The 72,089-nt window shown below is 37.5% G+C and overlaps 2 protein-coding genes across 2 annotated transcripts; one reads left to right on the forward strand and one right to left on the reverse strand.

Annotated features, from left to right (window-relative positions):
• The first annotated feature begins 8,227 nt into the window (after positions 1 to 8,227).
• LOC140243501 (GH3 domain-containing protein-like) lies at positions 8,228 to 14,633 on the forward strand. The gene is made up of 6 exons (XM_072323171.1): positions 8,228 to 8,475; positions 9,348 to 9,483; positions 10,465 to 10,629; positions 11,287 to 11,435; positions 13,337 to 13,440; positions 14,412 to 14,633. The coding sequence occupies exons 1-6, from the start codon at positions 8,388 to 8,390 to the stop codon at positions 14,631 to 14,633; spliced, it is 864 nt and encodes a 287-aa protein (XP_072179272.1). The 5' UTR covers positions 8,228 to 8,387.
• A 13,721-nt stretch (positions 14,634 to 28,354) lies between these two features.
• LOC140243243 (S-acyl fatty acid synthase thioesterase, medium chain-like) lies at positions 28,355 to 34,637 on the reverse strand. Its single transcript, XM_072322914.1, has 6 exons — positions 34,505 to 34,637; positions 33,689 to 33,827; positions 32,508 to 32,607; positions 31,387 to 31,559; positions 30,157 to 30,239; positions 28,355 to 28,782 (listed from the first exon to the last, which is right to left on the reverse strand). Exons 1-6 carry the CDS (start codon positions 34,632 to 34,634, stop codon positions 28,658 to 28,660), a joined length of 750 nt encoding a protein of 249 aa, XP_072179015.1. The 5' UTR covers positions 34,635 to 34,637; the 3' UTR covers positions 28,355 to 28,657.
• Between the last annotated feature and the right edge of the window lie 37,452 nt (positions 34,638 to 72,089).

Here is a 72,089-nt window from a genome sequence, read left to right on the forward strand (position 1 = left end):
AGATTGCATCAGATCGTTGAAGTCAAAATTTAAAATGCCAAATACTCCCTTGTGAAGGAGAGTGCTCTCCATCCCACGCTCTCCCCCTTTTAATAATTCCACTGCCATAAAATATTAGTACACAGTGAAAAGACGCGAACAACATATTTCATCAGTTTATTTATGAAAATGTCGTGATCAATGGTATCAAGTATGTTTAGTAAATTCATAAAAATCTATCCAGATGTTCTCTGTTCAAAAGCAAAACATTCTGTCAGCTTATTCAATAAGTGTACAAAAGCATAATGATTTGTTGTTTTTGTTTTTAACCAAGTGGGTTAGGGACAAGCAAGTGACTAATATGTGGGAAAAGAATCGTTTGTGAATAACCTTTTCCAGAATTTTAGAAATACTAGGTGAGATATATATCGAAGGGTCGTTTTTGAGAAAAACAAAATCGAATCAAATTAGCTGCTTTAAAAGAATTGGGAAAGTTGCCCGTAGAAAAAAAAAAAAGGTCTAAAATGTACATGAAAGGATTGATTACACTGATGGTAAGTTTTCCTATAGGAGCTACACGCTGAGTTTTTTCACAGCCGGTGGATCTGCTAACCATATCTGATTTTTTTTTCCATCATTTTGTCCTATATTCCTCACTTGATATCCTATCCGAGGGACAGAGTGTTTTGCCCCTTACTACAGGGCTCAGTATGATAAAACAAAAAATTGTTCAACTAGACTCGGGTATCGAACCGGGGTTGTTTGGATCGTGAGGCAGACGCGCTTCCTGCTGAGCTGAATCCCTTCCTTAACATTTGCTGAAGTTGGGGATAGGGATTTAAAAACAAAAACAGCTGAAAAAAAAAAATCCGCTAAAGATTTCAAATAACAATAGGCCCATCTCACTTTTTCAAGCGTGGTATGCTGTTCATGATGAAATTCAACACAGAAATAATGCGATACATTGATCGGACGTCATCTCACAAGCGACAGTCCAATCTGCAGTAACTCAGTTGACAATGACTGCCGAAGCAGATCATTTCGGTTCGTGCCTCATGTAGCAAGAGGACGTCGGCTCTAGAAGCCCTGATTTTCATCTTTTGAAAACATGGCGGCGGCATGGACATTTCGTGTAACATTAGTGTGGTTATGTGGGCTGTGTTTTTCCCTCGCTTTTTGGCTTATTTGGGCTGGTATTCAGTCCGAGAGGAGATGGAGGTCCTTGATTTGCGGTGAGTCATTTTGATAAGCTCGTGAAAAGTGAATATAGTGGAAACTTCCTGTTTCATAAAGAGAAAATGATTCGGTATTATTCTACTGAAACTAGAGGACTAACGGAGAATTTAAGGTGACTCTTTATCACAATGTCAACAAAAAGCCGCACTCCCAGATTTTACATGAGGGCTCACTTTAGCTGAAACTTGTTAACCCAGTCAATTCTCAATGTTTCATATCATTGTCTGAGAGAGTAAGTTTCTACTACATTATTCTGAAGTTTGGGATCATGAGACGAATGAGAAATTGTGTTTTTATCAGTTTTCTAGAATATTTTTAGTAGAATTTTATAATTGGGTATGATTTAAGGGCCCCTTTTCATTTTTAGAAGCCCTTTCACTCTCTTCACTTTCAATTCCTATAACTTTAAATAAGGATGATGCTGCTGCTTTGAAAATTGGTATTTATGTACAGAATGTGTTAATAGAGCATACTCAATTTCAGCTTAATCTGATAATCTCTTCATTGATGTTGCTCTGAAGTTGTAGATTCTGTTTTTGTTTTGTTTTGTGTGCTTTTTTTTTTGTTGGGGGGGGGGTCATATTCATTGCACAGAGTACGGCTTGGTAGAGATTAAAGTGTACCAATGCTGTGGAAATCAAATTTGTGTACTGCTAGAATACAGGAAAAAACAACAATAATTCACCTGTCATAGCTCCGGAAGGCATACATATATCGATAGATCAGATCATATCTCTGAAGGCATTTGGCAATTGTGCTCCACGCGTTACGGACGTATGATATAGATAGCGTGATCGTTCGATTGAAAGAATCGGGTGACCGACTAGTCTATTTTACGTCATTTTTGTTTCTGTATAGTCTTCAAAATTTACATTCAAACCCCAATTGATAGAAATGGGAGTGACGAAAAAAAAAATATTTTGCAGAGGCATGTCTCAAGTATATTTTACAAACATACATATAGCAAGCATAATACTCAGGTATTGGTGCAATTTAAGTGCTTGAATAGACACTTTACTTCAGAGCATCTCTTCTCAGTACACGCTTTTCAAGAATGTGTGCTTTCTTTCCAATATTTAGAGTCCATTTGAATTGAGATTTAAGTCTGCTCTTTTAGAATCCGACCTTACCTAAAACTCATGTTTCTCGACTTTGTGTTTGTTTTGTGGTCAAAAATTATATATATATATATATATATATATATATATATACACTGCAAAAAATCCGGTGTTAAATATGAAACACTGAGCTTGTGTTAAATTTCCTGTGCTCATTCATGGTGTTAGATTAACACCTCCAGGTGTCATTTCAAAATTTAAAATTGTATTTTGAATAGTTTCTTTGTTACTGCACTTCTTGTTAATTTTGAACTTCAACAAGACGATACAGAATTTTCCGATAAAGTACTTGATTTTTGAAAAAATGTGCAAACACATTTTCACCACAGTAACACCAGTTGGTGTGGTCCCCTATTAGAAGCTGGACGGGTGTTATACCATTGAATTTAACACCACCAATATCAAATCAACACCATGCGGTGTCATTATTGAATTAGCTCTAGCGCAGTGTCAAAAATATCACCAGCCACAGTGTCAAATTAACACCACGAAGTGCCAGGTGAACATTTTTTTAAACCGTCACAATACATATTCTACACCTGTGGGTGTGGTCCTCTATTGAAGTTTGATCGGTGTTAGATTTAATACCCATGGTGTTAAATCTAACACCGATATTTTTACAGTGTATATATGTATATATATATTTATATATTTGTATACATATTGTATTTATTTATACAAATATATATATATATATATATATATATATATATATATATATATATCAGGGCTCGACACTAACGGTGGCCCGGTGGCCCGGGGCCACCAGAAATGAAAGTCGGGCCACCAAATTTCAAAAAAGGGCAAATTCGGTGGCCCGCCTCGGGCCACCAAAATTTTTTGAAAAGTATGTCAATAGATTCGTAACTTTTTGCTCCGGAAATTAGCAGTTAAATTTGTTTAAAGGATGGATGAAAAGAACTGAATGAGTGCCTGAAAGTGAGTGTTGCAAGTTTGTTGAAGTTTATTTATGAGTAGATAATAATGTCCAACTTCTAAATCTTAATATCATTAAACTTAAATATTTGACTCATTAAAAAAAAAGGACTTCTAATGTTTTTTACTGTTTTTTTTTTCGGGACACCAAATTTTTCTCTCGTGCCACCAAAAATTTGAAATTTAGGATTTTGGTGGCCCCATCGGGCCACCAAACAAAAAAGTTAGTGTCGAGCCATGTATATATATATATATATATATATATATATATATATATATATATATTTAACAGCACTTGTAGTAGAACACACAACGAAGTTTGAAGAAAATTGGATGGTCCGTTGAAAAGTTATGAATTTTAAAAATTTCGCTGCCGCCAGCGTTGAATGGGGGAGACGACTATACAGTTCATAATGAAATGCATGTTCAACAATACTCATGTATGAAAAAAAATAAAAAAAAAATAACACATTTCTACAATAATGAAAGAGCACTTGACCCACCTATTTCTGGAAGAATAGAGAATAGTATTACTCTCACTTGTCAGTTATTTATCGATGGAATGTGAATTTTAATTTTAAAAAAATGAAAATTTTGTGGAATTATCTTTATATTGTCCTTATCTCATTGTATTGCTAAACGTACCCAGCCTCAACAACCGTGAGAATTGATTGGGATGTATCCAGTTCAGGTCAAGTCATTTCAGTGATGTTTATGTATCATTTTCAATCATTAAAAAAAAACATTATAGAAACGTGGAAACACCTCACTTATATACATAACATTAATTTTCGCGTTGTGATAACATGGGAGACGGTACAGAGAAGTATTAGGTGTTACAAAAAACATTTCCCACTTTTGATCCTTCATAAACCGAAAACAATTATCCGATAACACTGTCATCAATATGAGTAATAGCCGAATAGCGTAAAATTTAGTTGCAGGTGTTTTGACAAGTATAAATCAATTTCAATAAATCCTTGATTAATTCTAAAGTTAGGTTCCAGATTTTGGTCAAATGTTAACACTCTGCACAAAACTTGAACTTTGAACACAGGAAGCCAGCCTACAATGAGGTAGACCAGCAACAAATTCAAATAGTTTAAAGATAGAATGACAGCTGAACTTCACTCAACATTCGAAAATCGAAAGTCGTATTAGTCGCACACTACTTTCACCTATCATGAGCCAAAATGCGACGTTAATTCTTTAGACTACCAAAACGCAGTTTGGATTAAACACGAAAAATATTGAGGAAACTCAAGCAATATAAGATGTACAGGTAAGCCTAAATAGACCATGTTACGTGAAAGCAATGAAAATACACACCCCCGCTTTACAGGGTTCCCTTGACTGTTGCAAGGAGTAAACTTCGGATTCCAATACTATACACTTCACAAATAGCGATGTATCATTATACTCACTTTTATTGCATCGCATAGTGATAATGACATTTCACTTGCCACAGCCAAACACAGAAAATGAAAATCTCGTGTAGAGAAATGCATCTTCACCTCTTCAAGTCTGATTTCGCAAAAGTTTGTGTGTGTGTGTGTGTTGTTGTTGTTGTTTCCAGATGTGGTATGTTTGTTTGTTGTTTTTCCAACTGTGATGTGCGATATGTGTATGTGTGTGAGAGCGTAAGTGTGTGTGTTTGTTGTGTGTGTGTGTGTGTGAGTGTGTTTGTGTGTGTGTATGCGTGTTTGTGTGGGTTATACGTGGGTGCTTGTGTGTTTTGGGGGTGCGCCTAGCCTGTTGTCAAGCCGTGTAGCGTATAGGTTAATACCCACATCCTAATATGGGGTCCGCCTGTCTATCCACACTGCCTTGCAGCTCTCCTATAAAACCATGTCTCATTCAAATTCAAATTCAAATTCAAATTCAAAGTTTATTTCATTTTTCGACATAACATATGTTTCACTTCTTTTGATAACAGAGAACAAGGTAAATAGAACATAGTGAAATGAATAGACTGTACAATAATTGAGGACCTATAGTAATCATACATTGTATAGTAAAAAAAAGCAACAGAAGTGATCGAAGTGAAGTACATGTATACCGTGCGAAAAATGGAGGGACCCACTAAAAAGAGGGACCCACTAAAAAGAGGGACCCACTCTTACCACATCAGAAAGATATCTTTCCAGAAGAAAAAAAACAACAACACAGTAATCTTTTGTGCCTTCTTGCACTGAACTTCTGAACTCAGCATTCCACATCGTATTCCAGTGAATAGTTGGCAATATGTAAACATAAAACAGACGATCGCTCAGCACGACATTGATGAAAGAAGCAAGGCATAATGGCACAGTTTTCACAATGATCACGGTAGCATGGAAGGTGAGGATTCATTTTGTGAGCAAACAACTTCCCTCATTTTTGCGAGACCTGTATAAAAGAGCACGTATACAAAATGAAGCTTAAAGTCCTGGCAATTCAAAGACCTGGTGCCTGTATATGTACAAAGATAGTATACAAACTCGTCCGATTTAGATGTTGTTCGTTTACGTTAATGTAGATTTCAGCCATAAGTTCAGTTTGGCAAGACTTATTTCTCCAGTTGTATAAAAAAAAAAAAAAATCAGCATGACAAAATCCAAAATCATTCACGAGTCATGAAGGTACAAACAAGAGTTATCATTACGAACATACAATACAATAATGTGATTAATACGAAGACCTACATAATGGCATATAAGTATACAAATGGAGGAGACAGTTATTGATAAGCAAATCGCTTGACACCGGCCTCTGGACATTATGGATTTATTACAATTATCACCCTTTTTTTTAGCTAAATTACCAGAATACATACACATCGACTGAATAATTAATGTAAAACTTTCAAATATTTCCAATGTCATTTGACCGAAGAGAACGACACAAGGTTGATGTAACAGGAGAGAAACGCGAATAAGGGACAAGAATGAGGGGGTACCCGAATAGGAAGAGTAGAGGGGAGAGAAGGATAAGAAAAGCGATTGTACAGTGTTCGGGAGTTGGGAGCTTTATAGAGGAAATCAAACCAACTAATATTTTCAGTTAAGCGTCTTTGGAGCTCTAGTAGTTTCTGGTCCAGGGCGAGGCGCGTCGCGCAGCTGGCATTGATGACGTAACAAAAGGTTTTTACTGTATATGGGGATGGAAATCGGGCGACTTCCAGAATGCATACAGATGGGTAGAAATCACTGATCTCCTCGGAAGAACTAGATCAGTGGTGGAAATGAGCTGCTTGGCGGAGGTCTGCGCTCTCAGCGTTCTTCTCTAGTTGTTTGTTTGTTTGTTTGTTTGTTTGTTTGTTTGTTTTTTGTCAACAGTCGGTCTTGGAGCCTTCTTCCTCCTACTTGCCGCTGGGCTCCACTTCATTTCGCGCATGCCCTCATTACCCAACGACAACATTCTCTCAACTCTGCGCCACATCCGTGAGGTGACACGTCGCTACATCCTTGGCAGGAGGGAGATGGCGCTACTGCGCAAATCCTGGCAAAATCCTCGCCAGTCTCAGGAGAAGTTTCTTCTTGACATTCTGCGGGAGAATGCCGACACCGTCTACAGGAGGGAACACCGCCTCGGCGAAATTCGTTCCATGGAGGAATTCCGACGGCGCCGTCCACTGACATCGTACGAGCATTATAGGCCTTACGTCGACCGGACGATGAGAGGTGAGTCGGGCATCATTACGCCACGGACGCTGGACAGTTATTGCCGGACAACGGGCACCACCGGTCAGTCGAAATACATCCCGCACGTGATGAAGTTGCACCTCCTGGACGCCTTGTTTTACCGCACGACGAAACTTGCGTTCGAGCTCTGCCCAACTCTCGGCTTTCTCCAGAAAGAATTCTGCTTCTACGTCCATCCTAGAGTCACGAAAGCAGAGAATGGAGTCGACATCAGTTCGTTCATATGTTTCTCTTCGAAGGACAGCCGTCGCCTGGATCTCTTCACTAGTCCGCCGGATGCCTTTGGGATCAGCTCAATAAAGGTTAGAAACAGGCTATACACAGCCTTTACGTTTTCAGTTATCCTCGCTAAGAAAGCTTAAAATGAACGAAACTATATAGATTTCAGAGAGTAAGAGCCTTTGAAAAAAAAGAGGGCAATTGTTCGTAGGCCTAGAGCGCTCTCTTATTAGTTACAGATTGTTAATCAGAAGATTTGTTGCTCCGGAGGTTCGTTAATTCGAAAACAAAATAAGATTTGTTATTCCTAAGATTCGTCAATCCGAAAATGAAAAAAAAAGGTTCGTTATTTCGAAGGTTCGTTCATCTGTAAAAGAAATAAGGTTCGTTATTCCGACGGTTCGTTAATAAAAAAAAAAAGGAACTGATAGGTTCGTTTTTCCCAAGTTTCGTTAATCCGAAACTGAAAATAAAATCTTCGTTAATCAGGAAGTTCGTTTATCCGAAAACAACATAAGGTTGGTTATTCCATGGAGCTACTAACATAGTAGCTCCATGGTTATTCTGAAGGTTGGTTAGTCTTATTGCAGGGTTACAAATTATTCGTTATTCCGAAAAGTCGTTTATAGTCAAACGCACCTTCTTTTCATTGCCAGACTAACGAATCTCATTTCAGTTTCGGAGTAACGAACATTCGGAATAACCAACATCACCCTTTTTATTGTCAGGTTCAAATTTTTTACGACAAAGTACATCAAACAGCATGCAGTTACCAACTTATTTCGGTTTGTTTGTTTTCAATATGACTGAGCATTGTGGAGTTGCCTCATTTTACAAAATTCCGATACCAAATTGTGAGTCATTAGAATTTAAGGTTTTTTGCTTTCATCACTTTCACTTTTTTATATCATATTTATTTTATACATCACTTTTCCAAAACGTATAGGATGCAAGCTACATTCACGTGCTCTTCGCCCTTCGAGAGCCATCCATCGGCATATTCTACTTCTTCTTCCTGCACTATATGGAGAGCATGATGAAAATCCTGGAGCAAAGGTGGCCGGACGTCGTTTCCGACATCGAGCAAGGGACTATCCACAAGGACATCGAACTCGACGATGGAGTCAGGGCGGCTCTGGAGGCCGCCTTGGGCTCAGGCGACCGAGAGAGGGCCAGACAACTGCGACGAGAGTTTGAGAAAGGGTTCAAGGGGATTATGAGGAGAATTTGGCCCGACATGGCCATAGTTGTCGGCATCGATAATACTAAGATCTGGCCAACGTTGGAGGCAAAGTATGCACCAGGTAATCCCTCAGTCCTATATGCATGATTATTCAACAGAGAACCAGATAATGGCTCAACCGGATCCCCATACAGGGGTCTCGTCCTAGTGAGATTGCCTGTCAGCAATGGTCAGTTCAAACTGGCTGAACTCCACCGTTGGCTGGTGACAAGGATCATAAATTTGAAAAATGACACCCAGGTTCAAGATTGTTGAAATGCAAGGATAAAAACATAAACCAATTTAAGAAATGTATTAAATTTGCAACTTTCCAGACGTTTTTTTTTTTTACACAAATCGGTCACTACGGCGTTGTTTATGCAAATTAGAAGAGAAATTGGCCTTATTGCTTCATAATTCCATCACTGGCTTTTACTCAAAGCCGTCAATGTTCTCCATCATTGTTTAGTAGCTGCAATCACTCCCACTAAAAAAAAAAAAAATGTAATCATCGTTGAGTCACATTAGCTCTTAATAAATAGAAGTTTTACTTGAATTTTGAATGGAATTGTTTTGAAGTTAACAAGTAATTCCTTTGTGGTGGGAGGCTTTTCGATCGAGTACTTGATGTATGTACTCGTTCCAGTGTTCATCCATTATCGTTTATCATTGATCTTTCAAAATTTCCTATTTTTATTTGAACATCAGTTGCGAATCATTTACGTGCAGGGGCGGATCCAGGAATTCCGTAAAGGTGAGGCGCCTTTGCAAAATCAAAGGGGGGGGCGCACGCGCGCACCCCCTTTTTTTTTTCTTTGTATTTCTATTGTTTTAATCAAAAATAAAAAGGAGGCGCGCGCCCAGTGCGCTCCCCTCTGGATTTGCCGCTGTTCGTGTACTCACAAAAGATGAACTCGAGACGAAAGATCAGCAACTTCATATCCTACTTTTCAGGGATTCCTTTGCTTCCATTTGTGTACGGATCGTCCGAGGCCATTTTGGGTCAGGCTGTCTGGTTCTCCAAGAAACAAAGAGGCTATTACCCTATTAACACCGAACTCATCTACGAATTCATCGAGCTAGCAGATACGTGAGTGTGAGCAGTTTTTTTTTTTTTATTCCCCGGTAACACGACATTTGCTCCCGCGAGAATAGTTTTGTTCCGGTCCTATTTTCTCCAAGGACTTGTAGGGTTAGGATTATGCTATAGGATCTAAGGTTTATCTTATAGTGAGGATTAGGATTAGGATTAGGGTTATGTTTGGACGTAGAATTTATGTTAGGCTTACCGTGCAGATATTTCATGAGAGAAATTGTCGCAGGAGCAAATGTCATGGAACCTTTATTTCCTCTCTATACTTGTCCTCGATCCTTTAGTTCCATATGTCATATGTAACATGACAAAAACTACGCAAAAAGGGGGGTTTTCAGTAGAGCTGAAAACCAGTGTAATAGGCCTACTTTGAATGCAGTTTTAACACAAGGAACAAGAGTAGTTTACCTCCCAAGGACTAGGCCATGAGCATGAGGTGTCTTGACTATAAGTGTCCCGAGCTCACAGTCTATCCACTGCATGAGCTTAACACCTCCACCACCTGTTGTGAGATGATCCTTCTAAAAGCTGATAACTATTGTACCGTGCAAGATATCCCAAGGAAGAAAGAAATAAAAAGACCCCAGATACACTATAGATAGAAAAGTGAATCATATCATACAGTGGAACATAAATGTATACTGTGTACACAAGCATTGGGTGGAGGGGGTGACTTAAGGGGTCTCCAATGCACGAAAAAAGCGACAGTCTTTTTTTTAAATCTCTCTCTTCTTTTACATCTGCAATATCCTCATTTATGACCTTTTAAACCACATTTACTGTATATTTCTTCTGCGAAATTAAAAACAACACAATCTTTTGCACTTGTTATTTTATTTCATTATTGCAGTGACTCGTTTGTGTTTTTTAATGAAACTGTGAAAATAAACAAATCGGAAACTGTAAGTAATAGTATAGGAACATTAATGTCGTTTGGATGGATGACACTTATTATCATCATCTGTTGTGGTGGTACAGGGATAAAGACCAACCCAAGACATACCTACTCGACGAGCTGGAAGTCGGAAAGCAGTACGAGGTGGTCATCACCCAACTCAGCGGGCTCTACCGATATCGGATGGGCGACATCATTCGCGTGGTCGCTTTCGATGGCAAAACTCCTATTTTGGAGGTCCTGTACAGGTGGGTATTGAGTACACATACAACATCACAGTTTCATTTTGGTTGCACTTCACGAGTTCGACACCCACATGTCATGAGTTCGACACCCACATGTCATTTAGCCCACGATTCACATAGCCCGCGACTCATACAGCACATGAATCATGCAGCCCATGAGCTTAACACTGTTAGCAAATAAGGTCCATGAGTTCGACACTTGGTAGACAAGGCCCACGAGTCTGACACTAGGTAACAAAAGGCCCATGAGTCCGACACTTTTGTTTTGCCGAGTGTCTGACTTGTGGGCCTTGTTTGCCTTGTGTCGAACTCATGAACCGTCTAACTTGTGGGCTCTACAATGCGGAGGACTCATGGAACCGGAACCTTTTTCCGATGTCGAACTCGTGGGCCGTCTTCCTGGATGTTAGTCTCGTGCGATCGCCCCTTTCATTTTGCTTCCAAAGATTTTCAACATACCAAAAACAACATCACACTCTGCTTTTGACAGATTCTCGAACTCGAAGTGCGTCAACCTATATTATTCCAACCAGGTTGGGTGCAAAAGCTGCGAAGTGGAGAGAGAATTCATAGCAGAGTTTTCTTCACCGTCTGCACACCTGGCAAAGTGTTTTTTTTTTCTTTCTTAATGTTTTATTTTCTTCCTGTTTCAACCAACAGGTTAGGAACGATGCTGAATGTGAGATACGAGAAGTTGACCGAGGTAGTCGTAAGAGAAAGTGTCTACGCAGCAGTGGCTCGCTGGCCCGGCCTGACCCTCTGCGATTTTGCTGTTGCGGAGAGCCCCCTCATCCCCGAGACAAGCCCTGGTGAGTGGATTCAAGTCGGTGTGAATACTGTGAATATTTTCTTAATACGTCATAATTATTCATCTTTGACTTCCGTGTTTTTATTTTTGTTTGCAGTTTTTGTCGAGTAGGGCCGAATAATGAGAAGATGGTTTCATTGATTATGATTGTGTACATGGGGTTCTAAACGGTGTTGCTTTTTTCTATGCTGACTGAAGATAAAACTGTATAATTTGAAAAGTAAAAACTAGGCCCCTACTTGATTCTTAATGCAGATCAACTATAGGTAAATCACACCTGACCAGAACTTGGTATCACGGACACACACCCACGCACAACAAAAAACATTATATATATATATATATATATATATATATATATATATATATATGTATATACATGTATATAAACATATATATATTAACATTATTAACACCAATATTAAGAATCACTGTTGAAAATATCATTGATTTAGAGACAAAATATGATATTATAATAGGGCTACCTAGGAGACCGCTTTTAATGTTTTCTTCGGCTATGTATTTATCAATCACTTGCCAGACTGTCATATCTCTCGGATTTATATTCTTCGTTTTAGGTTAATCGAGTTTTGTCAAATCAATTTGTTGTCTTGCCATCAGCGAGCGATAGCTCATTATAAGTTTGTTCGAGCTGATATGCTAGGCTTGTGTCGTCCTACACGATTAGCATTGTCATATCATTAAATATGCAGTGGACGAAAACTCGAGTATACGACGAGCTTCACCTATACGTCGAGGTTTCGATAGCGCACATTATGATGTACACTGTATAACAATAATTACGAAGCACACAAATGCCACAATCACTGGTAGTTTTATAGGGTCAAATCAAAAAGCATTCACATAAAAGTTCGTGGTTCATTTTTTCGTATTTATCATCGTTACAATTGATTCTGATTATATCAAAGTCATTAATATCAATATCTTTATCGCAATTCCATTTTTGTTATCCTGTTCAAGTTCAAGTTCAAGTTTGTAAAACATTTATCTTCCATTTTTTCATGTTGTAAATCACATACATAAAGTTGTAAAAGGAAGGCAGAACCTCAAAAAGTAGAGCTTGTGGTGAGCTGCCTAACAAAAATACACTACATCACAAACACAAGAAACAACAAAAACACAATATAATAGTTCCCATGGCAATATTAAGATGAGATATTCCTCAAAGAGAAATATTGCAGTCTAACAGAGGGGCTACAGTAAGTATGAAAATATGTGACGAGCTACAGCCTAACAAAAGTTGCATTATGTCAAAGTTAAACGTTACATATTTATAAGTGCTGGTAATGTGAAACCTCTGCACAGATGTAAACAAAACAAAGAATGAAATGCACTGTTTCCAACTGCAACCGAATCGTGAATAGACCCCTTTACCGATATATTCAAATCAACAAATTCAAAGCAACAACTAGTGTATGCAAAGTGGATTCCAAGTATTGAAGTACCATTATAATGTACAGGTTACTGAAAGAACTCGTCACCATGCCCCGAGGGAAGAAACACCCACAAACCTAACCATATCAGCAAAAAAGTCTCTTATTCCAAAAAGAGATACGATATATAATAGACTCAAAGAAGGTACAGATTTTAAATGGGCTGGGAGATTATTCCAGACCTTGGGACCAGAAAAGCGCACTGTGTGTTGGAATAAGACTTTTGATGTTTTGGAATGTGAATTAATGAAGATGATCTAGTTCATACTAATGGTATTCTGAGTTTTCTTCAAATAACTGACATAAATGATCAGGGAGAAGATTATTTGTACACTTATACATAAATAAACCCAATTGGAATGTATTGATATCTTTTAAACGCAACAACTTTAACTAACATAATTGCCATTCTTGTAATTTTTCATTATTTACTACTTTTTTGTCATAGCGTTCGAGCCTGATGAGGTCATGCCGTTCTACCTTATCTTCCTCGAGGTGAAACAAGAAAACGGGCAAGGAAAAATCACACTCACCGAGGAGCAAAAATCTATGGCACGTTGACCATTTTTTAAGGAATATTCATAGCATAAGTAGTGAACAGACATCAAACTGCGTGACACTGTATACCACCTTGGTTGAATCGAGCTAGATATCATTCAAGTTTCAAGAAAAATACAAATAAATCAGCAAGAGGGTATTCCCGTTTGCGCCACTGTACAATGCACTGTCATGAAGCAACCTACTTAAAGACATAATTTACCATTTGCAGACGAAAACCCTCAGAGTTAGAGCTTTAAAATAGTTCTTTAATGTGAGTTAAGGATAAAAACAACCACTTTAAAAGTTTGAATCTGTATAATCGATGTTTAGCTGTATTGTTAAATGCACAAAACGTGAACAATAATCATAATAAAGATATTTCCAGACTAAATCGTCTACAGTTATGGTTTATTGAGAAAAATACTGATATCTCGAGCTCTTTATATTTTTGGTTTTATTGGGAAAATTTTATATGATATGATGTTTTGTGACGTAATAGATATACATATATGCATCAAAATGTGATATCTTGACATTTTTTACATCACTGTTCCCAAAGATAAACAGGACCTTTAAAGTTGTATTTTGTTATGTTAAGTTGTGGGATGTTATTTCATAATAGATTTTAATTAGAAAAAAAAATAGACAATTTTCCCATACATCTGTTTTGAAGAAGTAAAGTAAACACGGCTTATTGCAGCAGTGAGATTATTGATCTCCTTAATACTGGGAAGTGCACCATGGAAAATGCATTTTCAGTTATTCAATGCTACGTATTTTATGCAAATATATTTGTGTGTTCGATATTTGTAAGCCTACTACCGATTTTCTTGACGTAGAAGTAATGATCACAGTGATGATGATAATGGTAGTTGTAAGAAATAACATGATCTCTTTCATAGCAGAGGTTGTAGGATCAAAATTAGCTTACGTTGAGTTAATTTCATAGCAATGACATTAATAGCGTCCCCCTGATTTCACAGATCGACACTGAATTGCGTCGCCGAAATAGCGATTATGAGAGACTTCGCACAGACGACGGGATATGTCACCCTAGAATTCATCTCGTGAAACCCGACACTTTCGACGAACTCAAGATCTATGTTCTAGCGAACACAGGGGCGACTGCCAACCAGTACAAAACGCCGAGAAAGCTCAGGCTCTACGGAATGGCCGAACTTCTGCTGAATCATACTCAAGATTAGGCTAGATTTGTTGAGTTCTTTGAGGGAAAACGAAAGTAGCAATGTGAGCATTTTGTCTATGGTTCTTAATAGAATTTTAAAATTATTTGTGACTTCCAATTGGAATTTGATTTTTTATGAGGTTGAATAGTAATTGAGTGGGTTACATGGTCTCTCTCTCTCTCTCTCTCTCTCTCTCTCTCTCTCTTGTTTTTGTCGAGCCCACCGGAGGCGAGGGGAGACTAAGGGATCGCCTGCGGCGTCTGTCCGTCCGTCGTCCGTCCGTCCGTCGTCCGTCCGTACGTCGTCTGTCCGTAACGCTACAAAAACTTCAATAACTCTTTACTTTGGGCTTCAATTGCAATCAAACTTCGAGGGAAGAGGGTTTATACAAGGTTTCACATTTTACCATATATGAAGGTCACCTCAAGGTCAAACCTCACAGGCAGGGGTCAATGAACTTGTAGGGCCCAATGTTAAGTTTTTATGGCGGGTTTCTATTATGGGTCATAACTTTTGATCCATAAGTCCGTTTGTGACCAAACTTGGATGGTAGATGTCCCTTCGGGAGTGGATGGTCACCACAAGGTCAAAGGTCACAAGCATGGGTCAACGAACTTTTAGAGCCCAATGTTAAGTTTTTTATGGCGGGTTTCTATTATGGGTCATACTTGCAACTTTTGATCCATAGGTCCGTTTGTGACTAAACTTAGATGGCAGATGTCCTTTGAGGAGTGGATGATCACCATAAGGTCAAAGGTCACAAGCAGGGGTCAACGAACTTTTAGAGCCCAATGTTAAGTTTTTATGGCGCATTGCTATTATGGGTCATAACTTTTGATCCATAAGTCCGTTTGTGACCAAACTTGGATGGTAGATGTCCATTGGGGAGTGGATGGTCACCACAAGGTCAAAGGTCACAGGCAGGGGTCAGCGAACTTTAAGATCCCAATGTTAATTTTTTATGGCGGGTTTCTTTTTTGCCATAAATTTTCAACCTTTTATATCTCTTTTTATCTGTTATATCTCTATTTTTATCTGTTATATCCCATTCGCGTACTATTTCTTGTACGCGAATGGGCGAGACACATTATGGCACTTGCCTTGTTCCCTCTTCCTCTTCCTCTCTTTTTATTTCTGCCCCTGCCACAAAGTGTCACCGGGAGCATTATAGTTTCGGTTTGTCCGTCCGTCCGTCGGTATACTTGATTTGCGAACGATGAATTAAACATAGAGCCGTTTAAGGTATCCAAACAAAACTTTGTCAGTGTATGTGTGAGTGGACGAAGTACGCCTGTCAAAGGTCAAGGAGCGAGGTCAAATGCTGAAATGTCACTATATCCCCGTATATATCTGCAATATCTCAATGTATTTACATGAAATTTAGGGTTTACAATGCATGCAGACTTTTGCCAAATTAAGATTCCTTAGTAAAAGTTTTCGGTCGTAATGGAGGACCAGAGATCTGGGTCAAAGGGTCAAAACATACATGAATCAAAGAAAGATTACAAAATGGAGGGATTTTCCCTTTCAGATTCATTATTAAATCGTATTATAATGATCCTGTTATTTCATGGTCCAATAGAACTTGAGTAGAGCTAGTAAAACATAAATTCAAATACACAAAAATTATTATATGCACTGAATCACCACCTCCTGTCTGGATGTATTTCATTGATTATCTCTACGCACATTGGCCTGTCGGTGTTGGCAGGCAATCGCATAGACGTAGAATACATGTTCTTGGATACTTGCCTTTAGAACGTAGGCTTCAATACATATAGACAGAGACAAAGACGAAGTTGTCTCGCCCTCCGTATATTTGGTTTTGTTTTTGTTTTTGTTTTTGTTTTTGTTTTTGTTTTTAAACTGTCAGCACATACTTACATTATATTGTCATATTCCATTGCGTAGTAGTCAAGCAGTCTGAAGCACCACTTTCTAGATACTTATACTCTGCAGCTCGTCCAAACTTTATCAGTGTCAATCGCGGTATCGCGTATAACACAGCTAATCGCAGCATGTACACCGTGTATGTACAACGCTTTATATCATTATATCAGATTGTCTGTTTGTTCTGTATTAATATACGTCATATAATATTGTGCCTGTTGTGTGTATTGATTGATTGATTGATTGATTGATTGATTGATTGATTGATTGATTGATTTTATTTCCGAAAAATAAAATATGTACATCACTTCTTATTGAAAATGCAAAGAAATTATCACAAAAGTACATGAAACTGCGGCTGGATGGCCCTACTCAGCTCCGCCCTCATGGTGGAGCTGTTCTACCGAGGGGTCCAGAAGAAAACATACTCGGTATATCTAAAATTAACATACAAACTTGTATCAACAAAAAATACACTACACAAAATTAAAATAACATCCACTACTGCATTTCAGTTATATAAACACTATTACCATGATGGCAATAAGCCAGATCAATGAAGTTAACAAATATATACAAGAAAAAAAGTACAGATACAAATACATTTAAGTTGAAAATTTGACACTAATAAACACGATCCTCTATAACTAAACGATTTGCGGCAGTATTGAGTTTTAGGTTTTGTGAGAACAAGAGTGCCAACAGAACGAAGATTATATCGTGTATCGGAAAATCTAAACATCTCTTTTAAATACGGTGCAGAAAAGTTATTTATGGCCTTAACTGCCATGGAGTACAAATGATCTCTGCGCCGGGATTCTAATATTTGAAGGTAAAGTATGGATTTCTTGATTTGAAACATGTTTATAAGGGTTTATTCGAAGAATTATTCTCAGTGCCCTATTTTGTAATTTTTGTAGTTTATCTGTGTGTTGTTTTGCCGCCGATGATCCATAAATAACATCTACATAATCAAATAATGGGAGAATAAAAGTTGTGTATATTAATTTCAAAGTTGAAGTATTTACATAACTGCGTAAACGGCCTAGAAATTTCACCAGTTTGACAATATTCTTACACATTGTATCTATATGTATATCCCATTTCAGCTATTGATTAATCATAACACCAAGGTATTATGTTCATATTGTTATATAACTGCTGTATTGACTATGTCATTGTCATTGCACACTGTATGTCATTTTGTGTCTGTGTAGATCCTGATAAAGGCCTGTAGGGCCAAAAGCTTCAGAATTAAATAAAGAAAAAAAAAAGAAAGCAGAAGCTACGTCCAGGTTGGTGGAACGGTCTAATGCCTAATTATGCATATTCTATACATAAGTAGGGCCTACTTGGGTAGTGGATGACGCAAGTATGAAGGTATATCATTGTATCATGTTCATAGGGTTACCTTTTATTTCGTGTACTTTATACGTTTCAGAAAAAATACTGATCTGAAGTAAAGCTGATTTCTGAAAATAATAGTCCAAATAATTTTATTCTGCAATCATAATAACAGAAATAGTTCTATTGTTGTTTCAATCTTGCTGAAATTTGTTTGTCAATTTTCTTTATTTGATTCACTGTCAGCTCATATTTTTCGTTTCTTGTGTATCGGCAGATATTTTTTTATTCATTTATTACTTAAAGTTAGAATAATCCTTGTAAAGAGTCTAATTTTACTCGATTTTTTGTGGAATCATGAAAAATGGATTCTAGAAGTAGAGATCACGTTATAATCATAATGATGTCGTCTCCTTGCATAGTACTGTTCCTTTGGGTGTTTTTCCATATCGGTGTGTACTGCACTTGTAATGTAGTGAAAGTTAAGTACTCTATATGAGAAGAGGGTTTTGCTGTGATTCATTGTTATAACTTCAATAAACAGAAAATGCTACAAAATTGTGGTGAATATTGTGTTTATTTTGTACATGCTTAAAGTTAGAAGTTTCATTGATGTTCAACAAAGTGAGACTAATCAGTGTACTGTTCCGGTATCATATACATGGAGTGCTCTTTTGCCCAGGAATGATGGATTTTTATTTTGCTGTGATTCATTGTTATAACTTCAATAAACAGAAAATGCTACAAAATTGTGGTGAATATTGTGTTTATTTTGTACATGCTTAAAGTTAGAAGTTTCATTGATGTTCAACAAAGTGAGACTAATCAGTGTACTGTTCGGGTATCATATACATGGAGTGCTCTTTTGCCCAGGAATGATGGATTTTTATTTTGCTGTGATTCATTGTTATAACTTCAATAAACAGAAAATGCTACAAAATTGTGGTGAATATTGTGTTTATTTTGTACATGCTTAAAGTTAGAAGTTTCATTGATGTTCAACAAAGTGAGACTAATCAGTGTACTGTTCGGGTATCATATACATGGAGTGCTCTTTTGCCCAGGAATGATGGATTTTTATTTTACAATAGTGTACGGAAACTTTAAAAGCCAAAAAGCAGCACTGTACGTTTCCCCGCGATTTGGAAAGCTCCATAACATAGAAGGTTCATTAAGTTTGGGAATTATCACAAGTTCATAATTTCAGAGACCAAACAACACTACAATAGAAAAAACAACAACATTGAAACGGCAATTTGTGTCTAATTCTGGCATGTCACTAGCATGGGTTGATTTCCGGAGGTTGGTTCGTCTTTAGCTGACACGAACGAACCGCCTAGAGGGCGGAGTTTAGTGAGGTGGGGAAAAAACCAACCTAACTCTTCAGACATTCAAGTTGGCATCATTGCCATACGCACATTTATGATAATGATACAGGATCATCATGGTTCATCTTGCTGCAATATCCCCATAAAATGACAGACGATTGCAATAATTTCATGTTGTCAAATTAAGCCGATGTACCAACATGACACATACAAATTTGTCATTTCAAAGTTATTTAAAAAAGAATGAAACCAAAATATAAAATGTAAATTGAAGAAATAAAGAAATAATGGGAGAATAATTATATTAGCAAAGTTTGAAGAATTATGACAATCAGTTCAGAGTTTATAAATTTTGATAATTTTGATGCAGACATCGCTGGATGAGATGATTAAAAAAAAATTATGACGAACATTAATACATTATACGAACGAACGAACGAACGTCATGTTACGGACCGGCGGAAGAACAGTCCTGGAACAAAAGTACGTGCCGTGCTTAAATAAAGGAATGGAATGAAATTAAATGTATTGAAAATTATATACAATACAAATAGAATTTAACGTTCACCCTTTCCACCATAATGAAAGAGCACTTCACTTTTACAAATAGGAGTTATAATAATATAGGCCCTACTCGGGGAATCCCCGAAAAAGCCAAACAACAACAAAAAGAGGTCTCTCTCGCCCACCACATAACATGCCCTCCACTCCAAGTGGGTTTAGATGTGTATTCAATCATGTCATGCCTTTATACGTAAGGACTATGAGACAAGCGACCGTTTGTACCGCTCGTAGACAATAATATTGTATAAATTCTATGAAGTACAGAGCCGACAAACCGAGTACAGGTTGGTGCATTGTACAGTGTTATAGGGACTCGACTTCCTGATGTTGAGGTGTTGAACATGCGTATTAACACAAAAAAAAATAATGACGAAGTTTGCGGTCTTACTGTACTGTCGCCGAACAGTTCGTTTTGTGAGTACAATCACCGCATAACAGTATTGGTATATGCAGTCGTAAAGTGTGAGCAGAAGAAAACAGAGAATGGAAGCGACGCACTGCAGGTAAGCGCTCTCTTCATCTATTTATACGTGTTTTTGATAATCGCTGCTTCGCACCATTGCTTGACTACTGTACTTCAATCATGCTGAATCAAATCGAGCAAACATAGTTTTACTTTCTAATTCGCAACTTTAATTCGTTGAAAATCAAAGTTACGGTTACTCGCTATATTTCACTTTAGTCATGACTGTGGTGAGCTACATAATCACGAGTATATAGGTGCTCATACAATGACAATGGCGGATCCAGGGGGCGCCCGGTTCGCCACCCCCCCCCCCCCCCCCCCCGCTTTGTTTGTTTGTTTTTTGTTTTTTGTTTTTTTGTCAAATAGAAGAAATGAAAAGAAAAATGTGAAAGGGGGCGCCACCCGATTGTAATCGCACCAGAAGATAATGCACTGAAGCCTTTTAATGTTTATTAGCTGATGAAACCCGGAAGTGGTACCAAAAATAGTTTTCGCCTCCCCGCCCCCCATTATGGAATTCCTGGATCCGCCCCCTGAATGAGGAAAGAGTGTTAGCACGTAATCCATTGGCAGTAACCAGCAAAGATTCAGCTTCCTATACCACGGAGCTGGTCGCAAGGACATTGTCGTGTCATAGGCCCCATTAGTGCTCACCGCACGCTTCCTCTCGTGAAAAGCTCACATAATATGAGAGCATACAAGTGTTCACGAACTACATGTCAACGTGAGGCAGATAGATATGAGTACAGGAGCCCAATAGATCATAATGTAGTCATCTGGCTGCACAGAAATACATCTATAGAAATCAGTGCAGTGCGGTCATTGGTTTGAAAGTTAAGCTCGACTCACAATTCGAAACCCTTTATTCATATTATGATTTCATCACGGGACAAATTAATGCAAAAACAAAACAAAACAAACGATATAATTGACGTACCAAAGACCTGAACATGCACTACACAGGTTAGCAAGTTATTTACATCCATAGACACGTTTCATTTCATAGCACGGTCCTGTTAACAACTTTCCTGGAAGCTCTGGCTGTTTGGATATGAAGGGAGGTGGTGAAACTTGAAATAGTCTATAGTCTTTCTCCCATGTACAGCATCAAAAAAGTGCAACATTTTAAACCTATTGCTATGTGAAATGTAATGAAATGAAAGGTTTATCGAGTGAGGGACTTGTTGCTACGAATATCCTTGTTGTAACCAGGTAATGATGCATTCCAGGAATATCCAGCATAACTTCAGACACAATATTCTGCATACGAGCTACTTTTTGAAGAGCACATACTTAGAATATAGTTGCATAAGTAAATCAGTTACCACTGGGGTAGTTGTGAATTGCGACTAACCCTTAATTATGTGTGTGTGTGTGTGTGTGTGTGTGTGTGTGTGTGTGTGTGTGTGTGTGTGTGTGTTTACATTCTTGGGGTAGGTCCTATACGTGTTCACTGAAGTACTAATGTTCAAAATAATAACAAGGACAGGAAGACATAAGTTAAAAAGTCAACTTGTGGGACAGGGAGATTTTAACCTATGAAACATCTACCCATGACTACCCAAACACAATGAAACAGAACAGTAAAAGTTACTTATAATGCTTAATGCCACACTTAAGTATGCTCGAATTGACTTTCTAAATGCACTCTGAGAAAAATAGGTTCAACTTTACACCTTTACCAGTGTCACACTGGGAGCACCTTTACGAGTGTAACTTTGCACCTTTCAGATCAGAAAGGTGCAAAGTTTCACCCATAAAGGAATTCAAAGTGTGCCCAAAGGTGCAAAGTTGAACCAATTTTTCATAGAGTGTGGGATAAAATCTAACAAACAGTAAAAGTTACTTATAAATGTTATAATAAGATCTGGCGTATAGATGAAGAAAGGTATGAAATTTTAAAGTTTTCACATGTTTTCACGAAGTGGTGATAGCGATCCCAACCACATCTAAGCATATTAGCTAAGGTAGTGCTGTCATCACCTCAATGGATTATACGCAAAACTATGGTAAAAATTATCTGTGCTGTAAATAATTTGAAGGAACTAAAAGTTGTTCAAACGTCATCATCATCATAGAGTGTTACAACTCAAAGATTTGGTGCGGTCTTCTTTATCCAGGGTAGCCTCTTCAGTGTTGCCATTGCTCTACCAAAGGACCCTGCCATCATAATTACCCTAACGTCAATGAACGTTGCCAGGTACCCATTTATACACCTGGGTCGAGAGGGATATAGTGGGCAATTCTCTTATCCAAGGACGTAAACACTGCATGGACTGGGCGGGAATGGAACTCGGGTCCTCCGATTGGGTCCGAGTCGGGAGTTTCATCCACTTTGCCACAGCGCCCCCACAATATATAAGCCTACAATGTTTTGTCAAATTTGAAATCGATTTGCCACATTTGCACTGCTACCCTTTTCATTAGATATTTAAATACTCGTTATATACGGTCTTTCTAAGCGTAACAGTAAGTGCTTGGTCAGGCAATGCGTGTTTTTACCAACTTTGTCTCGTGTAACTAGCCATACGTTTTATGTTACGTAAAGCTGAATGCTGTCATGCTGTATCTTTTATTTGGCAGGAGTTCGACCCTGTATTTCGAAGTCTGAGGCCAACTTAACTCTTCTTCTCTATTGTGTTGTCTCCAACCATGGTACTAGTTAAAAACGTAAACCCACAGCAACCCGATAACCAGGCGGTGCGGGATGAACCTGCCAATCCCAACCCTCCGGATATCCATCCCCCTCCTGCCGATCGCGATGATCCTGAGAAGACAGATTGGATTGAGGCGTGTCTTTTGACAACCGTTGCCATGGCAGCAGTGCTGATGTTTTCCCTCATCATCTCTGACTGTCTGCTCGGCGTGGATCTTCCGCTCTTCATGTCATCCTCTGTGGAGGGACTTGGTTCATACTCCTTCCAAGTTTTCCAGAGCACTCATCACATCTTCCAGGACACAATAGCTGCATGTCTTTCACTTCTCCAGTCAGCTTGGGCCATGCTTTCCATTAGCAAGTGGCCTCATCTCCTCTGGAGTACCATCCGTAACATGCTGACCTCCCTCAAGAGTGCATCGGTGACTTTGTGGCGAGACTACCTCCCGATAGTCAAGAATGGAGTAATTGCACTGGCCACTAGCTTGGACAGATGGGCAACTCAGTACTTTGGACCATTCTTTGGGGAGTTCTTCTCCTACCTGCAGAGCACAGTCAACAAGCTCTTGGACAGCAACACGTCTACCAAACAACCTCAGCCAGGGTTTTTCGACCTTGCAGTCCTCTTTGTCACTCTTCTTGTAACTATTCCCCTAGCATACATGACGATTACAAACTTAGTCTTTATTATCCACAAGGTTTGGAGATTGATCACCTTTTTTTCCTTCCTTCTTCCTCTAACCACCGTCATGGCACGGATGATCAAACATTTCTTCCAATTTCTCTTTCAGTTAATCAAGCGTCTTTTAATGGTTCTCATCAGTATCTTTGCCTGGTTGATTCTCCTAGTTGTGTGCATCTTCATTATCAAGTACTTCCTGACAGGAAATTGACATTCGTGAAAGCCCCTAGGGTTCGTCAGGAAAATTGTAAACATCGGCTTCGTGAAAATATGAACCATAACATGATTGCAAATTTAAGCCACGCAAAGAACAGATCTGATTTCTATTCAGAAATTGATTTCAACCAGATGCAACATTGTCAAACTACTTTTCAGAGTGATCCATTGTGAATCTCGGCTTTCGATGAAATAAGATGGTGAACGGGAAACATCACTTTTGTATTCTTTTACTTTCAGATTTAACGGCTATCATCTGAAATGCGTCGCCATTCTATAAGTGGAGTAGTATCAACGTATTGATGGAATTTTCTTTGAAGTCGGACACGACATAAGAAAATCAAGACTTTTTGACAATTTTAAAGTTCATAACCTGATTTTACGTCTGATTTTTATGCAACTCCTGTCGCTTACTCTAGTTTAGCAAAGTTTGATAACTGAAGAGGGAATTATATTGTACTTCATATTGTGGGCTAATCAGGGCATTATGACATACTTAATTAGTGCTAAGTAATCATCACAACATTAGTGTGATTAGGAAAAATTGGTGAATTCTCAGTGTACGTACAGTCATTACTCACGTCATCACGTGACGAAGCCTTACCATGCCTTAGTACTTTCGGAGAAACAAGCATACTGGGGGGGGCATTTCATGAAGCGTTTTGTCCTACAACATCCTACAAGTTGGTCGGACAAATTTGCTCTCAGCCAATCAGATGCAAGGATTTCAATAGCTTATAACATTTTGTCAGAAAAATATCTGACCAAATTACTTCATGAAATGCCCCCCCCCCCGGTCTACGAAGCGTTGCACTGTCAATCGATTTTCATGAATCACGAATGCGTGCGCTTTCATGAGAACGCCAATTCGTTTTTGAAACTGCTGATAGATTACGAATTCACGCGCGCTTTTGCGAGAACAAGATATTAGACTACTTGTCCCAACACACCGCACACCAGATAGCTAGACTCTTTCAGAACATGATACATTGTAACGAAAGTTAATGTTGCAAGCCCCTTCTCTCTGTAGAGTAGACAATAGAATTTTCACTGTACAAATGCATAGGTGACGTTGACTTTAGATTTTAACTGTGTCAATGCAAAGGTATATTCTTTGCTTAGTGGGTTTTTTTTTTCAACGTAGAGACATCATATTGTGAATATAGGCCTTATGTGCCAAAGCTTTATTGTGTCTTTGTTAACGTTTTGTAATGCATGATGTTATCATTTTTTAACTGCATTACCCTCATCCCAACTTCTGTCGTGAAGATTATTTATTTTTCTTTGTTCTTACGTGTAATGATTTCATGCTGACAAACAAACGTCCTTGTATTGAACGTGTGTTTGGATGTTTAATCCCCTTTTGTGTCATATCTCGCAACAAAATTGTTATATCGTTGAATTTCGCTCTACGTGTAAACACAGTACACTGTAATGTGAATGTAATTCTGGCCCCAGTTTTGTTGAAAATATCAATCGATAATTGCTGATGTTTTGAAAACAAGCCATTTTCTGCTAATTTGTGTCTTTGATAGTCATTATGTAAATACCAAAAATAAAGGCCAGTTCTAAAACACTAGCCGCTAGTTGGCGTTTTAATGAGGAGCGTCGAGATAGACTGATGAAAGAGTTACTTCTAAAGAAGATCCAACAAGATCCCTTGAAGTTTACTTAGTTGATGTTGTTATTATATCGTTTTACGTGAATTTTTATTCTTTCTCTCAATCCAACGTACAGTGACTCAATTTCATTGTGCCATTAAAAAAGGAAAAATGAATCCAGTTCAAGGGAAACCTCTTTGAAAGTTCAAAATAATACAAATACAACACCAGAACAGTAAACCTTTATTTTAAAAAAAAAACGGCTTGAAGAGAAGAACGTCATTCTGCAATTAATCGAGTTAGAATAGTTTCGGATGCAGACAGTTTACTTTAAAATGTGTCCACTGGTACTGAGATTGCATATCTGAAGTTCAAAGAGTGAAGTATCACCTTTTCAGATGATATACAAAGACAACAGAACACTGTTTTTTTTTTTCTCAGATTGGCAGAAAGAGAATCTTGTGAAGTAGGTGAGAAACCTTTCGTTCGCAGACAGTGTAAATTAAGGGCGATTTGTTAATAAAATGATTCCATTATCTATGCCGTAAATGCAATTTGTACACACATGAGGTTCTTGAAAAAATCTTGCGTACCCTATATCTGTATATTAATGTATGTGTGACATGCAGATATTGCATACTGACATTAACTATTTTAAAGTTGTTTACATAAAAGATTTCTCCATCGAGATATTGTTAAATTCTGTTTGTATGGTTTATATTACTATCTTATATAATTTCATATTTTCCACTGAAGTGATGGGCAAATACTCATGTTACACTCGTAAACAAATGAAATAACACTTTTTTACCAGTGACATGAGATCAGTGACATTTATGCCTCTGACGTATTTACATGGCATTTGTTTTATGCTATTTCCTTGGGTATCAATGACATTTCTATTTTTTCAACTGCTGCAACAAAAGCATGTGGATTTCATTCCAGTTAAAGGAAATCAAATACTTCCTATGCAGTTTCCGGGAAGTCGCTTTGTTGCCCTCGTTGTTATTGTTGTTATCATTATTGCTGTTTCGCGTAGCTCTGAGTCTTTCTCTCAATGTATACTGACTCACTCATATGCTGCCATGAAGAAAAAAAAAAAAAGAGAGATAACATTGTATACCTACCGTCTAATTCGCATAAATCTACTCGTTGCTACACCTGTCACTCTTTTATATCATTACAAAAAATACAAGAATATAAGGGGAAATACCTAACTTGAATGAACTTTCACTGTTCCATCGGTGTGATTGTCTTTAATCTATAATTTCACTTAAATCTCAGACTGCTTAAAAAAGTCATATATGAACTAATGTTATTTCGTTACTTTTCCAGTTCTTGGTAGGCGATTGTGCCCTTTTTACAACGCTTTCCATACACACACACACACCCACACACACACACACACACACACATACAAACGAATACACTTACATGTCTAGGGTTCCTACATACACGAAAAAAACAACAACAACAACCACACTCACGCACTAACAAACACACACACACACACCCATACTCCTAACCCGAGTGGTGGTCCTTTTATCATGCTTTAAACATTCCATCACAAGAAGTAAAGTTAAAATAAAATAAAAAATCCCTGGATTACATAAACAGTTACAGAATTAATACGTACTTGAATTACTTTCCATAAAAGATCATGAGATTTCGTTTCTTTTCCGGTTCTTGGTAGGCGATTGGGACCTTTCTACACCGCTTTCCACAAACAAAAACACACACACGTACACATACACATACAAACGAATACACTTACATGTCTAGGGTGCCTACATAAAAAAAAACAGCCACACTCACGCAGTGACAGACAAACACACACACACACACACTACTCCTAACCCGCATAGGGGTCGTTTTATCATGATTTAAACATTAGCATTACAAAAAGTAAATTTACGATAAAAATGTATATAACATCCCTGGATTACACGAGCAATAAACAGAATTAGTGACATAGGGCTACTTGAATTACTTTCTATAAAAGATCCTGAGATCAATCACATATAGAAAATCATACAAAATACACTAGATATACCGTTAAACACAAAATCAACAACTATCATTCGTCTTTCCAGTAGATTATATTTCCCACGAAAATTTGAACCAAAAAAAAAGAAAACAAAACTCACAGGTTCCCATTGAAAATAGTATTCTTGGTTGTCAGGTTGTCGCCCTGCAATGGAATTCATTCATATTGCCTTGTTGCTGACCGAAATGAGATAGCATACAGACTTTTCATATTTTCTCCATACATAATGCACCCGATTTAGCATCAAAAATTCAACAAACCATAGACATTTCTCCCCGCATTTTCAAATGAAAATAATGACTTGTTATTTTCTACTGAAAGTAATGCCCATGAGATTTCTGTTCAGTCTCTAAACAGTACTATTAAAATCAAGTGGAGAATGATGAAAGTAGTGTTCACCTACGCAATGCAAATATGCATTTAACAGAATCTATCAAGATCCTTTGGGCTTTTTTTTTAAATTCTGTTTCATTCGGTTTTTCATTCAGTTTTCGTTACATAATAGATGCATAAGTCGTGTTTTATAGATTATCTCATGAAGAAAGAAAGACAAGAATATCATCTATTGACATATCCTCTTTTTCTATGTGTTGATCTTTGAGCAGACTCTATACGAATTGAGCAAGGAGTTCCAGAAAAAAAAAAAAAAACGTTTGATGATATAGAAAACAAAGAATTGTTATATGCTGATGGTTTGACATTTTTGTAAGAAATATTGAATCAGTTATAAGGTTAGAAAAGATTCCTGTTTTCCACATAAGGGAATTGCACAAAAATTCATATTTCATAAAATTACACATCCCATCAACTTGATACTGACATAAGATAAGGGTAGCAATTATTCTCCCTGCTTTCTGAAAGCGGTTAGTCAAGTGCTCTTTCATTACGCTAGAAAAGTGAATTTTTGTGAAATTTCCTTTATGTTTTCTTAAAAATGCTGTCCACACATGACGTCAGAACCTCTAGTAGTCTCTTCATCCAGCGGTTCCAACACCGAAGCTTTAAAATTTCATTACTTCTGCATTGATTGTCCGATTTTCCTCAAACTTTCACTGATGTGTTCTACTAATGTTGCTGCTTTATACACTCAATCCACATTTCTCTTTGTGTTTTGGTTTCCTCTAAATCGACATCATACGCGGGTTTTGCGTGCATTCTCTTCTTTATAATGCGCAGTATACTTGGTGCTGCAAATCTGGTAGGTTGTACGTGAAATAGCTTGTATTCTTTAGGGATCATCATAGTTTATTACGGCAGGACTTCAGCAATGTAGTCACATATTCTCCGCGTGTTGCTCTCCTGCAAGAGGAAGAAGTGTCCGCCCGGGAGAAGCTCGGCGTGGAAGACGGAGCTGCTTGTTGCCTCTGACCAGCCTGTCATTAAAAATTGCCATATATTGGAGAGATTCAAAAAGTAATTCGTTAGAGTGCATTTCCATTAAATGTTCAGGTGGTCTTTAAAGGAACTATAAGATAATACAAATGCGCGTTCACTTGTTCACAATCCCCGTCATAGAAAAGTGATGATCAGTGTGTTATGAGTCCTTACAAATCAACATGCATTTGCATCGCATGGTTCCTTTAAGAACAAGCAAAACAAATAGTTCCTTTAAGAAATAATTAACAAATTGAATTTCTAAAGTTTCTTCAAATCCTGTCGTAAGTTACAAAAGTGAAGGATTTTCAATTTCAGATGTTTCCATAAACAGCTTTATTGATGTCAACCACGTGTAATTACGTAAGGTGACAAATAAATGGTACGACCTTAGGGACTGGTGAAGCTCACGGACCCTTTAAAAGAGCAAAAGTTTACGAGAGCTGACGTGCAATGCGACGATTACTGTATGTTCTCATCGAAAATGTAAACATCACCATCTGTGGTGAAAAAACTGATAGCATAGAAATTAGAGGGATAGTATGGTTGAGGTGAGGTTTCAGCCTTTGACTTCTTAAATGATACTTAGAAACCACTTTATGAAATATTAAAAAGTATGTAACAGACGCAAACAGAAGGAAATTGACCAGAAATTAACATAATTTATTAGTGGAAAAATTGAGCAAAGAAAATGGAATCCATCGGGATGAATCCCGTTTTCTTTGCTCAATTTTTCCACTAAAATATTAAAAAGCATACATTTCTGAGAGGAATTCAAACTTTATTTGATGAAAATCGGCTTTGAAATGGCTGAGATATCCAAAAACAAATTAAACATAGCTATCCTAATAGAAGGTGGGTCCCACCTTTTATCAGGATCGCTTTGTTTGGGATATCTCAGTCATTTCAAACACCAATTTTCATCAAATAAACTTTGAATTCCTTTTAAAACTATACGCTCTTTCATATTTCGTGGCATGCCTATCATCATCTCAGAAAATCAACATAAAAAAAAACGTTGGAAACGAAGTCCCATCTCAACTGAAACTGTACCATCTCTTTAAGAATTCATATCAAATATTCTTTTCTCCCCCCCCCCCCTTTCCCACGAAATACAGGTGATTGTGTTCGTCTGTCGGGGTTACCACCTCCACTGCAGATTCTTATTACAACGTATTATACAACGTATTATAATTGTTCCCATCATCTTACTTTATGTCAGAGAATTAAAAACCCTGCAAAAGGAGACGGAGGGTCGACACTTATTTTTTTCAAAACGAATTCATTCTGCTGCCATCATCGGTCATGACTAAAAAGTTGATAAGTTGATTCACAGCTTTGTTGTCAGTGGCGCTCAAATTCTCTGTGCTTACCTTCTGGTGGGTGTGCCCTATCCTCACGCCCGTTGAAGCAGGTCAAAGGGCATGATATGAAGGGTTCTGGAGGGGCTGGCTCACTGGAGAGAAAGAGAGAAAAAGGAGCGTATGAAGAAAAGCGATCAAAATTCTTTTTCGTCATCTTTTACAAGTGAAAAGGTTCTTTTCGTCATCTTTTACAGGCGAATTTTTATCGAGACAAAAAGTGATCAAAAGATCTGTATAATACGAGTACATGTAGGGCCTACTTATATAGACCTACAAACACATAATTAGATATGCTGTCTCAACATCGTGCTCAGTTACGAAACCCTTTGCTTTATGCATCAATTCATTTCGTCGTTTCTGTTTGTACGTCTGTCTGTTAACCACCGTCCTTTTTATCTATCTATCTATCTGTCTATCTATCTTTTTTTAATTTCAAACTTTCTTTCTGTGTACATTTTGTCCATCTTCACTCGTCTTTAACATTACTTTTAATGTTCCTTTACTCTTTCAAATTCAAAATCAACTTTTACTCGTTTCATTTAATACATATTTCAACTTTAATCCATTCTCATGAGATGGAAGCATGTTTAAACACAAATAATTTTTCATAGAGGTATCAAAGGCCTACATCTTTGTTACCATCATTTTATTCAAAGATTAGCATAAATAGAATTATACTTTTCTGGTCTGACGTGTGAAGTTATATATATATATATATATATATATATATAGAACAAAACTGGATCAAACTTCATGCTGTATTCACCAAAGGTTTATTTCTGTACACAAATATTCGAGTGACTCGCTCTTTCTCAAGTGTTGATACTTAGAGAACAATAACAAAAAAAAAAAATGTTTTTGTTCTCTCAGTATCAACACTTGGGAAAGAGTGAGTCGCTCGAAAAATTTGTGTACAGAAATAAACCGTTGGTGAATACAGCATGAACTTTGTTCCAGATTTGTTTTTTATCTTTTTATCTTGCCAACACGTGGACAACCTACTCAATATATATATATATATATATATATATATATATATATATATATATATATATATGATATATACATATATTTCCGTCACACATATATATATATATATATATATATATATATATATATATATATATATATATATATATATATATATATATATATATATATGTATCCTTTGTATGTATTACATAGATAGGTATATACATGAATACATACATGTAGAAATATATATCTACAGGCGCTTACTCGTATTGCTCGGCTATTTCAAGATCCGCCCTCAAGCAGGGGAGAAAGAGCTTCATCAGGCTCTCGTTGGCCAACACGTCAGGGGGCGTGCCGCCGAGTTGCCGTAGCTTAGCGACGAACTGCGCGTCTGTCATCCTTGTCCAGCCAATCCGATGCTGCCGTCGAAGTTCAGACTGCACATGAAATGAAAAAAAAAAAAATAACCACGAACACGGGCCTCATACACCGATTACATAATTATACAACAACTGATATATGATAAATGAGACAGATGAAAGCCTACGATGGAACTGGCAACACAATGGAAGGTGTTTTACTGATATTATCTCGTTACTTACGATGTTGCAAGACAACAATTATTGGTCGTCGAAAGGCTTCTGAGGTAATGGAGTGTTGTAAGCAGCATTTACACTCTTACAATGCAATTTTCCTACACGTGACGATTAGAAAGGCTAATTGTTTTATTTGTTGTTGTGTTTCTCCAAATGCAAGTTACTAGTAGTCAGTGTGGTGATGCGATCAAGCGATATGAAGTACACGTGAGCGATGTGTCTAGGCAGAATCGTGTACATCAAACAAAAAATCAGGTCAATCTAGACTTGGTTGTGATATAAACTTTTCCTCGTCTACGTAACGTTCATGAAATAAAATTTCACACAAGGCCGGATAATAAGCATGATATAGTTTTCGGTCACCTGGTCACAAAATCAACCATCTTCCGAGACAATGAGACAATGCCTCATGATTGTATGAAAAGTCAATTGAGGTTTATATGTATATATATATATATATATATATATATATATATATATATATATATATATACATATATATATATATATATTAAGAGAGAGAGAGAACATTATGTGAGGGTAAAAAGATTTACATTTTCACCCCATTTTACACAGCTATCCTTCATGCAACTGAGGAACTAACAAGGGAGTAATGTGTCCATTTTTTTAAAGAGAAAGTTGACTTGCTAATTTCTGTTGGTGTTGCCTGATTTGTTTTGTTGTTGTTGTTATTTACCCACAACTAAGAGTACAATGACGTTATTCATAGACACACACACACACACACACACACACACACACATTATGCCTGGAAGCAAAGTTACTCACGTAGGGTCCGAAAGTTCCTGACACTATGACGTGTTCGGGCTGCAAATTATGATTGGTCACCAGGAAACGGGTCACCTCGTAACAGACGATGGCGCCAAAACTGCATGATAGACCAATAAAAAAATGAAATTCGCATGTCACCAAAATTATTATCAATAATTATGATACATATTAGATATCATGTGCTAGGGAGAAGTATTACGTGGAAACTGTCCCGATCAAATGGGGAGGCAAATAGAATAGCGAGTTGTAGAGAAATTCTCAGAAACATGACGAGGGATATTCAGTTTTGCCATGACTAAAACGCAACAGCGCCATCTTGCATGGTCTCTATAGTAAGAATTTACTCAAGAGATCAGTGTTTCTGTCATGAAATCGCTTAACTTTTTTGGTTCGTGGAACAAACTTGAAGGTAATACATGTTTCAGAAAGTTGTTTTAAAAATACACGGGCATTTTTGGGGGGGAGGGGTAAATTCCTGAGATTGATTTCTGACAGACATCTTGACCTGTTCTTCAAAATGGCTTCCGTTGGGGTATATTTCTTTAATGTTTGATTTGATTTGATTTATTCTCTGAATGCCATTTTTTCCAATATATCAATTTTCTGCAATTTCATTCAGATTGTACAAAATAACAGTAGTACGAATATTTTCAACAATATAATCATTTTTATCAATTTTACAATACATCTGGAATATGATTACATGAGTTATATCTTAAATTGCATACAGAACGATTGCCAAGAATAAGCACAGAGCTTGACTGTTTGGCAACCGATAACGAATAACATTATAATAAAGAAAAACCGAGAGGATCCAGCATGATGCTCGTGAAATAATGGTGAGAGAGGGAGAGAGAGAGAGAGAGAGAGAAGGGAAGGGGAGGAGATCATAAAAACCTCCCGATACTAGTCTTGCCAGATCAACTCGACACACTTATGTACCTATAGACACATACATAATATGCACATTATACTCATGAGTTACAGTGATGTATTCACATAATAAGTGTGCTTTTGTCACGTAAAAGTTGCATTGAAGTCATATTCATGATATTGAAAGAAAAAAAAAAAGGTTAATCAATTCTGGTCATTGTTTGCATATCTGCTGATAGATGTATAGTTAAAGTGACGATGACATCAATGGTATCTATTGTAGACAAACATTCACGTTCTCTTACCTGTGCCCAAAGAAGAGAAACGGTTTTTCTCTGAGTTTCGGTAGGAGAGTGGTGGCAATATCTTTGACCATTGTGGAGAGATTCCTGTACAGCGGTTCCTTGAGACGTGATTCACGACCAGGCAGGCGTATTCCGTGAACTTGGGTTACCAAGACAAGAAGATTGAGAACGGCGATTTCAGGCATTATCACACTGCACCTGTTGTCACTATTGGGTACATATACTGTAAAACATGATATATTCGCGGCATGAAATTTTCGCGAATTGGAGCCGACAGCCTTTTTCGTGGCATTAAAATTTTCTCAAATTGCCACTGGCGTTCAATGCATAAAATGTAGACAAGAACTTTCGCGTGCATTTTAATATCGCGAATCTTGGCGCTCGCGAAATTCGCGATATTAATATACACGCAAACATTCTCCATTTTACAGGGTCTCCAGCTTAACATTATCCTACCATAGCTGTAATCTCCTTCATTAACTTCAGTCTACTAAGACAAGTTAAGGAACTATTTTAATCTCACTTAAAAAAAAAAGTTTTAAGATTTCTATCGCCTAATACTTAATTCTAAGTAGTTAGTTTCTCATAACCGATGCCTACGAGGTCAGTTACTATAGAACGCATGCGACTTTGATATAAGACCATTTTATGAAAGCTTTCCTTTTTTTCTGGAATACGTTTTCTGGAAGTCAATTTACCTTAAACCACTGAGAACCACTGCTGAGATATAACATTGAAATCTCAGACAGCATGAAGCTAATAATGATCGATCAATATATTCATTGATTTATTCTGTATCCAAAGTTCGGGGCTTACCTTCAATACGATCAGGTAGGTATTTATACAAGCTGGCATAGTAACCAGAGCCGCCACCGGCCCACGGGAAACAGAACACGTTGTACCGGGCAGCGTCCCGCTTAGATCTGCAGTTAGTGAGTTTATCCATTGCTGTCAGGATGTCGCTAGAAATCGCACTACACAACGGCAAGAAAACAGCTCATTTCATTAAAGTTTCATTGCGTTCGTAACCATTCTACTCATATTTCTCCATTATGCGATCCTTAATATGCATCCAACAAGAATGCAATCATTACGGGTCTAAAGAGGACAAACAGATCTGAAAGTAATATCGTTTTCATTTCATTTCATTTCATTCATTTATTTATGCACGGCACTTACTTCAGCCCGAAGGCTGTTCTTCCGCAGGTCCGTGCGAAACTTTCAAGGAATATAAAAGAAATTATACATACCATGGGAGATTCAGGGAAGTATATAGTACGGAAGGTTTGATATAATTTCAGTCTCTGTTCAGTCTGCCTTGCATGTCAGATAGATGCGTGCATGCATACCCTCGCATACACACATGCATACACCTACATAGGCCTTTACATACTACGTACACCACAGTTAATATATGAATATATTTAAAATGCATACCACATGCAATTATTATGAATGAATAAATTGAATTAAGAAAATTATTCAATGATTAAATAAAGAGGTGTATGATATTGAGAAATGATAAAAGTTTGAAGAAATTAACGCTTATCCGTAATAAATTCAATTTCCTGTTGAAAAGAAGACCAACAACGTGGATTATTGTTCAGGGGAAATATACCGAGCAAGTGAGATAAGTCTTTATATTCCTGTCTGGTCACGGTATGTGCACTGCTCGGAAAAAAAAAAGAAAAAAAAAAGAATGGCAATTCATAATTACGTGAAACACCGACATTGAGAATCTTTGCTCACCGAGCTTGCGAAACGTGTTTGCAGACAACCGATTACCGCCTGTAACAAAACAAGAACAAACCGGTTCCCGAGGTACTCGCATACAGTAATGGGTGAGGTAACAACTAGCATTTGGCAGATTCACGCGTATGATATTATGTCTCCCTCCAATAGACAGTGTTTAGTGTTTTCCGTCTGCTTGTGATTAATGTAGACAGAGTAGTACATTCAAATCTCTGGGAAGTTTTTAACATGGTCTCTATCGGCCTAGTCGATTATAAGAATGGAAAAGTGCAGGTATATCATCATGCGTGTTGATCACATTCCTGACTGCAAGATTCAAGTGGACCCATAAGTAGACCTACTGGGCTAATTGTGCTGGTACCGTCCCATCCACACTCTCGTTCAATGCAGGAATGGAATCGGAAGTCGATGGTTGAGCTTTGGCGTGACATTATGAAGGAATGTGGAAGACACAAATAATAATGCTATCATGAACACACACACACACACCCTCACACAAATACACACACGCGGACACGCACACACACACCCTCACGCACACATATAGGCCTTCACATATAGGCCTACCGCACGCGTATACGCACACGCAAACGGAAGAGAGAAAGATATACAGATACGGAAATGGGCCTCATGGTACGGATGTGGACATACACGCACATTGGACAATGGGGTGTCATGAATCATGTGTACACATACAAATAGGATCGCTGCATGAGCTACCTATTAAGAGCAGAGAGCTTTTACATGACCTTTGGCCTCAAATACTTGATCTATGAACATTACAAGGAAAGAAAGCGTTATTCTGTTAGTTTTTTCTTTGTTTTCTTTTTATTTTTTAGTTTGTTTGTTCGTTTGTTTGTTTGTTTTTTTATTTCCATTTCCCTCTGTGAGAGAAAAAAAAAACACCCCCAACAACAAATAACAACAATCATGAGAATCTCCAGGAACTCAAGAATCGATCCGTCAATGGGAGTGTTAAAAGCCATCATAACCTTATAAATTCGGCATGTTGACTAATTTCAGCGAAACATGCTCATGCGCGTAATCGGAGTTGCCCGTGAGTAGTGTGTTACGTATGCCGTATGCATCCGGCAATGTTTATATACAAAATATTTATTTTCATTTCATTTTATTGTTTCTACATGATACAAGTACTCAACTATGATCGATTTTGGAAATATACACGTCATGGTTCATCAGAATTCATGGCTGATTTTGCACATGAAAGGTAAGCAAATCATTTATTTGACTTGGAGTCAAAAAGCAAGAAGAAGTGGCGTCATAGGGGAAGGTTGAGACAATGTTAAATACCACTCCATAATGGAGAATGTACACAAAAAAAAAGTGTATTTCTACGTGTTCTACTTCTAGCGCTCGTGGTCCTTATACGTAAACCACATATTTGACAAGACAGTAATACCCAGAGCACTACCGATGCTACCAGGGGCATGATGGGTCCAGTGCGTATATATAGAGCATCATATAATGCACGACACGCAACGGTTACCCACCATGGCAGATGAAACGAGCGGGAGAGACTCATTGTTCATTTCGGGTTTCTTATTCTGTTTTTAAGAGAGAAGTGTAAACAGTACTGTCTGGCAATTTCAGAGGGGATTCCCCTCTGGCAAGTACATTGTACTGTAATATACACGCACAGCACACACACAAATATACACAGCGTGATACCCAAACAGGAAAGGACAACGTGGTTAATAATCGTAATATAATATTACTCGATCACAGGTGGGAATTGGCGTGATTTTTGTTGGGCAGTACTCTACCGACTTACGTCAAAGATCAATTTTGCAGATATGATATTGTTATGAGATTACGACTAGTTAGAACTTACGGCTTCGATTGTTGGATACCATCGGATCATCGTCTCATCAGCTACATTGGCTAATACGTTGCACTACACAGCAAATAAACTGATGTAAGTATATCATTATACTTAACAACGTGTCAATCATGTCATTGACTCAACTTGGCTGGCGTGACAAGAGCAAAGAAATTTAGTGGTATGTTATCGTTCTGCGTTATTTCATTGTTACACATCTGTCAACCCTTTTCTCCTTTACTTTATCTTGCAATCATGTTCGTTTCAGTAATGGGCGCACATGATTTTTCGCAGTTTGTTGAATTCAAACAAACGAAAGTGAGTAACAAGAAATGAAGGAATGCCTAAGGAATGAAACGAAATATTGACATCCTACGCAGCAACTAAACAACAGTAACAACAACAACGAAAAAATTGGCAGTATTCCTGCAGTATGTAAATATTCATCGCTGCGCTTTTGAACTATTACACTGTCTTTATCTCTTCCCTCTTATTCCTAATCACCGTCAGCAAGTATTCTTTCGTCTTTCTTACATTCTTGCCTGTTTGATTTGATTTGAGTGTTCCACATCCCAAACACAAATAACATGATACAATCGATTGAACGTAGGACTAGACATAGCGTCGTATTTACAAAGAATACAAGAGAAGACAATTTTACAATCATGAAATGTGGGGCACCTACTACAGAGCAAAGCTGGTAATGTATAGGTCCCTTTATAAAATGTTGGTTTTTTTAAACAACCTAGTAGCGAAACTATGAAAGGAAGGAAATAAACGTAAAGCAAAAGAGTTAGAGAAACAAATAGAATACATCAGAACAACGAAATAGCCACCTATGATATGCTTATAAGATTCCTCGTCACCTGAGCAACATATTTACGTAACTGTGGGAATGCGCAAGATGCACATAGTACATAATTATGATTCATGAATTCAGGAATGTCAGGAATGTTGGCATTACTCTCTTTCCTTCATCTCTTCCTCGATTTATTGTATTCTCCTTTCTCCAGATAAGGAGCACTCACCATCTTCTCAGGAAATGCGATAAACATCTAAAATCAAAACAAAACAAAAAATAATGGCGAGTGAAATGAGCATGTTCGACTCTCTTTTCGACGTCTTCTGTGACTTCACCTTGAGTGGCGGCGATGGATTCGTCGACGTTCTGGCGAACTTTTTCCTGATTGGTGGATGCATTCTGCCACCAGTGGGACTATACTTCCCTGTTGTTTGGCTACCAGTAACGCTTCTCGCGGAATTGACGTTTAGTCTACTTGAAAACAGCATCCATTCCCTGCACGAGTACTACCTGGACGTGCAGGTCGCACTGACTCATGTTAAATCGACCGGAGGGCTGGACGCGATGTCGATTTCGACTTTGCTACCACTTTTGATGACGGTGGTTCTACTCTCCGTGATACCATACCCTTTTCTGGCATCGCTTTGTCTTCTCATCTTCTGGACGATTCGTATTTTTTCATCCATGGTAGGAAACGTGGCGGTCTACATTTTCCGCATCGTTGACTTTACAACAAGGTTCGCTGGTGGCAACATACGATCCGTCTTTCAGCGCCATGCCGAATTGTATGTCAAGCGAGACAAAGGCATGGTATTCCTGGGACTTCTGCTCGATCAGTTAGAGAAAAGTAGACAACAGCAACAACAACAGTCCCAGTTCCCAAACGAATCATCAATACGGTCCCGCAGACATGGGAATCGACAAGGATCGAGACGTTAATCAATACAGCTTCCATGATTTCCGCTCGGTTTCATGTCTTCATTGGAAGATCAGCGTACCTCATGCGATTCTCTGGCAGCAAACTTATTCTCAATTGATGTAATGCAAAGTAAATTTTTTGAGCATATTGAGAACTTAAAGATGTGAGAAAGGAATATTGATTTTCATTTATCAAGCAATCAAAGACATTTTCTGTCAGCAACGAAGCGTATAAGGATGAATCACCAAGTCGTACATTGTAGGTGACACTTTCGTTTGATCTGAAGTAACTTTTTCGCAAAGGGGAAGTCCATCCTGGTATGATGTTGATTTGTGTGATAACAGGAAAATCAGAACAGATCAGTAAAGAAAAAAAAAATGTTGGAAATATTTTGAACTCTTCCAAAACAAAAAAAAGACTTGTAAAGTTTAGAGAGTAAAGCAGCCTGTGTTGTCTCGGTGCTGAGCAGCTCTCTTTCCGATTTTACCAAAAAATTCACCAATTTTCATTTTCCCCTATAGAAAAAAAAATCATGAGACCTTTCCATGGAATTCTGTAAGTGACATGTTTTTGTGTGTTCTCATCGCATACTGCTTATTTGTGAACAAAAGAAACAAACACGGAACCCCGCGCGTGCACAACACATGAAAATTGATGCAACTCTGTGTACAAAAGAAAAAGAATTGGCCAACTACTCAACAGCAGTACCACTAGCGTTCCCAATATGCCTTACTGCATAGACTTTTACAATTTACACAACGTTGCATTAGGTGTGCGATTCTTCTCAATGATTCACTGAGCTGAACATGCCCTCTCTTGATTTTTGTACTTTAATACCAAGCAAACATGCCCTTTGATCACAAAATTGAACTTCTATACCAATGGAGCCGTGAAGTGATATGTCCTTTGTTGCGTATGATATCTTCCTCCATACTGTCACAGAGCTTGTCCTGACAATACCGCGTCAAAGAGTCCGGGAGTAACCGGTGTAGCTCAGTGGATATGACCATGAGCTCTCAATACTGATGCCCCTGGTTAGAGTCCTCTGTTGACAGTTGCAAAATCCTTGGGAAAACATAATTCTATCCTCGCTGTTCTGTCCTACGCATGGAGGGGAATTCTGGACCTGTTAAAAGTTTAGACTGAAAAAGTGAACAATTAAATATTACATGCACGAACAGAAAATACTGAAAATTTGATCAGGTCGATTTAAAAGGGAGTTATAAATTCAAAGATTTGCTAGTTTGTGGGGGGTTGTTTTGTTTTCTGGCAGTGCAGTTCACGAGCAGAAGATATAACTACACAAACGAGTGAGCTGATGATGTCATCACCTCATAATTTTCGGGAGATCGTGAGATCAAAGATGATGAATATTTGATTCTGTGTTTAAATAAAAGTGTAGAACATTATGATGTTATTAAAACAAAACGACAACCTCATTATTTGTAGCATTAAATGATGCTACTAATCACATAGCATCAATGACATCCACTCACTGAATGAGGTAATGTAAGCTAGAGAAAGAGACTCTGTTTTTTTTAATGGTATCGTCTTCCTAATACTTGGTATAAATTACATGTAAATGAGTTTCTCTTTTTTTTTTTTTTGACAGCGAACACAGGGATGGTTCGATTGACAAAGTACTTTTATATCACCTTGACTTTATATTCCTTACAAGACTCGAACATTTTCATATAGAACAGTTTTCAATGCATACTGTGTCTAACAATCTTTGGATTGTATTCTTGTATGCTGCAAGTTTGCTATGATTACTTACTTGTTAACCAATGGATATTAATGTCTTCTTATATTAGGTATAGAGTGATTTTATTAATAGTGTCAGGGAGATGATTCAATACAGCAATACTCATTGAACATTTGTTTTTTTTTTTATTTCCTCTTGATATTACAAACACTGAATATATACGAATTTGGAAGATAAACAGGTACTGAATATGAACAATACATGACGGTACGTTTACTCACAAGTTAGAAAATTTACAGGCAGAGAGTACCACTTCTAAAGTAAGCTATCAATGTAACAACCTAATAGACTTTGTATTTGTTGTTTCTGTTTTTGGTGCTCTGACCAAACTTCTTATCCTTGCTGGAATATATCTGTTGTCCGCTGATATATGAAGAACGTGCTGTTTGTTTATATGTTTATTTGTTTGTTTGTTTGTTTGTTTGCTCGATAGTCCCTACTTACAGGTTGTAGTTCTAGTGAGAAGAAAAGCGAAAGAAAAAAAAATGAGAAGTCCATAGTTTGTACATACAATATCTGAAGTTTCCATGCTAACGCGCTAGAGGAAGACCTCTACTTCATATTCAAATTCGAAGTTTTATCAGAATTTATCATAATGAAGAAGAGCTATGGATTTCGAATTTCATGTACGCATTTACAGGTTTTTTACAAAACAATGACACGAGACACAATCATACATTGATAACATTATACACACACACACACTACACACACATATATATATATATATATATATATATATATATATATATATATATATTTATATATATATATATATATCCGTTTGGTATATATCCGTTGGGAATATGTAGTTTGAGGACGCACTCAATAAAAGGTCCGAGCTCATATCCAAATGCAGACACCGAAAAAGAAAAATCACCCATGCGTCAAACCGATCCACCGCGCCACATGAGCACAGAAACACACCACTTTGTCAGTCTGCCTGAGGATCGCGACAGCGTGAAACCGCCGGTAGCAGACAAGGCACCAAAACACAGGTACGCCTATATATATATATATATATATATATATATATATATATATATATATATATACATGCATGTACATTAGGTGGGGTGACGATATCCCCTCACAAACCTCCAATTGACCGCCAAACAAGTCTTCACACTATTTTCCTCTCTCTCTCTCTCTCTCTCCTCAATACAATTTGTGAGAATACGGTGCATCTTTGTATCAAACAATCAAAGCAAACATTTAGCAGGGATTTTTGTCATTGATTACAGCGAGGATGGGTTGCCATTATCGAAGTATTAATCAAAATCATGATTTGTCTATTATTTTCCACATTAATGTCACCTTCTTTGTATCATGCGTGGTCAGTATTGATTACAACTGATTCGTGAAAGGATTCGACACTTTATTATTGTTCCATGATTTTTCTTGCTTTATGCCTGTTCTATGAAAGTATGTGCCATTCTGTTTGTTTGATTAGAGTCTTTTTACTAAAATGAATGTGAAAAATTGAGTCTTACTTTACTTCGATCACTTTACTTCGGTCACCCTTAAAAACAATTTAAGCAAATTTAGTCAACACTATTCATTTCTCATTTTAACTGATATTTTAGGCTTGTTGTTATTCGTTTCAGTCAGATTGTCGCGTTCTTGTCATTTTTAAAAAGAAGAAAAAAAGGTGAAACCGTCGCAAAGATATTTTACTTAAAGGGGATGGCTAGTAACTGATCAGTGGGAATCAGTGGGAATGCTGGGGGATTATTGTTCCAATCCTTGTAGGATTCATTTCAGAGTACATTATATATCTATTGTTGTGTGAAAATTGTTTACTTCAGAATGGTCTCATATTCAAGTAATGTGCAGTTTAATGTTCCAGGTAAGCATGCCTGTACAGTGACGGGGCATTTAACTGTACATTACTTGAATATGAGACCGTTCTAAAGCAAATAATTTTCTCACAACTATAGATGTATAATGTACTCTTAAATGAATCTCACAAGAATTAAAACATGATTCCCACTGATAAGTTACTAGCCATCCCCTTTAAGAATAAAAAGAATTACTTAAGAAAAGAGAATAAAAATGAATTAATTCCGAGACACGACGCTTTCATTTCCACCCAGTCGTTAGTTGAAAGTTACATGCTACATAAATAGAGATACAATTTCGTTGTTTTGAAATGAGAAAATACAATATGTAGCATTGTATTCATTCATTCACATAATTATGACTAATTGTGTTTCTAGTATGGAACTTTTATTCATATTTTGTGTCACATCGGTGCACGACACAGATTCAAGACACTGAAGAAAGTATTTTCCAACTAATACTCTTTACTTTTATTTTTTTGCCACAGAATGTAAAAACCAATGTACACACTCACAATTTTTTTGTTGACCCTGGAAAAACGTAGACTTCTCATTGAAAAAAAAAAAGGGTTATGGACTGAAAAATATGTATTTACACTCAGAAGAAGAAATAAAGTAAACACTTTTTCCAGCACATATTTTTCATAGAAGATTTTGAACAAAATCGTTGTGTCATATACTATATCAAAGATTATTTGTTGGCTATCAACCTGGTAGATTAACACAAAGGAAATTTCATGCATGGGTGAACACATTGACTTTTGTCCTTCAAGACACAAAAGTAAAAATTGCACAAATTGACATTTTGTTGTTCATTTGCAAACGCCCTTCAAGATAGCAATGAGAAGAAAAGAGCAATTTAACACAATCACAGACATTAATGAAATGGCAAAAATACGTTTTCATCCCCTTGTATCTCTTTATGATTATCCTCAAACACCTAACAAAGTGGGAAGCTAAACAAGCTAAAGGGGGGAAATAAGAGTTTTCTGTCGAATCTAACTTTAAATGACACAAGGAGTAAGCCGTAATGGTGTACAAATGGAGACTTTCTTTATTTCATTCTTTTGATTTAGGAATTTAAAAATTCATGAGACAACTTCAAGAACCAAATACCATTTTCAAAGTTCTTAATTTGAAATAACATTTGAAATTCCTACCATTTTTGTTGATTTTCCCTCTTTCATGCCAATCGAATTTGGATTTGAAAGAAGATTCTTCATTTTCTCTATTATTTTTTTCGCCTTTCTTTATTTTTGCAAGCTACAAAACCATTAAAGAGATCATAGGGTGATTTTTAAACTTAATTTGTAATTTTTATTGTTTTGAATTGTCTTTCGTTGACATTGCTACATGGAAGAGCACATACGCATGAATGACAACTTGTCCATTTTTGCAATTTTTACTTTTGTGCTTTGGAAGAGAAAAACGAATGTGTTTACTGAAGCGTAAAGTTTGACCTTTTTCTTAACCTACCAGGTTGATAACCAATTAGATTACATTTAACATGGTATATAAACCATTAATATTAAGCCAAATTTTCTATGAGAAATATGCACTTGATAAAGTGTTTACTTTCTTTCTTTTTTTTTTTTTTGCTAAGTGTATGAAATATATGTTACTGTAGAGCAAAAATGATATTTAGAAAATATAAACAGAATGTCACAAAATTCACTCCGTTCAATATCCACATGACGCAGAAATAGCACTTGAACTACATAGCTCTCTGAAAGGCACGGAAAACGATACTTGACTTAACATATCTTTGTAACAAAATAAGTTGGTGAAATATGTGATTTTGATTTAACACACAATAGGAATTTCACTTCGTCTTTCACACATGTTTTTGCATTTCCTCATGTAAATGTGTTCATTGGGGAAAACCTTTTCCCTTTAAAAGTATTAAGCCGTGAAATGAGTGTGCATGTTGTACACGTGACATATTTCACAATCACCCCTTGCTGCTGAGCGGATATTGGCAAATATTTGAAACGCTCTCCGTGCACGCAGAGAGGGAGAGGGAGAGAGAGAGAGAGAGAGAGAGAGTGATATAAAAGTTAGAGAGAGTGACTGTTCATATAGTTACGCTTTTGGGGCCTGTTCATTATGTACTGTTTCTATACCCCCTCAGTTCGTCCACTTTGAGGGTCTTTTGCATGGGTCGTTTTAGCTCACATACAACATGCTGACATAGGCCCACTTCAATTGCTGATGACCACCGCAGAAGTAACGACATTGTTACCCAAGGTACTGATGTAATATCAACTGACGTAAGTACATAACTGATATTCTTATAAAGATGTTACCACTGTGTTGTATGAATATATGGATACACTACTGATTCATGAATTTCATGTCTTTCTGTTCTCGAACAGTGATGTGCTTGGGTAATGCAACACGTTGCATATCACATGCACGAATATCACTTAATATGAAAGAAAAAGGTACGATAGCAAATAGATTCCGAAAAAAGAAGATATATCACAGCAAAGATGTTTTGATTAGAAAGTGTCAAAATAATGTGATATCTATACGGAAGTAGAATTCCTTTTGCATTCATGCCGTATTACCTTTTCCCTTTTTAAAAACTATACAAAATGTCTTTACTATCATATCCTATAAAAGCTGAAAATGTTCACTACGTGTATCTAGTTCTGTCCATTTTCCAGATTAGATGGGATCATCGTGAAATTTTCGAATAAACGTCTGAAGTCAGAATAAGTCTGAAATTTTATTTGTGATTTGTTTGTGCAAAATGCCCACTGCGAGTACCAGTGGCGGCGATTTTATGTAGCGAGTGGGGAGAACGCCAAGACGGAAATACCGACCACGAAATTACTAGACCCTCGCGCCAGAAAATGACGCCGCGTACAATTACGTGCTGCCTATTGTAAAAGTGAAAGTGTAGGACGGGGTATCTACTTTTCATACGAGGGAGATTTTGTATTTTAGAATTGAAATTCAACGATCTGGGGCAAAAACTGTGTCTAAACTTTGCAAAATCTTCAGTATGAAAAAAGTAAAAATAATATATATTCAGAAACGATGTAAATGGCTTCAATCACGGTAGATGCGATATCTCGCCTCTTGAAATGAGTACTGTATACACACACACACACACACACACACACACACATATATATATATATATATATATATATATATATATATAAGTAACAAAACTGGAACAAAGTTCATACTGTATTCACCAACGGTTTATTTCTGCACACATTATATGCTGTATTCCCCGTTGGTGAATACAGCATGAACTTTGTTCCAGTTTTGTTACTTATCTTTTTATCTTGCCAACACGTGGACTACCTAATCAACTATATATATATATATATATATATATATATATAGGGCCCCTATACGAAAGTTTATGTATGTGGTCCGAAGGGGGTGCATCTTCAGAATTAAAAAATTCATCTGGTGTACACTTAAGTGAAAAATTTGAAATTTTTCAATCAAAAAGTAAGAAAAACCAGTATTTCGTAACACTTTACATGACTTAATCGTATAGTATTTGTCACCACTTGATCCGTGTGTGCGTCTTCAGTGTGCACAAAATTTATAAAAGTGGTACGAACGGGGAGGGAGTGTCCCCCTTTTTAAATCACAAAGTTGTAAGCTTTTGAACAGATTCGCAGATACAAACTCTTTAAAAAATGTTAACAAAATAGAAAAATAAATCGGGGGGGGGGGGGACTGTCTACCCCTGAAATAATTCACAAGGAGGGGACCCCCCCCCCCAAAAAAAAAAAAAAATATATATATATATATATATATATATATATATATATTGTCACAAATGTACACACAAGTAGTTATGTACATGTATCAAGGCTGTATGCATGGTTGTTTAATGTGTATGTACACAGGGTGACCAGATTAATGGAGAACATTCTATATGATATAGATATAGTACATACAGGCTGACCAGATCAGTGGAGAATTTTCTACAGGGTATACAATGTAGCTACAGTACATGTATGCATGTGACAGGAAATACATTATAGCTCACTCAATCTAGAATGATTTAACCCATTCCAGAAAATTCTAGGAAGTGCTGGCTGAGTGAGGCACTGCCCTTGTAGCCCAATGTGATTGGTAGTTAATTTTGGCAATGATGTTATGCACATATTAGGCAGTGAGTCATCCAGGATTCCTGGAACTTGGACTTGCTAGTATGTTCAGGTATGTGGCCCCAGGTTGGAGAAAATTACAGAATGTACTAGAAAGGGGTGAGTGGATAGTATATAAGCTGGAGAAATTCTGCAGTAGGCAGAGTACCCAACACCTCTGCTCTGAGAGTTACGTCACTTCTGGCTCTGAAGCGACTTGTTATAGTCAGTCCTGTGTTACCTGCTGACCTGCTATACAAACTGTGTTTGTGGAGATAAGGCCTGGGAGACATTTTGCCTGCAGAGAATTAGTTTGCCTACATTGGAGATAGACTCCATATTTTAGTGTCAACGGACATTATTACGGCAAAGCTGTGACGGGCCGGATTCCTTGCTGGACAATAAAAAGTGAATCATCATTCAACGCCGCAACTGGACGTGGTCGTCATAACGTTTGGATTCTACACGTTTTGCTGTGGACATCTATCGTGGATTTTACCCCGGATTTATACTGTGGATTAATGCAACCTGTGCCTTTGGAGTTACGTCGGAGGAATCATTCATCGGTGCGTCAAGGATCATTCATCGGTGCATCGAACATCGTATCTGAACATTTTCAAAGGACTACTTGATAACATAATATGTAAGTGATTCTATTACCGATTTGTAATTGTTTCTATTGATCATTATTGTACTGATGTGAAAGCCGATTACGAGTCTGTACCCACAATATCACTGTTAATAAACCGCCTGAACATTAGTTGATTGTTTCTTTTGTGCGATCATTCTCAGAGTGATTTTGGTCGTAACAATATATATATATTGTATACATATAAATTGCGAGTGTGTTTGCGTGCGTTTGTTTGTTCAGGAAATGCATTATTCAAGAAACCCATGCTAAATTAATCTTCCTCGCAATTACAAACTTTATATTATCCATCTCTTATATTTGTTTTACTTTGACAACTTCGTTAGACTTTGTCATGTTTTGACGATTCAAATTTGCCGGATTTATTTGCAAGAAAAAAAAAACAATTGTTCACAAGAATCATTGATTCACTGTCATTATTATTGAAAAAGTGTTTCTCATTTACATCACTATTGATTATTGTTATAACAATTTCCATAATCAAAAGCATTCGTCTATCTTTTTAACCTTAAGTTTCGTCTTCAGACAATTTACTTGCACGGATTCTTTGTTTACTCCTTCATGAATTCCTTCCTGGCGCCCTTTCATTCTCAGTCACATTTCCCTCAATTTGTTACTCTCCATCCTCCAGATAAGGAATAGCCGCCATCTATACCAATTTGGAAATTCAATTATCATCTCAGAAACACAAAATGGCGAGTGAAATGAGCCCGTTCGACTCACTTTTCGACGTCTTCTGTGACTTCACCGTGAGTGGAGGCGATGGATTCGTCGACGTTCTTGCGAACGTTTTCCTGATTGCTGGCTGCATTCTTCCAATCGTTGGGCTTTACTTACCCGTTGCTTGGCTACCAGTGACGCTTCTCGCGGAAATGACGTTTAGTCTACTTGAAAATAGCATCCATTCCCTGCACGAGTACTACCTGGACGTGCAGGTCGTACTGATGGATGTTAAATCGACCGGAGGGCTGGACGCGATGTCGATTTCGACTTTGCTACCACTTTTGATGACGGTGCTTCTACTTTCCGTGATACCATACCCTTTTCTGGCATCGCTTTGTCTTCTCATCTTCTGGGCGATTCGTATTTTTGTATCCATGGTAGGAAAAGTAGCAACTGACATTTTACTCCTCGTTGACTTCACAACAAGGTTCACTGGTGGCAACATACGATCCATTTTTCAGCGCCATGCCAATTTGTACCAGTGTGTCAATCGAAAAAGAAAGCAGGGCGATGAAGACAACCTCAAAGACTTGGCGTTCTTGGGGTTTCTGCTTGAGCAGTTAGCGAGTAATAGTCAACAACAACAACAACAACAATCACAACAACCACAACCACAACCACAGCCCCAGTTTCCAACCGAATCATCGACTCGACCCCGCAGACATAGGAATCGCCGAGGATCGAGACATTAATCAATATATCTTCCACGACTTCCGCTTGGTTTGATGCCTTTCGCAGACCAGTTTCTATACCTCATGTGACTTTCTGAAGCAACTTAGTCTCATATTACTGTAATGCAATGTAACACTTTTGTGCATATAGATGCACAAAATATGAATAAATCGTAATCAACGTTCATAAAGCTCTGATGTTTTTCATGTTATCAATAAATGAAGTTGTAAGCTTAATAAGACTTCATTATCCTTTTCTACACTTATATAGGTATGTAAAGTGTAAAAGCCATATGTCTGCGTATACATAATGTCCACACTGATATATGCAATAATAGTATAACTGAAACATCATTGTATTTATTTGTTACATTTTTTGTTTAGTCTTGATGATTGATGGAAGTCAAATAAAGAAGAATAAAACAAGTTAATTCCGAGCTACGGCGCTTTCATTTTTACCCAGTCGTTAGTCGGCAGCTAGATTGTACAGTATTGAGGCACACTGATTAACTACATGCTTTATAAGTATAGAGTTACAATTTCGTTATTTTCAAATGAGCATTCATATATGTATGTAGTATTCTATTCATTCGGTCACCTATGATTCGTTGTGTATCTACTATGAAAATTTCTATGCATGGTTATTCTGCCTCAGATCTGTGCACGACACAGATTCAAGACACTAGAGAAAATATTTTCCAACTAATAGTCTTTACTCTCATCTTGTGCCCCTGAATATAAAAAGCAACGTACACACTGAGAAACTTTTGTTGACCCTGTCAAAACGTAGGCCTCTCATCATTGTGCTCATTGAAATAAAAAAGAAGTGATGGACTGACAAATAATATTAATAACAATACATACATACAATTTCTATAGCGCCGTTCTCCACTTTGATTAAATGCTCAAGGCGCTTTACATCAAGGCAAAAAGACTGAAGATACAAGTACATCACCGTAATAGAAGATGATGAAGAAGAAGAAGAACAACAAATATGTGCATATAAAATTATATGTTACTGTAGAGCAAAAATGACATTGAGAAAATATAAACAGAATGTCACAAAATGCACTCTCTTCAATATCCACAGGACGCAGAAATAACACTTGAACTAAATAGCTCACTGAAGGCACGGAAAACGATACTTGACTTTAACAAATCTTTGTTATATAGGTTTCCCGACAAATTTCATCAGATTTGCATTCGATTTAACGATGCGATCATTCAAGTTCGAGTGAATTTGAATGATCACCCAAATCAACAGTCAAAAAAAGCAACTTGTTCATTCAATTTAGTTTTATCAGCATGCGATTTTATGAGTTTCTCAAATAAACGTGTAAAAAGGGCGTTCAAATCAACAATGCACGTGCAGCACATTCAAATTCCCATGAACATTGCCGTGAAGGACGTTAAGGAATTCAAATTCACGATAAGGCAAACATTTATAACATATGGGCAATGTTTTTCGTTGTTTCTTTAAATTGATATATTCTTTATAACTACTCATCTGTTTGAACAATATGCAAACTTAATGTAAGGTGAAATGAGACTTTTGCCTTATGATAGCTAATCTAGCTCGTATAACCACTTTCAACACATACATGTACATTTCTTTAATCATGACTTTAACGCTGCTAGAGAAGAGTATACATGAAAATCTCGGATAAACCCTATACTGACAGAATTAGCGGGCGAAGCTTTGACAACCAGCATGACAATGTCACCGGCAAAACCCTTGGGTTAAACTGGTCTACAGCCGAGCCGCTTGTGGCAACTTATGACTTGATGTATGGACAGAGAGAAGGTAGGAATAGAATAAAAAAATGTAAATATGAACGTAGACAAAATTCTGAGAGAAAGCCATTTCTTATGTTAAGTTACAACGATATGCTGTAATGGGATAAAGTGTAGGTGGAAGAAAGGTCGACAGGCAGTTCACACAATACCAATAGACTGAACTGAATAGATGAAACTTTGAAATGAAAATGAAATTATACAATACAATATATCACAGTGAAAGAAAAGTCACGTAAAACGCAAAGGAACTTTCTCTTGTTGGTTGAATTCGAATGTTCAAAGTGCGAAGTTGTTTTCCTATACATGTAATTGAAATTGGTCTTTGGGACGAAAGTGAACGTCTATCCAGCTGGCTCAAAATTGAATGTCAACTTTGAGTCGTTAAATATTGAACGAATTTCTCCCTAACTTGGATGAAATGGAATTTAAAAAGAGTGACGTGAAACGAAATTGAATGTTCAAAGACTTAAAATGAACCGTGAGAGCAAAGCAGTGACTAGAATCGCTTAAATTTGAACACCTCATTTATTCGAATGCAAATCTGACAAAATTGGGCGAGAAAACCTATAATATAAGTCGGTGAAATGTGTGATTTTGTTTTACACACAATGGGAATTGCAGTTCGTGTTTAACTCGTGTTTATGCATTCCCTCATCTAAATGTATTCTGTTTTTTAGAGGAACCTCTTCCCTTTAAAGCAAGCGAAATGAGTGTGCATAATTATATTGTACACCTGTCATACTTCACAACAACCACTTTAGCGGATATTGGCAAATACTGTACACTGTACATGTATTTGAAACGCTCTCCGTGCACGCAGAGAGGGGGGTTGTAGCTCCATGTTTATACAGTGATATGTTCTAGGCGTCTGCATTATGTACAGTTCCTGTATCCCCTCCGTTCGTCCACTTTGCGTATACGGTGTCTGTGCTTTTTTTTTTTCTAGCTCTCACACAACCGTATGTCACGAATTGTTGCTGCTGATCACTCCAGGAGTAACGACATTACAATCCAGACACCTGACGAAATATCAACTGACGTAAGTACATTTATATTCCTGTCAAGTTATGTTACCCCTGTTTTAGATGGACTACTACTCATTCATGAATTTCATGTCTTTTCGGTCGAAAGCACGGTTGGTGTTTGGGTGATACGACACGTTGCATACCACATTCTGGAGAAAAAAAAACCGACGTAGGATAGCAATGGATTCCGGAAAAAAAAAAGACGATCAGAACGCTCCAAATGTATGTATTGTATCTCTACGAAAGTGGATTGTTTCAAATTACGATTACGACTATCATGGTTATGTTCTACATTCATGCAGCATTATGATAGCACAATGTTTATATCACAAAATTGCTATTGGTTTACCGTCACCATGGACATACCACAATGTACATTCATCGCTCGTTTATTAATTCAAACACCTGTTTCTGTCAAAAGCGTCACAATAACATTTTAACGATGATTTCATTCTTTGATCTCATCGTGCATCACCGACATTCAGACTGGAGTAAAAACAAGACGGCGCTTTGAAATATCTAAAAACTACACAGATGCAAGATAATAACTCTCTTAAATCAAAAAAAAAAAAAAACGCATGTGCAGTTGTAATATACATTGGGAAATCATCGCTCAGTTAATTTCATTAGCGAAATGCGCATATTTAACGAGAGAAAGCAAGTATTTTGGCAGGTTGGTTGTAACTTGTAATCTAATTTTTTCCAATTTTCTCGCACATTGTTTCAGAGTAAACATTGACAGTCATTGTAGACGACATGTACATACATGCTCGTCGACAAGCGTCCACTTCAGTAATTACTAATTTTGTGACACGAAATTCGTCATGATTTGAGCTTTGCTGCTCCCCATCATTGTCGATTTTCCAAAGGCAGTTTTCAAGTCTGAAAAGGCACCTCAGCGAAATAAAACCAAAATGAGGAAAACTTTTTGTCAGTGACGAACGATTACACAATCGTCATTGTCCAAACGTCTAAATGCATATTCATCAAGATGCACATAATCAGGTGGCGGCAATGCAGGTCATAGTCCGTGTGTGTAGTAGGTCCATGCTGTTACATAACTCTCAAAGCTGAAAATATTCCCTGCATGTATCGAGTTCTGTCCATTTTTCTTTTCTTTTCAGACTAGATGGGATCATGGTGAATTTTTCAATTAAAAGGGGTGGTACAGTTTCGGTTGAGATGGGGTTTGAGGTTTACAACGGTTTTGATGATGATTTTTTTTTTAATAATGCAAACCTCGCATAGAATATGAAAGAACATATAATTCTAAGAGGAATTCAAAGTTTATTTGATGACAGTCGGTTTTGAAATGGCTAAGATATTCAAAACAAAGCAATCCTGATAAACGGTAAGACCCACTTTTTATTAGGATCGCATTGGTTTACTTTTTTTTATATCTCAGCCATTTCAAAATCGATTTTCATCAAATAAACTTTGAATTTACAGAGTATGCGTGAACATCTCGAATACGGACAGAATAGTGGATGATTCATGACCTTGAAAACCAACAAAACTGGTGAAGTATAGGGGAACGTGGGGCAAGATGGGACACGGGGCAGGATGGGACAATGCGATAACTATCTAAGTAAGCATCAGAGGGCACTATAATCTGCACTTATAAAAAGCACGCTGTCAGGAAGCCATCTTTACGCTCTGTGAAGCTGAGATTCTCTTGAGCTTTGGTGGACAAACGCAAAAATTGATATCGATGACGGCAGAATTGTTGCAGTTAAGAAATGTATAGTATCCCTGGCATAATACATGTATGAAGAAAGGTACAACGTTGATATCGTGTGGTTTTTATAGTATATGCATCAAGTTTATTTCACAAAATGTAGGCAGACTGTATGTCATTGCATGTATTGTGTAGAGCTTAGAAGTGTAGTGTGTGTGTGTGTGTGTGTGTGTGTGTATGGGGAAGGATGGGACATCTACCTCGTTGCAGGATGGGCGGGTGTCCCATCTTGCCCAATCATATTTGATAAGGTTAATGTATATGTTTTATTCTTTTTTTCAGTTTCAGAATGGTCCAGAATTACAAAAGAAAGAGCGACCGTTTCAAGTGGAACACGGAAATATCCGTCTTCATTGTTTGTCCCATCGTGCCCCACGTATGTGGGGCAGGATGGGACAGATTTGGCTATTTTGAGATGGCTATTACGTAAAATAAAAGTAGGCAATTAAGATGATATTACGTGTGATAGTGTTGCCTTACACAATCCTTGTAAATCCTGTTTCATGTGGTAGTTTGTGACGTAGTATTTGAAATAAAGCACATTTAGTGAAATGTGGCCCATCCTGCCCCACGTTCCCCTAACCCATTGGTGAAATAGGTCTATCTACAGCAGATCCGATTGCAGCAACTTATGGAATGGAATAAAAATGGATCAATATGGATTTGGACGTATATATAGGACCCCTAGGAAACAAAATTCTGAGATATGGCTGTTTCCTAAATGTTACATCCATACTGTTAGCTGGTTAGGGATGAATTGAAAGTGAGAAAAAGGTCGACAGGAAAGAAATACATCCAATACAAATAAGATGATTAAATGAGACTCTGAAATGAAAATTAAATTGTATCATCCAATCGTATGACAGTGAAAACAAAAGACCCGTAGAAGTTGCGTAATATAGATGTTGATTGAATTCCAACGTTCAAAGTGCGAAGTTGTGTTCCTGTAAATGAAATTAAAACTGGTATTTGGCACGAATTTGAACGTCTATCCAGCTGGCGTGAAATTGGACGCCAACTTTGAGTCGTTAAATTAAATGAAATTCTCTCTAAATTGAATGAAATAAAATTCTAAAAGGAATGACATGAAATGAATTTGAATACTCGAAGAATTAAAATGAACCGTGAAAGGAGAGAGAAAGAACATGAACTTTAGAAAATGCAGGAGATGGGGGAGGAATGCAGAAGAGACAATGCTTGTAGGGTGCATCTCCACCCCACCACCACAAACATAGTAAAACAATGATACATATTATATCATTGATCTCCTAAGTTCAGTTCTACTGAACTTAGAAGATCAATGATCTACTTCTAAGTTGTACGTAATTCCATATTATCTACAAAGTATGGCATGATGATAAACACTGTATAAACTAGTATCAACTTGTCATTTTGTATATGTTTTCCTTCAAACTTCCTCGCGTAATGTTTCTTTAATAAATACCTCCTTGTAACTTTGCTCGGTCTGATATCAAAATGTCTTAATACTTTAATAGTTATAAATGCCTCCAGTAATTTTGGTTAATCCAAGAAAAAAAAAAACGTCAATGCGGATTTTTCGTTGGCAACAAATAAACTTTATTCACTAAAGCAAAGCAATCACCAATAAAATTCATGCATGTTAGAGATGAAAATAGAGCTATATGACCATTGATTACTGCATTATGAACCTGAAGTGTACTCCATCACTCTATGTTCTGGTTCAAATCACCTAAAAAGTAAAGATAAAAGAAATATAAAGACAGAATAAACTGACCAGAAAGAATATAAATTATTAGTGGAAAAGTGAGCAAAGAAAATGGGATTCCATCGGGAGTCGAACCCGAGACCTCCGGATTGCTAGACCGGTGCTCTACCGACTGAGCTATAGAAAGCCCTAGTACAATGTTCGTCCCAGAAACCCTTAATTCTCAATGCTCGGGTGGTCAGAAGCTATAGCACACGCACACACTTGAACCTGGCATAAACCCGAAGGATAATTCAATAATATCGAAGGAATCTGCCTGTAGATGTTGTCATTACCAGCACTATTGTCATCATAATCATTAGAATCATTCCCACAAGTAATTCATTTTCTCTGTTATTACTGAAACTGATTGATAAGTTGCCCTGTATGTATGTACATTGACCTAAATTACACACCGATTATTCAGTGTTCTACGAGTTCAGCTAACATAGAAATTCGCAGAAGTAGATAGATACGCAGTACCCGCTGCTGTAAGGGATCAGAACCATCACCGACTATCGGGCCAACGCGCAGTAGTCTGAAAATCTGGTCTTCGTATCGGAAGGACGTGTTTTCATGAGCTCCCGGAAAAGTGCACTTTTTTCCAGTCAAATAGCAGATTCACAGGACGTTATTATACCATTCTGACGGCAAAAGGACGGTGGTGAGAACTACGTTATTGATTTTTCTTAACTATAGGACATTTTTTAGATTTTGGCCATTTTATTCAAATATTTTGGTCAATTTCTTCACTTGACTTTGTTTATTTTCTGAGCGTGAGCGCGGTATATAAACACTTTGCGCATAATTTTCACCTTGGATACTACGCATGACTGTGAGCACAAGTATGCGCAAATTTTGTGTGCGCAAGTGATTTGTGTCAGCTCTACGCGGTATTGTTAAGCCTTCTGAACTGGACTATTATGACGTCACAATGGTCATTGTTGATATAAAATCCCTCCGCGTAAAGGAACTTAAAGCGGAACTCCAGAAACGCGGTCTTAACAAAAAAGGTGTGAAAGACACTTTAGTGAAAAGGCTGCAAAGTTCAATAGACAATGCAGTAAACGTAGATATCCGTCAAACAAATGTCAGCAATGGCAGTCAAATTGACAAGGAGACAAATACAGACAACGGTGATCTTTACGAGCTTTTTAGCCAAGTACTATCAGCCGTTAGCGAACTCTCCATAAGACTCAACAAACTCGAAGCTATCGCAAGAGTTAATAATGAGGAGCTGGTAGAGGAGAAATTAAATCTCCACGGAATAGTGGGAACCGTTTCCAAAGTGCGTCTCCCTGGCCATGATGAGGGACATAAAACGGACAAAACTACCTACACCATCCCGACAAAGAATCCATTCGATGTCCTCGCGGATGAGCACGGCGATCTACCTGAGCCTTCTCCTGTGATGTCAACAAGCGACCAAATCAAAGAGTATCGTGAAAGGCACCATCTCCGCTATCTATCTAAGCAACCTGAAGTAATCCTTGGAATTACGAATGCTAGTAAGTCTTCTAACGAATTGTCGACAAGCGAACAACTAAAGCAGTACCGAGAAAGTCATCGCCAAAGACGCTTGGATGTCTCTGTGCTTCCTGAGGCTGCTACCTCGGCGTCAATACCAAATAGCGGCCAGGTAAGTGAGTGCCCGGAAGACAATAGACAACGCCATGTCACTGAGTTACCAGATGTTGTCATCGTAGGGGACTCTATGATAAAGCACATCGACGGCCGTCTTCTGAGCCGAAGACGCAAAGTGTTCTGCCATCCACACCCGGGTGCGAAGGTGGCAGATATCTCCGCTAAGAAGGTTACCGAGGGTGTAAAGGCGAAAGGAGACGTCATTCTACATATCGGGTCAAACAATGTTTCGCACCCCTCGCATGGCAATGGAAGTACATCCACCGCAGATGACATCATAGCCTTAGCAGACGGGATTTCAAATGAAGGATGTGAAGTTGCCTTATCTAGTATTGTGCATCGTAGATGGGAATCAGCTCATCAGAGGCGCCTCGTCGATGGGGTGAATGAGCGTCTGCATACCGCTGCCCGTGAACGGAGCTGGGGTTTCATTGACAACAGCAGCATCGGTGATAGGCATCTTGGGCGAGATGGGGTTCACATCAACAAGGCTGGGCAAGCTGTTCTTGCTTCGAATATGCGAAATTTCATCAGGCGACCCAGAGAGCAACCCACTGCATCTTCTCAACAGAGATCGTATGCTGAAGTGGTGGGATCCTCAACACCGAATTTCAGGATGATTCCACCTCGAGGGCGGCTGAAATCGACCCCCACCCACCCGTGGCTTCCACTGACAAAAGCTCAACAGGGGTGGCACGAGCATCTACGTCTCGTGACGGCAATATGCTGTTAACCTCCCGCTCTAACTTTGGTGAACACTGTGCGGGTTCTCGTTTATTGAAGTCAAAATCACAACCAATTTCTAACAGTGCTTTGAAAGTTTGTACTGAAAATTTGAATTGCAATGATAATGTTAACACTGGCGAAGCACAAAATGCTCGTCAGGAGCGACCACATGAACTAATCAAAAGTAAAATTAATAATTTGATGAATGGTTCAATTCCTCCGCTCAGAAAGAGGGGTCTAAAATTTGCCCATTTGAATATTCGTAGTTTAATTTCTAAAATTGATGAACTTAGATTACTTCTGAGACATACATCACTTGATGTCATTGGTTTGAATGAGACATTTTGTGATTCCATGATTGATGATTCTGAATTGCATATCGATGATTATGTCCTATTACGTAGAGACCGTACAAGACATGGTGGCGGTGTGGCTGTATATATTTCCAAAAGATTCAACTATGAAATAAGAGACGATTTGAATTCATCTACTTTAGAATGCCTCTGGTTTGAATTGCATTATCCAAATAAGCCTTCCATCCTTGTAGGGGAATTTTACAGACCTCCGAATTCTCACGTCGATTTCTTTGACGAATTAGACAGGACTTTGGACTCTGCTCTCTCGGAACATATGAGTTGTATTATATTACGTGATTTCAATTGTAATTATATGCCACACCAATATGATGTGAATGCCGAAAAAGTTATGTTTTATGCAAATATGTACGGACTAAGTCAGTTAATTGATACTGCCACAAGAGTTACAAATACTGCTTCTACTTTAATTGATTTGATATTTGTATCAGACAAAGAACTTTACAGTGAATGGGGAATATTTGAGACTAGCATTAGCGATCATTATTTGGTATATGCTATTCGGGACTTCAGTGCAAAGATCCATCAAAAATCTGAATGTGCGGAATTTCGCTCATTCAAAAATCTTAATGAGGAGGAAGTTTATAGTGATTTGAGAAGTGCTCCGTGGCAGGTCATAAAAGATATAGACGACGTTGATGATGCGTGGGATATGTGGTTGACTCTTTTCAATGATGTTATCAACAAGCACATACCTTTGCGCAAAAAGCGGATAAGAAAACATGCATGTCCATGGATATCTGATGAGATTGTTAAGCTCATGACGGAACGTGATAAAGTTCTCAAAGCTGCTAAATCTAACACTAGTGATGATCTTTGGAATACCTATAAATATCTAAAAAAAACAAAGTTACTCATCTCATGAGAATAAGAAAAAAACAGTGTAACACTGACCAAATTTTACAAAATCGTAACAACAGTAAGAAAATGTGGAAGAGCTTGAGGGAACTTACGCCTAAATCATCACCCATTTCTCCCAATACCATAAAGGTTGATGATGCAGAAGTATCGGACAACGCAAGTATTGCTGAAGCATTCAACAATTTTTTCATATCTAATGCTACTAAAATTACAAAAGACCTGCAGAGGAATACTTCGCAAATGATATTTGATGAGGACAAAAGCTTTGTTCCATCTCATTCTCAATTTAATTTAAGTATGATAACGAGAGATTTTGTATTGAGACGGATCGAGCTTCTTGGCATAGATAAAGCAACCGGAGAAGATCACATCGGCTGCAAACTTTTAAAGATGACAAAGAATGTTATTGCAGAATCTCTTTGCGATATTATCAACAAATCCCTGTCTACGGGAGTTGTTCCACGTGAATGGAAAAAGGCTCGGGTAGTACCGATATTTAAAGCAGGAGATATTTCTTCGTTGAATAACTACCGCCCCATCTCAATCTTACCAACAGTGAGTAAAATTATCGAAAGGGCCGTACATCAACAACTGAGCGAATTCATGAATGCGAATGATTTACTACACCCTAATCAATCTGGTTTTAGACCATTTCATTCCACATCTACTGCTCTTGCAAAACTTGTGAATCAGTGGTCTTTGAATTTATTATAGATAATAATCAAATTTCTGGAGTTGCCTTCATAGATCTTCGGAAGGCATTTGACACTGTAGATCATGACCTACTTTTACATAAATTAAAGTGTATAGCGTGTAGTAAGACGACTGTAGATTGGTTTAGATCCTATTTAAGTGACAGACAGCAAGTGACGCAATTCAAAGGAGCCAGGTCCCACCCTTCAACTATCAAATTGGGTGTACCTCAAGGGTCAATTCTTGGTCCCCTTTTATTTTCAATATATGTCAACAGTCTACCCGAGTGTACTTCAGACGGTGTTATAGATATGTACGCTGACGATACGACCCTCACTGTCAGTGGTAATGACGCAACAGTTTTAGAAGAAAAGATAACTGTTGCACTAAATAAAGTAATGGGGTGGATTAAGAAAAATCGGCTCGTCCTTAACACTGACAAAACTTCTGTCATGATTATCGGCTCCCGTGCTAATCTCGGGAAAATTGAAAATTTCAGTATTTCATTAGATGGTAGTCGGATTAAAAGAGTTCAGTTCAGTAAATGTTTAGGTGTTTTAATAGATGAAGAACTGAAATGGTCTAAACAAATCGAAAATGTATGTAAACGTACCCAAAAAAGTGTCTGCATGATAAAGAGAGCGAAGGCCTTTTTGCCCCAACAATCCCTAAAATTACTTTATAATAGTCTAGTGTTACCACAATTTGATTACTGTTCTGTTGTTTGGTCAAACAGATTTCAATACCATACAACTAAGCTAGAAAAAATTCAAAAGAGGGCAGCAAGAATAATTTTGGACAAAACATATGACACACCGTCGGCTGATTTATTCAAAAGTCTTAAATGGATGACACTAGACAAACGTTTTGATTTCAGCCGCGTTATGATGATATATAAATGCGTCCATAACTTAGCACCTTCGTACCTTCAGGTGCACTTAGTTAAGCCTAGTGATGTACATGAACATCATACAAGGCTAATAGACAGTGGAAATCTATGTGTGCCAAGATTTCGCTCTGATTGTCACAAGTGCAGCCCAATCGTATCCTCTGTACTTGAATGGAACAGGCTAGATCATTCAATTAGATCAGCTTCTTCCATATATTCATTTAAGAGATTGTTTAAGCAAAGTTGCTATTTGTAAGTAACACACGAAATTCATTCTGGGCTTTATCATTCCTGTATAATAGCGTTTTTCATTGTTATTTCGGCATTCTGGTGAACTCTTGCTGTGGCATGTACTTTTTATGTTACTTTGCAATGTACAGTATGCTGGTATGTATCTACACTGTATCATGTCATCTTCTGTATATACGTTTTGCTATTTAATGTACATATGTTCATCAATATCATTCAGGGCTCCATGGAAGACTACTATTTATTGGTGAATGGACTACCCTGACAAAAGATTAGATAGTTTAGTTTAGTTTAGTTTTAGTGGATACGACGCCTTATCTGTCTAGCAATCAGGAGGTCGTTGGTTCGAGTCCAACTGAGTATGCGTGCCCATAATGTATCATGGCTGCGACTAAAGCACTGAATGATCGGTGAGTACTTACATATCGATGAGGGCAATGCGTCAATCAGTTTCAAGAAAAACAACTCGACGCAAAAATCGTTAATTCACTATCATTATCACTAAAAAGGCTATTTTCATTAACATCACTATTCATTTACTGATATTACAATCCTGATAAGCAATAGAATTCGTTTATTTCTTTTAAAGGGGATGGCTAGTAACTGATCAGTGGGAATCAGAGGGAATGCTGGGGGATGATTGTTCCAATTCTTGTAGGATTCAATTAAGAGTACACTATATATCTATTGTTGTGTGAAAATTATTTGCTTCAGAACGGTTTCATATTCAAGTAATGGGCAGTTTAATGCCCCGTCACTGTACAGGCATGCTAGCCTGGAACCATTAAACTGCACATTACTTGAATATGAGACCATTCTGAAGCAAATAATTTTCACACAACAATAGATATACAGTGTATAATGTACTTTAAAATGAATCCCACAAAAATTGGAGCAACCACCCCACCCCCCCCCCCAGCATTCCCACTGATTCCCTCTGATCAGTTACTAGCCTCCCCTTTAACTTTCCGTTTTGTCTTCTGGCAATACTTGCATGAATTCTTCGTCGTTCATTATATATTGATAACTCCTTCATGAATTCCTTCCTAGCTCCCTTACTTTCTCCTTCACATTTGCCTCAATTTGTTTTTCTCCAGACAAGAGCAACCACCATCTACGAAGGACATTTAATACTCATCTCAGAAAAACAAACATCAAAAGACGAGGAAGATGAGCCGGTTCCACTCTCTCTTCGACACCATCCGTAAGTTCACCTTGGCTCCCGACAACGGATGCATTGACAGCCTAGCAAACCTTACCCTGCTGGGCGGGTCGATTCTTTCAATCGTGTGGTTGTGCTTACCCGTCTATTGGGAGCTACTGACATACACCTTCAAAATGATTGAGTATTCCTTCGCTGTCGGAATCTGCCTCAAATTTGGTCGTGCTCTTTACGCTCTTCGAGACATGTGGTCTTCGGATCCTGCGGAAATCCTGTTTGAGTTACCTCTTCTTTTGATGGAGATGTCATACTCCCTCCTCGTGAATATTTCCCTCCTGTCCTTCTTGGCGTTTCGTATTCTAACATCAATTATAAAGAAAGTTACAGCATGTGTAATCTTCATTTTTGACGTCACAAGAAGGTTCGCTGGTGGCAACGTACGATCCGCCTCCCAGTGCAGCGAAGATATCGACGAGGATCGAATGAGGGAGCAGCAAGAGGATACCACAGACAGGACGATAGTTTATAAGCTCGTTTATAAACCCCAAAATCTAATCCAGACGCCAATACAATCCTCAAGTGAGGGAATGCCCACATATTATCGACCAAGTTTGAGGCAGTTAGGCTACGGTCACAACCCCCAAAATCAGCTTGCTCGGCCAGTATCGACCGGTCGGCGAGTTTTTAGCCAATTTCGGTCGGACAACGACCGGTGCTCGACCAGTGACCGACCAGACACCACTGACTTTCAAGGCATCGGTTGGTCGCCGCTGAAGTTTTAACGCTGATGTAAAATTTCAGCGGCGACCACTTTTCACTCGCTGCTCAAAAAACACTTGGTGTCCGGGCAGCAACCGCCCAGGCACTGACCTAATCGAGCAGTCGCCGCCGAGCGATTTAGGGGAAAAAATGATAAAAACAAAAATGACAAAAGCACAGAGAAAACCAAGGGAATAGATCGAGTGTCACCGCCGAGCTGTTTAGGTACTAAAAATGATAAAGATAAAAATGACAGAAACACTGAAGGAGACCAAGGACTAAATGGGGAAGAGAAGACAGGGCAATGTGGAAGAAGCAGGGGGAGGGATAGAGGCAAGGAAACCCCACCAACATCTCAGCATCTCAACATCTCGGCAACCACCATGAGGGACATGGAAGATAGGGACAACCATTTTAGGGCAAAAGAGATGAAAGCTAGCAGTTAGTGTCGATATGTAGACTTAGTATATGGTTTGGCTACCTTATCATTTATTAAAGGCCTATTGAATGAAGAAGTCATGAATGACATGAAATGGGTAAAGAAAATATGAAATTAAATAGGAATAGATAAATACTGTTAAATACAGAAGCAAACAAAGATATTTTGTAAATTTCTAATCTATTCTAATATTTGTGGGATTTCCTCCCTTTTTGATTTCCTAATTTCTAGTTATCTGTGGTATCACATAACTGAGGTTTGGTGATTGGTAATTTAACTCTTAAATCTTTAGCCTCGCGTTTTATCTTGATTGATTAACTTATTATCACATCACAAATCACATACATGGGAACATAAAGAAACCCAAGAAGCTCGTGAGAAATTTCCGGCAGAAACCAGAATACGGCCGCCGGTACGCCTAGGGGACACCAGTAGATGACCTGAGCGGTCGCTGAGCAATTTCGTAAAAATCGGCCGGTGGCCGGTGGCCGGTGGCCGGTGGGAGATCGTCCAGTTGCCGATGGCAACTCGTAAAGATTCGGTGACTCGGTCTCTGTGCTGAGAAGATCCCCATATTTTGCAATTTTGTTATCTAAAATCGACCAGTGACCAACGGGAAATCGACAGGGCATCGCTCAGTCACCTCTTGGGTTTTATAGCCTGCTCGACATCTGCAAACACTGCTGGGTGGTGCCAAAATTTCAGCGGCGACCGAGCAGGCTACAAGTCGGTCGGTCGCCGCTCTGAGCTGTGACCGTAGCCTTAGAAGTCCCTTCTTAGTGATCTCTCTGTCTCTGAACAAACACGCAACAAATCCATTCTGATTCGAACAAGAGCTGTTATTACTTAGCCTTTACCTGCTCAATTTATCCAGAAATGAACTACCATTATCGTGTGATATTTAGTGCATTCAAGGTAATTTCATTTGATATATTCAAAATACAGCGTCACAAAAGTCATTTTTCCCTGCTTTTCATTTGTAAGTGATGTCTGCAGGTCCGCCAGTTTAACGGTAATAGCTCATGCTTTAAAGGTCCTGTTTACCTTTGGGAACAGTGATTTAAAAAATGTTTAAGACATCACATTTAATGCATATGTGTAAGTCTGTTGTATCACAAAACATCCTACCATATAATATTTACCCAATAAAGCCTAAAATATAAGGAGATATCAGTATTTTTCTCATTAAAGCTTAACTGTAGACGGTTTAGTCTGGAAACATTTTTATTGTAAATATTGTTAACGTTTTGTGTATTTAACAATACTTAACATTGATTATACGGATTCAAATTTTTACGGTGGTTGTTTCTATCCCAAACTCACATTTCAGAACTATTTTAAAGCACTAATGCTGGGTTTTTGTTTCATCTGCAAATGGTAAATTATGCCTTTAAACTGTGCAGTGCAGAGTATATTCATTAGTTTTTCATAAGATAAATACATAGATGCAAGCAGTTATCCTTGATTAAGGGGGTGTCATCCGTCATCACCCTATTGCCTACAAAGTTCGGTATAAGACTTTGATTCATCAAACAGATTAACTTTATGTATTTTGAACTTTTTCAGTGGTAGCCAAAACAAAGTAATACATTAAAATACCACAATCATTCAAAGTTGTGTAATACTGTTGACTACTACTGAGTGCGTACTAAGACCTATACCACAAGTTGCATAGTCAATCAGAGTTAGGGGCTAGAGGGGGGTACAGGGGAGGGGAAGGAGGGGGAGAGGAATTTGACAGAATAGATCATCATAAACCAGCAGAGCTTGTATGAGAAATTGCACATTGAAGGGTTGTAAAGTTTCTCAATGGGACACTTTTGAAAATTATGCCCTTTGGTTTTTTTTTTTTCAAAAATAAATCTTGCAGTGTTGATTAGTTCTTCATAATACAAATACATAGATGCAGGCAATTATCCTTGATTAAGAGGGTGTCATCATCACCCTTTTGCCTACAAAGTACTGTAGAAGACTTTGATTTATCAAACAGATTAATTTTATGTATTTTGAACTTTTTCAGTGGTAGCCAAAACAAAGAAATGTACATTGAAATGCCACAATCATTTCTTATTATGTTCTTGTGGTATATATCATATAGTACATACTCACACGGGTTGATAATTCCCCATAGAGACGCGTGTTAAAATTCAAAATTCAAAAAATTTTGTAAAATAACTGGGAGAAATGAGGTATTTCATTTTCACTAACCTGGATAAGTGAGATATCCTTTCATCCATTAAATTTCCAAGACGTATTTTCTGTACATGCATCCAATGAAGTAAAGTCCCTTCAAATTCCATGAGAAAAGCTTCTATTTTCGACGAAAATGCAGTTTATAGAGGAACTTATATTCAATATTTGCAGGTATTCATTTTTTTTTTTTTTTTTTTTTTGCTGAACTGCATTATTGATTTTTTATCATTTTTTCTTCATTTATTTTGGTATCTTTGGTACGATTTTGGAAAGGGGTCTGGGGCATTCAATTTATTTACAGGTGTGAGTCCTTCACTGTATATCTTGCAGAATCGCGATATTATTAGTTACCCCCTGCTTGTTCACGAAATATGGGCAAATATCTACGGTCTGGTGCCATATTCCATGAGGCCGGAAATCAGCGAGAAGAAGGTTAGCACTTACACTAAAAGATAAAATCGTTACCCCCTGCTTGTTCTTACGAAATACGGGAAATATCTACGGTCTGGTGCCATATTCATTGGTGGATTTAGCGCATGCGCACAATATGACCTTATCACGGAATACGGGATATATTCAGTGGTTGATTGACCAATAAGATTACAGAATTCACGATCACTAAAAGATAAAATTCTATATCGCGATTCTGCAAGATGTATTATCTTTTAGTGATCGTGAATTCTGTAATCTCATTGGTCTATCAACCACTTGATATATCCTCCGGCCTCATGGAATATGGCACCAGACCGTAGATATTTGCCCGTATTTCGTGAACAAGCAGGGGGTAACTAATAGTATTCTATAGGATAGTTTCAATTTTTTGTTTTTTATCGGGGCCATCTTCATAGTCAAGCTCTCCTTATGAAGATGGTCCCCTGCATTTCCAGTTCCATATGATATTGAATATAAATTCTTTACACCCAGTTTGAATTGTTCCTTATCGTACAACTTATATTCAATTTGACATTGTTGTATATATTCCTCTATACGTTTTCTTTATACAATCATGCCCCACAACCTGTAGTAATGCATTAGAACAATTCATTTATTATGATTTATGACACATTGTCAAATTTTGTTATGCATTGTAATTAAAAGGGAATGCAGAAATAAACTGCACTGAACATGGCTTATGTTTTATGTTTCTCTTATCGTGTTTATAGGAATTCCATGGGAACAATTGTCATGGGATGCAAATGGTGTGAAATCGTGTTCTCCATCTATTCAATTGTTAACAGCCCGTTGATGATCGCCGCGTCACTGTACAGGCATGCTAACCTGGAAACACTGAGCTGCATATTTCTTGAATATGAGACCATTCTAAAGCAAATAATTTTCACACAACAAAAGATATATAATTTACTCTGAAATGAATCCACAGGGAATGGACCAATCATCCCCCATATTCCCACTGATCAGGTACTAGCCATCCTCTTTAAAAGCATTTTTCTTTTAATAAATAAAACATAGTGAGAAAAAAATATTGAGAATGACTATGATGATAACATACTTGGGTACATTTATATGTGATGGTGTGAGATTCTCGGCGAGGGAGTGAAGCGACCGAACGGGGGTGTGGGAGGGGGGAACCCACGGTAGGGACTTTTTTTTTTATTAAAACAGAGTACAGAAGTCGCGTTTATAGAGCATTTAAAAGGGAATTAAACATGGAAAAAATAGTGTGAAGGACTACGATTACAACATACGTTGGTACATTATGTGACGGTGTGAGATCCTCGGCGAGTGAGCGAAGCGACCTAGCGGGGGAGGGTGTGGGAGGGGGTATCACGGTAGGGACTTTTTGTAAAAACAGAGTGTAAAAGTGTTTACACTCTATAGTTGGGCAAAAAATGCCCAGCTTCTAACACTGGGGAAATACACTGTCCACACAACTATTGGTTAAAATCTGCCCAACTTATGTTGGGTAATGAGTTTGCTATGTAGTTGGTTAAATTAAATTCCCCATCAGCTGTTGACCAATCAGACTTTACCAAACTTTGCAATTTCCCAAACCGTTGGTTATATTTTGAGTTGGGTAATCATTTGCCCAACCAATTTTACCCAAGTAGATATTGCTGACAAAATTAATTTTGTGTGGAATTATGTGATGTATGGGTGTTTACCAGAACATGTGAATGTCAATACATTGTTCATATCTAACCTATCATAATCTTACAGCTAGTCGTAAAGCCTATACCTACAAGTACATCTAGGCTTAGCCTACATCCTAAACCTAGTTAGTACCAGGGATATTTCATTCACATATATAGGGCCGTTTAGTTGTAACGCTGTAAGACATGGTTACCATGTAGATAACATTTTTATTGTAAAAATATGAAAATATCTCATCAAAGATATAAGTTGAAATTGTGAATATCACGGCAATAATATTTATATAATATTGACTGGCCTCGAGGGAGATACCAGAAAATATTGCCCAAACTGAAAGAATATTGCCCGAGTCGAAGACGAGGGCAATGTTCTTTCAGTGTGGGCAATATTTATCTGGTATCTCCCTCAAGGCCAGTAAATATCATAATCATTACCTATCCCCTAGGTAAATCACGAAAATATGTGAATACGGCTATACACTATGATATAGATCAAGTCACATTTGACAACCTGTAGATCATCACCAACATGTCGAATAATTGAAAATTGTTCATCAATGTATACCATTCAACTCCAACTTCTGTAACAGGCGAACTTCAAACATCTGAACGTTTTTACACTTTATTTTTGCTTCTGTTTCAATTTGGAGAGTTGTAATAACTGATTGTCACTGTGCAGTTATTGAGCACAAAGGGACTAGTCATTGTTTGACGTGTAGTGCTGCTGGAAGTGGTCGACCTTGTATGAGTTGATTTATCGGCGTTCTTCTGCGGTGCGTGAAACCGACACGCAGCGACGTCCTTGAATGTCTTCGCTTTGTGGTCGACCGGAATGGTTACATGTGGTGATTGGCGAGACCGAAATGTTTACAGTGCACTCCCGTTATAACGAACACGGTTATAACGAAATTCCGGTTATAACGAAGTAAAGATTTGGGCTGCAATGTCATCCACTCTATCTATTTCTATTGTTTATTTGTTCGGTTATAACGAAATTCCGATATAACGAAAGAAAACTGCCGGTCCCGAGGACTTCGTTATAACAGGAGTCCACTGTATATGTAAAACCCCGGATGCTCGTGATATGCTCTAATGTCGCCTGCTGACCTCCACAACCCTGCAAAATACCAACTGCAATTGCCTCGCAAAACTACCTCGTATAGGTAATAATCAATATTAATTTCTAATACATTTCAGACATTTCAGAGTTTATTGAAATCATTAAAAAATTGAATTTAACAACATTTTATCTTTTTCACGAAGAGAATTTGAATAGTTTATGAATATTCATGAACAAAAAAAAACAGTAGAAATCAATAGAAACCAACTGGTATCAACTGGTATCAAAATTTCAATGTTTTAGTTACCATGGTTACTGGGTTTTAATCTGGAATAAAGTGGTAAGCAAGTCCAGTCAGGTATATGGGTTTCAAATTGTGTGATCTAAATATTTGCAAACAAACCGACACACACACGTGCGTACATACACACACACACACACACACGCACACACACAAATACACACAAAACACAAGTAGCAATATTGTAGGAGTATCCTGTAGTTTGCTCCCATAGACAGATACTCGATCCCACAATGTTGATTTTTTTTAACCGCCTCCGGTGTTGCCGGAATAAAGGGAAACGTAAGAAAATTATGTCAAAAATAGGTCCACAATGTAGCTCTTGCTTATAATTCTATATATATATGTATATACATATACCTATACATACATATATTTGAAGAGTTTGTTTGCAAAAACCGATAAGTCCATATTTGCCAAATGGAGATATTTGCGATTAAAGGTCAAGAAATATAAAGAGAATAATAAGAAATTGTTTGCTGCTTTAGACCATAACTTCAAAAATGTACCTTTATAATGTAGTGACCAATATATCATTTAAAAGGTATTATTTTGTACTTTATGACAGAGATCTTACTTCAAGATCTTCAAAAATGGACTTATCGGTTTTTGCAAACAAACTCTTCATTTGTTGTTCAGCATTCTTTATTATATCAATAAACAATGTAACATGAAAGGCCTATGTTGTCTCCTGGATTGAACAGGAGGCACAAGGCAAAGACAAAGGACAATACAGAAAAACATGTAAATGCATTATACATTGTAAAAAAAAAACACACACTCAGTTACAGTTAGTACTCACAAACAAATTTACCAACGATACATTTATACACAAACAAATTAAAATATACAATACATATATTTCATTTCAAAACATACCTTATTATCAAAATAATACAAATTCATCTCATTCTATTATTTTCATTTCTTTATGTTTTATATAAATATTTCTCATAAAACCTTTCTTTCTCTCCCTCCCTCCCTCTCTCTTTCTCTCTCTTCTCTCTCTGCCTTCCCCCTGCTTTTCTTATACCTTTCTTTTACTCCATTACCATTAATTCACTTTACACCTTCTTAACTTCTTCTCCAAAAACTCTACTTTAACTTTCTCAGTAAAAATAACAACAATTAACAATACCAAATCCTATAACATCACATCTAACATATCAAATACTAACAATGAACTAAATCTCAAATTCTTATTTCCTTAATTAAGCCTAAACATAAAATCTTATCACTCCAAAAAAAAAAACTTTACTAATAATATAAATGAATATACAAACATCCTATCTAAAATCATCAACCGCCATACATTATATACTCATGGAAAATCGAACGCCAATACTTGTTTTCAACTTCACAGTGTAAGCTTTTTATGACGGTGCTTCTACTCTCCGTGATACCATACCCTTTTCTGGCATCGCTTTGTCTTCTCATCTTCTAGGCGATTCGTATTTTTTTATCCATGGTAGGAAAAGTAGCAATTGACATTTTACTCCTCGTTGACTTCACAACAAGGTTCACTGGTGGCAACATACGATCCATTTTTCAGCGCCATGCCAATTTGTACCAGTATATCAATCGAAAAAGAAAGCAGAGCGATTAAGACAACCTTAAAGACTTGGCGTTCTTGAGGTTTCTGCTTGAGCAGTTAGCGAGTAATAGACAACAACAACAACAACAACAACAACAACAACAACAACAACAACAACAACCACAACCACAACCACAACCACAGCCCCAGTTTCCAACCGAATCATCGACTCGTCCCCGCAGACATGGGAATCGCCGAGGATCGAGACATTAATCAATATATCTTCCACGACTTCCGCTTGGTTTGATGCCTTTCGCAGACCAGTTTCTATACCTCATGTAACATTCTGAAGCAACTTTGTCTCATATTACTGTAACGCAATGTAACACTTTTGTGCATATAGATGCACAAAATATGAATAAATCGTAATCAACGTTCATAAAGCTCTGATGTTTTTCATGTTATCAATAAATGAAGTTGTAAGCTTGATAAGACTTCATTAACCTTTTCTACACTTATATAGGTATGTAAAGTGTAAAAGCCATATGTCTGCGTATACATAATGTCCACACTGATATATGCAATAATAGTATAACTGAAACATCATTGTATTTATTTGTTACATTTTTTGTTTAGTCTTGATGATTGATGGAAGTCAAATAAAGAAGAATAAAACAAGTTAATTCCGAGCTACGGCGCTTTCATTTTTACCCAGTCGTTAGTCGACAGCTAGATTGTACAGTATTGAGGCACACTAATTAACTACATGCTATATAAGTATAGAGTTACAATTTCGTTATTTTGAAATGAGCATTCATATATGTATGTAGTATTGTATTCATTCGGTCACCTATGATTCACTGTGTATCTACTATGAAAATTTCTATTCATGGTTATTCTGCCTCAGATCTGTGCACGACACAGATTCAAGACACTAGAGAAAATATTTTCCAACTAATATTCTTTACGCTCATCTTGTGCCCCAGAATATAAAAAGCAATGTACACACTCAGAAACTTTTGTTGACCCTGTCAAAACGTATGCCTCTCATTGAAATAAAAAAGAAGTGATGGACTGACAAATATGTACATATAAAATATATGTTACTGTAGAGCAAAAAAGACATTGAGAAAATATAAAGAGAATGTAACAAAATGCACTCTCTTAAATATCCACAGGACGCAGAAATAACACTTGAACTACATATCTCACTGAAGGCACGGAAAACGATACTTGACTTTAACAAATCTTTGTTATATAGGTTTCCCGCCAAATTTCATCAGATTTGCATTCGATTTAACGATGCGATCATTCAAGTTCGAGTGAATTTGAATGATCACCCAAATCAACAGTCAAAAAAAGCAACTTGTTCATTCAATTTAGTTTTATCAGCATGCGATTTTATGAGTTTCTCAAATAAACGTGTAAAAAGGGCGTTCAAATTAACAATGCACGTGCAGCACATTCAAATTCCCATGAACATTGCCGTGAAGGACGTTAAGGAATTCAAATTCACGATAAGGCAAACATTTATAACATATGGGCAATGTTTTTCGTTGTTTCTTTAAATTGATATATTCTTTATAACTACTCATCTGTTTGAACAATATGCAAACTTAATGTAAGGTGAAATGAGATTTTTGCCTCATGATAGCTAATCTAGCTCGTATAACCACTTTCAACACATACATGTACATTTCTTTATACATGACTTTAACGCTGCTAGAGAAGAGTATACATGAATATCTCGGATAAACCCTATACTGACAGAATTAGTGGGCGAAGCATTGACAACCAGCATGACAATGTCACCGGCAAAACCCTTGGGTTAAACTGGTCTACAGCCGAGCCGCTTGTGGCAACTTATGACTTGATGTATAGACAGAGAGAAGGTAGGAATAGAATAAAAAATGTAAATGTGAACGTAGACAAAATTCTGAGAGAAAGCCTTTTCTTATCTTAAGTTACAACGATATGCTGTAATGGGATAAAGTGTAGGTGGAAGAAAGGTCGACAGGCAATTCACACAGTACA

Source organism: Diadema setosum, chromosome 20 (assembly GCF_964275005.1).
Source record: "Diadema setosum chromosome 20, eeDiaSeto1, whole genome shotgun sequence".
In the NCBI taxonomy this organism is placed as follows: Eukaryota; Metazoa; Echinodermata; class Echinoidea; order Diadematoida; family Diadematidae; genus Diadema; species Diadema setosum.

Coding starts and splice junctions, on each gene's coding strand:
- LOC140243501 (XM_072323171.1), top strand. CDS start 8,388: ATGAGGAGAATTTGGCCCGACATGGCCATAGTTGTCGGCATCGATAAT. Junction 10,630..11,286: donor ATTTTGGAGGTCCTGTACAG/GTGGGTATTGAG, acceptor TTCAACCAACAG/GTTAGGAACGATGCTGAATG. Junction 11,436..13,336: donor CATCCCCGAGACAAGCCCTG/GTGAGTGGATTC, acceptor TTTTTGTCATAG/CGTTCGAGCCTGATGAGGTC.
- LOC140243243 (XM_072322914.1), bottom strand. CDS start 34,634: ATGGATAAACTCACTAACTGCAGATCTAAGCGGGACGCTGCCCGGTAC. Junction 31,560..32,507: donor CAGGAACTTTCGGACCCTAC/GTGAGTAACTTT, acceptor TTTCATGTGCAG/TCTGAACTTCGACGGCAGCA. Junction 30,240..31,386: donor GAAATAGCCGAGCAATACGA/GTAAGCGCCTGT, acceptor CTTTCTCTCCAG/TGAGCCAGCCCCTCCAGAAC.